The 72089-nt window shown below is 42.1% G+C and overlaps 1 protein-coding gene across 1 annotated transcript; it reads right to left on the reverse strand.

Moving 5' to 3' along the window:
- Window positions 1-14131: 14131 nt before the first annotated feature.
- Window positions 14132-40300, reverse strand: LOC136872417 (ejaculatory bulb-specific protein 3). Its single transcript, XM_067146236.2, has 2 exons — window positions 40063-40300; window positions 14132-14663 (listed from the first exon to the last, which is right to left on the reverse strand). The coding sequence occupies exons 1-2, from the start codon at window positions 40253-40255 to the stop codon at window positions 14470-14472; spliced, it is 387 nt and encodes a 128-aa protein (XP_067002337.1). The 5' UTR covers window positions 40256-40300; the 3' UTR covers window positions 14132-14469.
- Window positions 40301-72089: the final 31789 nt, after the last annotated feature.

Consider the following 72089-nt stretch of genomic DNA (forward strand, 5'->3'; position numbering starts at 1 on the left):
AGGTTGTAAGGTCCCGTTCTCGTGTTGAGAATCAGTATATATCCGGGCTCACCCCCACTCTTGGTAACAGTTCAATCTCAAAACTCATATACAACGAAGTATCTGATTCCATAGATCGAAGCATCAACTCCCCTTCTCTTGTTCCTCGACAAGTCCAGAAGGCGTGGCGATGATATAGCTGACCAGCTTGCAAGCCTCGCGCACGGGTCGCTGTTTACTAGCCTTGGTCATAAAATAAACCCATGACTCACGCAAAATCCCAAGCTTCAAGAATAACCCTCCGTATACACAAACATGAGATGAAATGAAAACAACTATGTCTCAACATATTGACCGTATTTACAATATAATGAATTCTTATCCTACATAATATAATAATTTAAATAATAAAACGATGTTATCATATATACAATATGATTCCAAAAAGCCTTGATTACAAATGATTGACGTTGAATAAATATTTTATTACAAATAATTGCCGATGGCGGATAATCTTGATATCAAATGATATCGCGTAAAATGATATTATATTAAATTAGTAGGGCTGGAGAAGCCTGGACGGTTACACTATGAGTCATGCTCATGACCACTCAAAAGTACCTGTTTTATATTGGGAAGAACGGCTCGGTATTCTCTAAGTTCATCTCGTTGCACAAGACTTCAATCATATGTGGACAGACGCAGTAACTTAACCAACAGTATGTTGAATCAGAAAACCAGCGGACTGCTGTACATTTCGGGTAGCCTATACAAAATATGACGATTTAAAACAATTCTCAGCTGATAGAAAAATACATATTTTCAAAAATGACTGAACGAGTTATCGTTCGGTTAGCATCGCGTAGCTATGCGCTTGCATTCGGGGGATGGTAAGTTCGAATCCCACCGTCGGCAGCCGTTAAGATGGTTTTCCGTAGTATCCCAATTTTCACACCAGGAATTGCTGGGACTGTACCTTAATTCAAGCCATGGCTGCTACCTTCCTAATCCTAACCTTTCCCACCCTGCTTCGCCGGAAACCTTCGATTTATTAGAGTGACTAGCATTTTTTTCTAAGAAGGGGGTCCATAGTATGAAGACTAGATGGCAGCTGCGAGCACTGAATGCTGTTGCTGCTGTCTTACCAGCACATACTACACAGATGCAGTAGAAGCGGTGACTAATGTGCCGTGAATCGGATCACTGTATCGATTCAGTAACGTGAACGGAATGAAATGAATCGATTCAGTAAAATGAATCGAATATCCCATCACTAGTTCGAGGCGCACTCAGCCTACGTGATTACAAAGGAGTAGCTATCTGACGGTGAGATGGTGGCCCCGGTCTAGAAAACCAAGAATAACGGCCGAGAAGATTCGTCGTGCTGACCACACGACACCTCATAATCTGCAGGCCTTCGGGCTGAGCAGCGGTCGCTTGGTAGGCCAAGGCCCTTCGGGGCTGATGCGCCATGGGGTTTGGTGTGGTTTGGTTTTTTATAGAATCAAAGCTATGAAGCCCAAAGACGCTCCAAATTCTACGCAAGGCACAGTAGTCCACATGAACGAAACAAACATTGTATTCTACGTCAATAAGAAGTAAAATACTGTCGATACAATAGATTGACTGTCGGAAAGGTCGACTCTTTCGAATGTAGACCACTGTGTGGTTGAGTGGATATCCTGGAAATGGTTTTTTTTATTATACGTATCTACACTTGACTGTGCCTCGCCGGAAACACTGGATTCGTCCACTAAACTTTTCTGCTACTTGATACACACAGTATTAGCTAATGTTCTCCTCATTATATATCAACGGCCGTAGCCGTGTTGAAACACCGGATCCCGTGAGATCTCCGAAGTTAAGCAGCATCGGGCGTGGTCAGGAGTTGGATGGGTTGCCACGCGCTGTTGGTGGGGGTAAGGGAATGGAGGAGCGGAAACTCCGGCTCAGGAACACCTCTGCGGAGATTCGGACCTGCCTTCGGGCAGATTAACCCTTACCTTACCTACCTTCCGAAAGTGCATTTCATGAACTTATTCGGCCAACGGCCGTAGCCGTGTTGAAACACCGGATCCCGTGAGATCTCCGAAGATGAGCAACATTGTGCGTGGTCAGGAGTTGGATGGGTTGCGACGCGCTGTTGGTGGGGGGTAAGGGAATGGAGGAGCGGAAAGGAACTGGCCACCCTACCACACGTAATCTCCGGCTCAGGACCACCTCTGCGGAGGTTCGGACCTGCCTTCGGGCAGAATTGTTGGATGCGCTTGAGAACGGTTGGCTGTTGAGAGAGCTCTTGCATTATTGTAGTGATAAAGTAGTGAAAACCTATTGGAATAGCTAAATTTTGTGTATATCTGATTCATTTAGTGCTGTTTATATAGTGGTGTTTAGTGCTTGTTGGTAGAAATTGGGAGTAGTGATATTTATTTAAATTTTGTAACGAGTAATTCAGTTGGTCTTCAGTAATTTGTAAATTACGTTTTCTAGGTTAAGTAGGCTAGTTAGGTGTACCTTGTTTCGATTTTAGGTTTAGGAAATACTTTAGGTAATAATATTAACTTTAAAAATATTTGTAAATATCTGTAGGTTCGTTGGTTATACTTACAAAGGCAGATTATCATAAGGAATAGTACCGTAACTTCTGCAGCAACGTCTCCGGTATTTCGTATAGATATCCGTTCAAACTATCGCGAAGGTAAAAAAATATATATATATACTACATAAAAAAACACGATACGCCTGTAAACTTCCATTTAAAAAGAACTTAAAGAGATTACACGGTAATAGTTAACAGTCGTTGTATTGTTATTGATTATTGTCGCTCCTCATATTCAAATATTGCACTGTTGGCTACAGTCGTGAACAAAGGGTGTAGTGTAGTCAAGTAAATATAAATAAAAATCAGCTGACCTTGTATTCCATTAATTTGTACTTCTGAGTAGGTAGTTAAAGCATCCGTAATTTATATTTCACTCCCTCGATCTTTCAGTATTTATGAGCGGTTAGCTAATAATAATAAAGTTCATAGCCTATATCCCAGTAATCGCAGTTCAAGTCCCTGGAGTAGTAGTAGTTTTGATAGAAATATTTGAGAAATTACTGTAGACAACTTCGTATTTTTCAGTAGGCCTAATTAAGGACACTTTTATTCTCCGTCCCGTGGAGTAGGGAAAATAATAGTAATCCACCAGCTGTAATAATCACATAACCACATTTCAGTAGAATTGTAGAATTGTAGTGAAGATAAGGTATAATATATTAGATAGTATCTTGCCAGTTATATCCGTGTTTTTCTTCGTGTACGGCAATCCTTTCGATACTTAAGCATTTAACCAAACACAGTGTAGTGTAGATGTTGTGCTTAGTTTAGTGACATACGGTACGGTACCGGTATCGTAATTAGGATACGTCTGAAAGTAGTTTAAAATTACTGTAGTGTACTGTACAGTAGTATAGGAGTAATATCCTATTAGAATTTAGTGTGATTATTTTATTATTGTAAAATATTTGTGTGGTACTGGTGTAGTAGAGGTATCCGTAGAAACTCTTACCAAAATACTGTTGTTGTAATTAGAATAGGCTTAATTGCAGTTTGGAATTGTGTAGTTCTTGTGTAGGCTATTACTTTCGATATTCAGTAATTAACAGCAGTTTTTATCCTGTCAGGGGTTGTAGGATTTAAAAAAATAGAGCACGACTAAGTAGTATTGTAGTGTAGTCGTATATTAATTACCTTATTGTTGTGTACTATCCCAGACAATATATCCCTCCGTTCATTTATTTTTTGCAAATAAGTTATTTTATTTTTAATTTAATTTCCCCCCCCCCCCGTAAAGAATGGCTAAGGAGCGCGAGTGTAGTTATTGTGGGTGTGGCGAGGCATTGAGGGGTATGAGGGAGGAGTTGGAAAGTTTGAGGGAGATAATTAGGATTCTCACAGAAGACAGGAAGGATGATAGGACTCCCTCAAACAACGTACAGGTTACAGTAGGTGTACAAGAGGGAGGGGAAGGAAAGGGAGGAGTTGTAGAAGACAGGTGGTCTAATGTTCTAAGGGGAAGGAGATTGCAGGCTAAGAATTCAGAATTCAGGACAGGTGTCTGTGCAAAATCGGTACGAGTCACTCCAGGTAGAACAACAGCGGGAAGATGAGGGACAGGGAACTGTTGCTGAGATGTGTGGAAGTAGGAGGAAGGGAAAAGGTAAGAAAGGAAAATGTAGAGTAGAGGATAGGAAAAGACAGGTGGAACAGGGTCATGGGAAGGAGAAAAGGGAGGAGGAAGTAGCTTCTGCAGCTATCAGGAAAGATAGGGCTGACCAGGAGGGGAGGGGATCAGATGAGGTGGGGAGGGTTGAGGCTCTGGTCATGGGGGATTCCATCGTTAGACAGGTGGGGAAAGTGTGTGGAGGAAAGGGTACCAGGGTAGAGTGTTATCCAGGAATTAGGTTGAGGCAGATGTTGAGGAAAGTAGAAGAGAGGGAGGAGGGGAAGGAGAAGGTGGCAGTGTTTCACGTTGGTACCAACAACGTAAGGCAAGCTGATATAAGTACCAACATAGTTGGAGATGTGTGGGATCTGGTAAATGCAGCACGGGTGAAGTCTAAGAAAGCGGAGATTGTTATTAGTGGAATACTGTGTAGAAGGGATACTGACTGGAGGGTGATTGGGGATTTAAATGAGACTATGGAGTGGGTATGTGGGAAACTGGGAGTGAAATTTCTAGATCCTAATGGGTGGGTAGGAGATATGGATCCGCGCTCAGATGGCCTTCATTTAAACCGCAGTGGTACGTATAAGTTAGGAAATTTGTTTGGAAGGGTAATAGGGAGGTACATTCAGGGAAACGGGATGGCCTAGGGAGCGGTGATAAGGGAACAGGGAACTGGAAATCAAGTAGGGATGACATAAAATTGTTAGTGTTGAACTGTAGAAGTATTGTAAGGAAAGGAATAGAATTAAGTAATTTAATAGATATATATTTACCAGATATTGTAATAGGAGTTGAATCATGGCTGAGAAATGATATAATGGATGCAGAAATTTTCTCACGGCACTGGAGTGTGTATCGTAGAGATAGGATAGGAAGGGTGGGAGGAGGAGTGTTCATTCTGGTGAAAGAAGAATTTGTAAGCTACGAAAAAGTTAAAGATGAGACACATGACATTCTAGGTGTAAGGCTCATTTCTAAAGATAATAGGCAACTTGATATATTTGGAGTGTACAGATCGGGAAAGGGTAGCACTGACGCGGATTCGGAATTATTTGATAGGATAGTCAGCTATGTGGGAAACGACATGGAAAGAAATGTGATTGTAGCGGGAGATCTGAATTTGCCAGATGTCAATTGGGAAGGAAATGAGAACGACAGGAAGCATGACCAACAAATGGCAAATAAGTTAATATGGGAAGGACAGCTGATTCAGAAAGTGATGGAACCAACCAGAGGGAAAAATATCCTGGATGTCGTGCTGATAAAACCAGATGAGCTCTATAGGGAAACTGAAGTAATAGATGGTATTAGTGATCATGAAGCTGTTTTTGTGGTAGTTAAAAATAAATGTGATAGAAAGGAAGGTCTTAAATGTAGGATTGTTAGGCAGTACCATATGGCTGATAAAGCAGGCATGAGGCAGTTTCTAAAAAGTAACTATGATCGGTGGAAAATGGTAAATAAAAATGTAAACAGACGCTGGGATGGGTTTAAGGAAATTGTTGAGGAATGCGAAAACAGGTTTGATCCATTAAGGGTGGTAAGGAATCGTAAATACCCACCTTATTATAATAGAGAAATAAAGAGACTAAGAAGGAGGTGAAGACTGGAAAGAAATAGAGTTAGAAATGGCTGTGGAAGTAAGGAGAAATTGAAGGAACTTACTGGAAAATTGAATCTAGCAAAGAAGGCAGCTAAGGATAACATGATGGCAAGCATAATTGGCAGTCATACGAATTTTAGTGAGAAATGGAAGGGTATGTATAGGTATTTTAAGGCAGAAACAGGTTCCAAGAAGGACATTCCAGGAATAATTAATGAACAAGGAGAGTGTGTATGTGAGGATCTTCAAAAGGCAGAAGTATTCAGTCAGCAGTATGTAATGATTGTTGGTTACAAGGATAATGTCAAGATAGAGGAGGAGACTAAGGCCAAAGAAGTAATAAAATTTACATATGATAACAATGACATTTACAATAAGATACAAAAGTTGAAAACTAGAAAAGCGACTGGAATTGATCAGATTTCTGGGGATATACTAAAGACAATGGGTTGGGATATAGTACCATATCCGAAGTACTTATTTGATTATTGTTTGGTCGGTGGAGCTATACCAGATGAATGGAGAGTTGCTATAGTTGCCCCTGTGTATAAAGGAAAGGGTGATAGAAACAAAGCTGAAAATTACAGGCCAGTAAGTTTGACATGCATTGTATGTAAGCTTTGGGAAGGCATTCTTTCTGATTATATTAGACATGTTTGTGAAATTAATAACTGGTTCGATAGAAGGCAATTCGGTTTCAGGAAAGGTTATTCCACTGAAGCTCAACTTGTAGGATTCCAGCAAGATATAGCAGATATCTTGGATTGTGGAGGTCAAATGGACTGTATCGCGATTGACCTGTCTAAAGCATTTGATAGGGTGGATCACGGGAGACTACTGGCAAAAATGAGTGCAATTGGACTAGACAAAAGAGTGACTGAATGGGTTGCTATATTTCTAGAAAATAGATCTCAGAGAATTAGAGTAGGTGAAGCTTTATCTGACCCTGTAATAATTAAGAGGGGAATTCCTCAAGGCAGTATTATCGGACCTTTATGTTTTCTTATATATATAAATGATATGAGTAAAGGAGTGGAATCGGAGGTAAGGCTTTTTGCGGATGATGTTATTCTCTATAGAGTGATAAATAAGTTACAAGATTGTGAGCAACTGCAACGTGACCTTGAAAATGTTGTGAGATGGACAGCAGGCAATGGTATGTTGATAAACGGGGTTAAAAGTCAGGTTGTGAGTTTCACAAATAGGAAAAGTTCTCTCAGTTTTAATTACTGCGTTGATGGGGTGAAAGTTCCTTTTGGGGATCATTGTAAGTATCTAGGTGTTAATATAAGGAAAGATCTTCATTGGGGTAATCACATAAATGGGATTGTAAATAAAGGGTACAGATCTCTGCACATGGTTATGAGGGTGTTTAGGGGTTGTAGTAAGGATGTAAAGGAGAGGGCATATAAGTCTCTGGTAAGACCCCAACTAGAGTATGGTTCCAGTGTATGGGACCCTCACCAGGATTACCTGATTCAAGAACTGGAAAAAATCCAAAGAAAAGCAGCTCGATTTGTTCTGGGTGATTTCCGACAAAAGAGTAGCGTTACAAAAATGTTGCAAAGTTTGGGTTGGGAAGAATTGAGAGAAAAAAGAAGAGCTGCTCGACTAAGTGGTATGTTCCGAGCTGTCAGCGGAGAGATGGCGTGGAATGACATTAGTAGACGAATAAGTTTGAATGGCGTTTATAAAAGTAGGAATGATCACAATATGAAGATAAAGTTGGAATTCAAGAGAACAAACTGGGGCAAATATTCATTTATAGGAAGGGGAGTTAGGGACTGGAATAACTTACCAAGGGAGATGTTCAATAAATTTCCAATTTCTTTGAAATCATTTAGGAAAAGGCTAGGAAAACAACAGATAGGGAATCTGCCACCTGGGCGACTGCCCTAAATGCAGATCAGTATTGATTGATTGATTGATTGATTGATTGATTGATTGATTGATTGATTGATTGATTGATTGATTGATTGATTGATTGATTGATTGATTGATTGATTGATTGATACCTTACCTCCTCATTACTGTATATAAGCAATTTACCGTACTGTAAAGTTATTCGGAAAGTAATTTTAAATTTATGGTGCATTTGAAATGAAGCGCGTTTCAGTTTAACGATATGTGACCTATTTTTAAAAGTTTTTTTACAAGTTGCTTTACATCGCACCGACGTAGATATGTCTTACGGCGACGATGGGATATGAAAGGGCCGTAGCCTTAATTAAGGTACAGCTCCTACATTTGCCTGGTATGGAAATGTGAAACCACAGAAAACCATCTTTAGAGCTTCCAAATGCAAACTCACAGCTGCGCGCTCCTAACCGTACGGCTCATTCGCTCGGTATTTTTTAAGAGCCTGTTAAAGTTTTATGAGGACTTGCGTTTTCCCGACAGAGATTGTTTAACAGAGCTGGTACTAAAACCGTTCTCAAATAATTAGTTTGAAGAACAGGGTTTATTTTGTGTCTCTGTAGATTAAAAAAACCTTTTTCTATCTGTGGAAAAACATTTAGGTCTTAGATTAGTGTTGTGTGAGACGAACAAGGACGTATTTCTACATATATGTTGGTTTTACTTTTCTTTTCATGATTGAATACCATTAATTAGTGTTAGACCGTTATAGATGAGCTATCCTTGAATAGTGAGAGGCTGTAAAACAGACTCTAGCTCTATTTTATTGGCTCAGCCTTACACTCATCAGACCTGCCGACCTTGCTCTATTTTATTGGCTCAGCCTTACACTCATCAGACCTGCCGACCTAGCTCTATTTTATTGGCTCAGCCTTACACTCATCAGACCTGCCGACCTAGCTCTATTTTATTGGCTCAGCCTTACACTCATCAGACCTGCCGACCTAGCTCTATTTTATTGGCTCAGCCTTACACTCATCAGACCTGCCGACCTAGCTCTATTTTATTGGCTCAGCCTTACACTCATCAGACCTGCCGACCTTGCTCTGATACAGTTGTTAGTGATGATGCAGTTCTACAAGCAATGGACAAGTTAATAAGTGCGTGGAATCGACGTGGGCAGGGGGTTGTAATTTATAGTTATCACTTCTTAGAATTCCAATGTAAATAACTGTTCTACAAATATGATATTTTAAAAGTAGGCTACTGTTATTATTCATCGTTGATTGATTAAACCTACCTGAGTTAGCGCGTCGATTAAAATACCTCGACTGATTTTGTTCATCTGATCACACAGTTGCCATGCTAAAATTTTCAAGTGCAGGGCATTCTTTTATAGAATAGATGCATATTGACAATGCTTTTTGTTTAAAGGGGCCTAACATCTAGGTCATTGTCCCCCTTTTCATATAAATCCGCACTTTTCATTTTAAAAGGCAGGACTAAATACTTAAGGTAATATTTAAATTTTAACATTATTCACTATTGTAGGATTCATGACGACATATTGTATGAAATGTTAATATAGTCTCGGTCATTGAACTGCCATGTCTCGTGAAGAGTATTTAGGACAAAAACGAGTAAGTGTATTTTGTGATACAGCCCTGGACCTAAGCGCTTATTTTTTACTTTTCACTATTGATTCTTGACTTAAATTCCGGTCGCTCCTGGGTGCAGCATAGGGCTCATATAAGAACTCTCCATCTGACTTGATTTGCTGCTACGGTCGTCATTTTCTTCAGGTCTTATTAACCGTCACTACCTCTGGTTCCACTGTTCGACACCACGTCCAAACGTTGTCGAGATGCCCGTCCGGTTTACTTCTACAGGGTGTCATTGAGAAAGGTTCCAATATTTATAGGAGGCAGCACGCAACAAGCGAAGGAACATAGGTCCTATAAACATTGGTCGCAAGTCCAATGTTCTCGGAGTTATGGTTCGCTAACATTACCATCAATGATCACCATGTCTTTGAGGTACTCGTCACAACATGTGCTGAGTGTGACCGCCATCCATTGCAATGCAGCCTTCCACCCTACGTCGCATTTAATCACGCATTCGTTTGAACACCACTGTCTGTTGCCGGATTTCATCACAGGCATTGGACACGCCTTCTCGTAGTGTATCCATATAATTTGTGGGGTCCGCATACAACATGTTCCTTACATGTCCCCAAAGCCAGCAATCTAAATGGATTAAGATCAGGCGAACGGACAGGCCATCGCTCATGGAAGACCCGAGTACGGTGTTGCCTAACACTACGAAGAAAATGGACCGGTGCCCAATAATTCGTGTACCACATTTGCAGTCGTTTAGGATGCCTTCACACTTACCACTTTGCAAGCACACCACAACCACACAACAGTGGTTGGCTGTGGGTGGTCTCAAGCTCTTATGGAAATGTAATCTTGCTTTCACATGTACCACACTCTGCAGTCAAGTTTAACCACTGTCACAATCTGTGGACGACATCACTCCACAAAAACGTCGCTGGCAGTGGTCGAACGCAATTTAGACGAGCGACACGCCAACCACAGGTTAGTGATAGTGCTGCAAACCTCGCGGACATCTGATCACTTCAGAAGTTCCCTCTCTTTCAAGTAGGTGATAGGTATTTTCTCTCCAGTGCTGTTGCAAAATCGCGAACGATAGTGGTCTATTTGATAAGGAATTGTTTATTGAAGAGGTACGCAACTTACCAAACATTTAGGACTATACAACTGCTGCTCCTAGCAACCGAATATAAAAGGAAAAAGGCCCTGGTTTCTATAATAGAATGAATCCAATAAACTCTATTTAAATGACGCCGTCTTCGTAGATGCAAAAAAAGAAAACTACAATACTCCCTTTTCGAAATCCGTTTTAGTACTGTATACTTACGGGTTAGAAATTTTATGGTCGATATGAACTTCCAGTAACCACAAAGGACCACTTAATTGTGGTTAAGAGTGGTCTATTGTAGCCACAGCTGAACCACTCAAGAACCACCGTTTTGTAGTTGCAAAGTGGTAAGTGCGTAGGCAGCATAAAGGGTACAGATCTCTGCACATGGTTATGAGTGTATTTAGGGGTTGTAGAAAAGATGTAAAAGAGAGGGCATATAAGTCTCAGGTAAGAACCCAACTAGAGTATGCTCCCAGTGTATGAGACCCTCATCAGGATTATTTGATTCAAGAAGTGGAAAAAATCCCAAAAAAAAGCAGCTCGATTTGTTCTGGGTGATTTCCGACAAAAGAGTAGCGTTAAAAATGTTGCAAAGTTTGGGCTGGGAAGACTTGGGAGAAAGGAGACGAGGTGCTCGACTAAGTAGTATGTTCCGAGCTGTCAGTGGAGAGATGGCGTGGGAGGACATCAGCAGACGAATATGTTTGATTGATGTATTTAAAAGTAGGAAAGATCACAATTTGAAGGTAAAGCTGTAATTCAAGAGGACAAATTGGGTCAAATATTCGTTTATAGGAAAGGGAGTTAGGGACTGGAATAACTTACCAAGGGAGATGTTCAATAAATTTCCAATTTCTTTGCGATCATTTAAGAAAGGGTTAGGAAAACAACAGATAGGGAATCTGCCACCTGGGCAACTGCCCCAAATGCAGATCATTGATTGATTGATTGATTGATTGATTGATTTATCGATTGATTGATTTATCGATAGATTGATTGATTGATCGATCGATCGATCGATCCCTGGCCTGTGGACTGAGTGTTTCTGTCGTCCTTAACGTTCCTTTCCTCACATTCAACACTCTACATTTCCTCCATTCCAATTACACGCAGGTTCATATCACATGGTGCAAGTAGGGGTAAAAGATCTCTATAGGTCGACGCCCCGAACAAAGAGCATGTTTAATTATTTAAAAAATATTATAAAGTATCTAGTTAGAGTATGGTTCCAGTGTATGGGTCGTTTATCAGAATTGCTTGATTAGAGACCTGGAATGATGCAAAGGAAAGAAGCCTATTTGCTGTAACTGATTTTCGACCAGAGAGTAGTCTTACGAAAATTTGGGCTGGGAAGACTTGAGAGTAAGGAGACGAGCTACTTGACCGAGTTTTCAATGAAATGATGGCATGGAATGACAATAGTAAACTAATAAGCTTGAATGGAATCTTAAAAAAAGGGCGAGTAGGCCGTGCTGTTAGGGTCACGCAGCTATGACCTTGCATCCGGGAGATAATGGGTTCGAACCCCACAGTCGGCAGCCCTGAATATGGTTTTCCGTGGTTTCCCATATTCAAATCAGGTAAATGTTGGGGCTACACCTTAATTAAGGCCCACAGCCGCTTCCTTCCCACTCCTAGGCAATTTCTGTCCCATCGTCGCTATAAGACCTATCTGTGTCGGTGCGAAGTAAAGCAAATATTAAAAAAAAAAAACCTTTAAAAATAGGAAAGATCTCTTCCAAAACATTTGATAAAGTGAATCATGAATTGGGGGATGGGATTAGCTGAGAGGTTTAGCTGCTGACTTCCCACCCAATTGTGAAAAAAAAAAAAAATGTGCGTAGGGTGACAAAGGGCATACATATTGAACTTTTGTAATGCATGTATAAAAAACAATAGTTACAGTAGAGAATAAAATAGTAGAACTGATGTAACAATATACATATTATGTACCATGAATTTTGAAACCCCGTCAATTATTTTGAATAACCCTATAAATACTTAGACACATTACAGACAGACTTCTTTTTTTTTTACAATTTGCTTTACGTCGCACCGACACAGACAGGTCTTATGGCAACGATGGGATTGGAAAGGCCTAGGAGTGGAAAGAAAGCGGCTGTGGCCTTAATTAAGGTATAGCCTGGTGTGGAAGTGGGAAACCATGGAAAATCATCTTCAGGAATACCAACAGTGGGGTTTGAACCCACTATCTCCCGAATTCAAGCTCACAGCCGCGCGCCCCTAACCGTACGGCCAACTCACCCGATCAGACACACCATGGTCTCACGGAAAGGTGCTTTTGGTCAAAGAAAGTTATAATTTTTACGATGTGCAGAGAAAACCGTAAGATTTATAGACTTTTTACAGCAGAGCCCCGCTAATCCGAACTCGGATAATCCAAAAACTCTGTTAATATTAACTAATTTTTTAAAGTACCAATGTTGTAATGAAATTAAAAAATTCAAAATGAACGAAAATTGTTTGTATGCTTATAAATCATATACGAAATAAACATAAAATAAAATTTCACACTGTATTGCGATAGTATTTTGTGTCAGAAATCGAAGTAAAGTAATGTAATGAAGTTAGTCAGTTTTCATAGTGTTTGGTTAGACAGAAGTTAATAAAAACACAACGCTTCTCAAATATCAGTCACTAGTTATTTCCCTGTACAAAGTCAGTTATTCGTCTTTGGCAATTGAATGTCAATTTCTGGTAGTTGCCGCGCAATGCTGAATTTCGGAAGAACATTCTGATAAACTGAAAATCTTCCAAAGCAAACAAGCCCAGGTCCTGATTAGTTCAGATTAGTGGGACACTACCATACAGATAGCTCCTTGCTAGCTTTGTATAGTCGCTTAAAAAGTAATTATCGCATGATATTACTTTGTTCCTCGCACTTAATATTTTATCATACTTAATCTTCTTCTCCGCTTTTCCCACATCTGTGGGATTGCGGGTGTGAACTGCGTCGCACATATGGAATTTACCCTATTTTATGGCCGGATACTCTTCCTGACGACAACCCTATATGGAGTGATATGATTACTATTGCGTGTTTTTTCTGCTGTTTGGTAGCGTAGTGTGTTGTATGAATATGAAGAGGAAAGTATTGGGACCAACAAACACCCAGTCCTTGGGCCAGAAGAATTATTCAAATACGATTAACACCCCCGACTCGGCCGGTAATCGAATCTAGGACCCTCTGAACCGAAGGCCTGAACGCTGACCATTCATCCAATGGCACCAGACTTAATTTTAGTAATAACAATAATAATATTTTCTTTACGTTCCACTAACTACTTTTACGGTTTTCGGAGACGCTGAGGTGTCGGAATTTAGTCCCGAAAGATCTATTTTACGTGCCGGTAAATCTACCGACACGGGGCTGACGTATTTGAGCACCTTCAAATACCACCGGACTGAGCCAGGATCGAATCTTCCAAGTTGGGGTCAGAAGGACTTAATTTTAATGATTATCAAAATATAATTCACCTCCCATGTAGATAGAAACCCTGTTGATACCATGAACCGTTCTTCTTTTGAGTGACAGTACATAAGAGAACTCTATTTATTGTCCGAATTCCTTAATAGGATTAATTTTATTGGTGCGCCATTGGTTGCTCTTCTTGTCAGGGAGAAGCATCTCTACAGGTTTCAGCAGGATGTTTATGGGGAAAATGTTCAACAGTTTAATTAACAATTTCATTTATTTATTAATTACTTTGTAAAATATATTTCATAATCAGTCTTTTTACACAAAGCAATAATGTGAACTCATATTTGCTTGTAAAGAATATTAGATGGTATTTGTAAACAACTGAAGACATCCTAGGTGTTGAGGGTCAAGACTGGCTGTGGACATGTTCTTGAGTAATGCGGGTCACCTTGAGTAGGAAAACCTCTCTCTCTGGCGACATTCACATTCTGTGTGGCCTTAACTCTTAGGAGGTGTTTTAGATTATGTAGAGGCTCATGCCAACCTTGTTTTAGAGTTATCAACTGACCCTCTCCTTGACATTGCAAGAACTTATCTTAAACCTATATCGGTGTGATACCCGTCAGTAATATTAAATAATACGAAGAAAGTTAGGCCTTGGCTGCCTTGGACAGGAGAGACTCGTAATTCTTCTTGTACTCGCCCTGTGGGTCGTATTTCTTGCTCAAATTATCCCAATCACTCTTGCGGTTCGTCATCAAGTGTCTGATGACTTTTTCAGTCGCCTGCTTCTGCTTCTCATTACACTTGGAGCAGCCTGTCTTCAGAGCGTCGGGCAGCGTCTCTGTAACAAGAATACAATCTAATAAGTACCTTTGCATGGTAAGTTCAACGGACAGCTAGCTGCTATCTAATGTTTGTTTAAATGCTGGTTCAAATTTTCCCGTTTTTCACTTCGGAAATTAATATTTATTATAATAAATGATTATTATAACACATGGAGAATTAAAATGTTCAAAATTCATTTGAAAGAAAATAAATTATTTTAACTAATCTATATTAAAAGCATAAATATATTCGTTGCTCTGAAAAAAAAATACAAATTTTCTGTGAAATGCTTTCAGCTCCTTAGTGGTATCCCCGACCTAAAGTCTTACGCTCCAGGACACTGCCCTTGAGGCGGTAGAGGTGAGAACTCTCGCTGAGTTCGAGGGAAAAACCAACCCTGGAGGGTAAACGGATTAAGAAAGAGAGAGAGAAAATACATTTTAAAATTAAAAGAATAGAATGAAAATAATAATTCACATTACAAAGAAAACCACGATATACGGTATAGAATTAAAGATCATTGAAAATAGACGTATTTTCTGTCACAATTCAGCATAAATCACTTCGGAATGCTTTTTTCCTTTTTTCTTTTTTTAATCCAGTTACCCTCCAGGGTTGGTTTTTCCCTCGGACTCAGGGAGTGATACAACCTTTATAGCCTCAAGGACAGTGTCCTGGAACGTGATACTTTGGGTCTGGGGTTACAAGTGGGGAGGAGGACCAGGACCTCACCCAGGCGGCCTCGTTCAGGGGCTTTGTCGGGGGATGGAAATATTGGAAGGGACAGGCAAGGAAGAGGGAATGAAACAGCTGTGGCCTTAAATTAGGGGCAATCCTGGCATATGCCTGGGAGAGAAGTGGGAAACCATGGAAAACCACTTGGAGGACGGCTGAGGTGGGAATCAAAGCCCCCTCTACTCATTTGACCTCCTCAGGCTGAGTGGACCCATTCCAGCCCTCGTAAGACTTTTCAAATTTCGTGGCAGAGCCGGGAATCGAACCCGGGCCTCCGGGGATGGCAGCTAATCACAGTAACCACTACAACACAGAGGCAGACAGGCTACCCCTACACCACGGGGCCGGCATGTGTAATATAATCAGAGAAAAATTAGAACGGAAATATAGGGAAGGTAGGAACGTACAGGATGCATATACCTAGTGGTAAGTATATTCATGAGGTGGTAGGGTATCAAAGACTCTATGAACTTCCAAGAAATTTCTCATAAGATAGGGATATACATAAATCATAACTGAAATACTTTAGTATTTTAATTTGACTCTATCTCAGCCACCTACGCATCAATTTCGACATCCCGAGCTCATGCCATACGATTATTATTATTATTATTATTATTATTATTATTATTATTATTATTATTATTATTATTATTATTATTATTATTATTATTACGGAGTTATCCCTGAAAGGCAGAGGTGAAAGAAGGTGCGGGCTGGAATGGGTCTAACTACAAGCCTTAAAGAATTAAAATTTAAATAAATGTTATATTTTCAACAGATAACAACATTTAACAATTTTCACTAGGTGAAATAACAAAGAAAATCAGGTACAATGCAACTTTACAACAGAAAGCACCAGATAAGGGGTCTTTACAAATTCTGGGCTACGAGCCCAAATTCATCCATTCTTGAGCTCTCAGCTCACAACCACAAAATACCAAAGGGCAGAACGCCCCTAATTACATGGAGCACTAGCTCCCAGTAATCAAAATGTCACACCTCCCCGAGGCACCTTTCAAAATACCAAAAAGAGCTGACCCGCTCTCGATCTTTCAAGCCTATTAAGAGGCCATAAACGGACTTTACACTAAACTGCCCTTAAGGCATACTTATAAATAAACAAGGGTAACCTGTACCCATTCTACCTGGGCCTTAGTGGACAAATACTAGGTTAATAAAAACGGCCCAAAACGCAAAAGGAATGGAGGTGTGAATTAGCACTCCTAAATACACATTTTAAAACCTAAGTGGCTCTCGGCCGATTACACAGGGGCTAATCCCAAGCTAGGGAGGTGACTCGTATGAGAAAACTTTAACAGATTAAGAAAGAGTAGAAACGGTCACGAGAACGTAGGCAACTCAATTTCAAAATAAAGGGGAGCTCGAGAGGGAAAAGCACTCTCTATCCCCGAATTACAGTTCAAGTTATGTGAAGTTTTTACAAGGATTGAAAAAGGCTTACATATTTAAAGATATAGGTTACATATTAAAGGTTTCGAACCTTCCTCGCGAGTTAAACTGCTGAGCTTGCACGAAATTAAGATGTTAAAAGGCCATTACCTTTTGAAGAGCTGCTGCCTGAAGAACGAGGCGCTTCCCGCCCCCTGCTACATATTCACACACTGAGAAGATGTTATACGAATGGCCCGGAGACAAGAAAATCAGAAGTTTTTATACCCTCGTGGAAAGTTCGAGACCTTTCATGAATGATAACAACCCGCCCTCAAACTTTTATTGGCTACAGTACACAGTTACATACAAAATTGGAGAAGAAAGCCCCGATTGGCCGAAAATTAATTACAGAAATTCCTGATTGGCTACATTCAAAACAGGCGGAAAGAAAGGATTAATATTGCCAACCCACAAATGACAGAACAAAATTTAGTAAAGAGAAAACTTATGAATACAAAATTTCTCCAAGAAAATTCATTCCTTCACACCAGAGCGCATTATCATAGTTTTTGGTAGAGACATCTGTTGGAGAATGTCCACACTTTTTGATCAATGAAAAACAAAAGCAAATCAAAAACACACAGTGACATCTTCTGATAAACAGTAGAGTTAGTTCAGTTGTTAAAGTTCAGGGTTTCTCCAGTAGAGAGGTAAGTTAAGGCGGAACATTCAAATATGCGGCGTATAGGTGTACCAACCGGTACAATTATTATTATTATTATTATTATTATTATTATTATTATTATTATTATTATTATTATTATTATTATGCATTACAAAAACCATCTGCATGTATTTGTAATGTATCCAGTTACTGGTCATCCCTACGCTGCACCGCAAGGTTATAACCTGCACTTGACGAGATTATAACAAAACTGGCTGATGTACCCGTGATTCGCTATGGAATTCTACATTGTATACAGAATTCTAGGTAAAGTAGTGTACAGTACACGTTGTGAGTTAAGATTTTATTAAATTGCATAGCTCTTAGCGCCATACGTCGTTTCTCATGTGAAGATAGGGTTAGGGAATTTTAATTGTAACGGTGAATTGAATGGCGATAGGAATAATTTACCAAGGGAGATGGTTGATGAATTTCCAACTTCTCTGAAATCATTTAAGAAAATACTAGGTAAACAACAGATATGGAATCTGCCACCTGGACGAAAGCCCTAAATACAGGGTCAGTGGTCATTGTCTCGAGCTCTCTTGGATACAGAATAGCCGTAGCGCAGTAAATTTCCTGGTCAGAGCTCCATTACTTGTTTCAGGAACACAGTTCTTGCCAGAGCAAAGTCCCGAAGCTTCCGCACATGAACATTGACGTGCAAGTTGTTATGAGCTCTGTCGCTGCCGGCTCCAACCAGATATGATACTTACACAGTGAAAGTGAGTTTAGTGAAAGTGGACTGGTAGCAAACGAGGAAGTGTCCTGAGCTGCAAATATTGCTCCATTTCAGACTCACTCTTTTTAACGAAACTCAGGGACACTGTCAGTTATCCGTTGGCCTTTGTTCGATCATTTGTCGTTAGCTTTTGGCACGTTAAGGAACTTGCGTGCGATAGAATTCCTACCCCACCTCCAAGGTTATCTTAATATCTAGATTAATTAACGGGACGTGAAAACTGTATCATTACTAACTGTTGTGTTTTTTTAGTGTAGCAATGATGCCATCTAGTGGAGACAAGTGGGAGCAGAAAACAAAAAAGCCAGTCAGAGTGATGCTATTGTTGACTAAGCTCTCCGGACATTGTTGGTCTTTTTTTCTTCCACCTCGGTGATATTAATGAAATTAGAAATAAAAGATAAATTCGCTAATACTGTATCTCTATTAGCATAGACCGTAAGGCCTGTGTGAAAATGAATATCCACAGCATGTTTCCAGTCATTCGACCGGGTCAGGAATGAAATGATGAATGAATGAATGAATGAATGAAGCCCCCATCTAGCAGCGAGGGTAGGAATTGTGCCTGTCGCACTCCACTGGAGCAATGGATAATGACTGACAGATGAAACGAAATCATATTGGAGAGTGTCGCTCGAAAGAAAGATGACAGGGTAAACGGGGGTACTCGGAGAAAAACCTGTCCTGCCTCCGCTTTGTCCAGCACAAATCATACATGAAAAAACCGGAATTTGAACCACGGAACCCAGCTGTGAGACATCGTTGTGCTGCCGCCTGAGCCATGGAGGTTCTCGTAAGGTCTATGTTTGAGGCATAAAATATCGAAAATATGATTTTCTATTATTGATGCTTTGAACACTTTCCAGAAATGTTTGGGAGTTTGTAAAAGTGTAATAATAGTGACTATTTCTGTTTGTATTTGTACAGTATTTTACACAACAGTTATTGGTTTTCAGTGCATTAAGGGGGAAATTTTGCAATTTCTATTTTGGTCCCTTAATTTTGCTACGCCGACCCCGCGGTGTAGGGGTAGCGTGTCTGCCTCTTACGCGGAGGACCCAGGTTCGATTTCCGGCCAGGTCAGGTATTTTTACCTGGATCTGAGGGCTGGTTCGAGGTTCACTCAGCCTGCGTGATTAGAATTGAGGAGCTAACTGATGGTGATATGGTGGCCCCGGTCTAGGAAGCCAAGAATACCGGCCGAGGGGATTTGTCCTGATGGCCACGTGGCACCTCATAATCTGCAGGTCTTCGGGCTGAGCAGCGGTCGCTTGGTAGGCCATGGCTCTTAGGGGCTGTTGCGCCATTGGCGGGGGGGGGGGTATTTTTCTACACCACTTTTTAGTAATCAAAGTACATAATAGCCTAATATACTTGTATACCGAGTTCTGAGAGGTGGAGTTATTTTCCCGTGATGTGGAAACAAACGAACAAACAAACAAACAAACAAACAAACAAACAAACAAACAAACAAACAAACAAACAAACAAACAAACAAACAAACATTGCTGAATCGACTTTCCAATTTTTTGTTCTAATCTGATATAAAAAGTGAAGTATGATGCAAGTTTATTATATAGATTCGGATATTTATTCTAAAGTGCATCTTCATTCCCTAAAGGCGGGTAAGTGATGGCCGAGTGGCGTAGTGATTGCCTTACCCCCCCTCCCCATATGGCCGCGGCTCGAATTCTCTCAATAAATGTGGGATTTTTGAAATGAAGAGAATGCTGTGAGATTGGACGTAAAAGGACACATTTCTGGAAAATTCTATTCATAACTTTTCAAGCATAATCTAACGTCGTTATCATTAATTCTGAACTTTATGCTAAGGAACTTATGATGAGTTATTTTCGTGTATAAATTGATATGTTGAAACAAATATTAATAAGAATATACCTTTCAGAATTAAAATTAATTCCTTGAAAATGTGCAAATATATGCTATAATATAAAATATCAAATTAATCCAAACAACAAAATGTTATAAAAAATAAAGTACAATTTACTTAAATATGCATCCCGTAAACATTCTTGGACAAAATTTAAACTTTTCGAGGTATTTTCTAGACTTAAATAATCTATGACGTTACAGGCTCACCATCCGGCAGGCATTTTGTAATCGTGAGTGGCAATGCAACCAGAGTAGTGGAACCTGTTTCTCCTCACCGCACGAACAAATTGAGTTCATTTGCCTCATTCTCCAACAGCTGTGATGCATCAGCATACTGAGGTTTGCATATCTATTCCACGTGGAGTGAGCATTGTCATATTTCAGTGTCGTTAAAGGAGTTTGTAGCCGTGTTCAGAACAACTACTGTTTTGGAGTTCATCGTATTTCAGAACTGTTCAATTCCATAGGACAAATAAGAGTGAGATACGAATTGTCTTTCATTTAGATCTTCGTTATCAACCACTTGATTGCAAGAACATATACCCGGGTGGTATACCTGCTCGAAGTAACCCCACAGGAAGAAGTCAGTGGCGTTAGATCGGGTGATCTGGCGGGCCAGTGAACGGGTCCTCCCCTTCCTATCCATTTATGTGGATAATAATAATAATAATAATAATAATAATAATAATAATAATAATAATAATAATTTCGTGTGGCTATTTCTAGCAGAGTGCAGCCCTTGTAAGGCAGACCCTCCGGTGAGGGTGGGCGGCATCTGCCATGTGTAGGTAACTGCGTGTTATTGTGGTGGAGGATAGTGTTATGTGTGGAGTGTGAGTTGCAGGGATGTTGGGGACAGCACAAACACCCAGCCCCCGGGCCACTGGAATTAACCAATGAAGGTTAAAATCTCCGTCCCGGCCGGGAATCGAACCCGGGACCCTCTGAACCGAAGGCCAGTACGCTGACCATTCAGCCAACGAGTCGGACTATTTGCATATAAAGCATGGAGATGGTTTCGGACGATTACTGATCCGTGAGGTGTGGCCCCGTCCTGTTGAAACCACATTCGTAATCGCTCGCGCAGCGCTACGTTCTAACGGTGCGAGTTCATTTTGAAGAAAATGAAGGTAGCGTGCTACCATTAGATGTCCTTGAAGAAATATGGTCCGGTGAGATAGTCACCCAAGACCCCACACCAGACATTTGCTCCCAACTGAACTTGAAATGGGCCCTATCTTACCCAATGGGATTCTCCGCGCTCCAATAATGCATATGGAATATTTACGACGCCATCATTGTGAAATCGTGATTCGCCTGAAAACAGGACTCTTGACAAAAAGGCTGCAGTATTGGTCACACTGCGTGATGCCCATTGAAAAAAGAACCTCTAGTGCCGGGCTGAGTGGCTCAGACGGTTGAGGCGCTGGTCTTCTGACCCCAACTTGGCAGGTTCGATCCTGGCTCAGTCTGGTGGCATTTGAAGGTGCTCAAATACGTCAGCCTCGTGTCGGTAGATTTACTGGCACGTAAAAGAACTCCTGCGGGACTAAATTCCGGCACCTCGGCGTCTCCGAAAACCGTAAAACAAGTTAGTGGGACGTAAAGCAAATAACATCATGAAATATATTGTTAACAGTATACGCATAAATGATGACCGGCTGATGTTTATCTGTTGAGCAAATGTCCGTCTACTAATATAAGATTTGTTCTGGACATATACAAAACAGCCTCTTCATTTGGATCAGACGTTACAGGAGCATCTCTAACTGAAGGTACCTTTCCAAGTGTCCCAGTTGACCGCAATCTTCGTTCAACGTTTCGGTACGTATTGGTAGTCAGTAGTTTCCTGTCAGGAAGACGCTCGTGATAGAGACGTTGTGACTGGACTGCGGTCTGCCTTGTTTCCCCATAAATGAGCAACATATCAACGTACTCGTCACTGGAATACATCGTGTGTGAGTGAATACGTGCTGTAATGTGACCTGGTAAGTGTGTATAAACATCGTGTGTCCGTTAAAACGGGGCAAGATCATTCGGTCAAAAACAGAAAAGAAAAACATGCAGTAGGTTGGAATCGACAACTTGTGTCAACGGCCCTCGACCGAATTAGGCACAATGACTATGAATGACTGTAAGGATGCTAAAGGATTACTACTAAAGTATGGCGGTTCCGCATCGAAAGTTAATATCTGTGTCAAAGTCTTCAATAATGGTTTACAGTGTTCATTTAACTTTTTACCATTACGGGATAAGTGGCATAGGCCTACATATTAATTCGACCCTACTTTCTCCATAAATTATTAACAATTCAACGTTCTATTCACAAAAGTACATCTTGAGGAAATGAATAAGTGCCGTGACATGAACTGATCATTGTGGATTATTACTTTTGTGCGTTAAACTCGAGAGGTTATGGATTCGAATCCCATGAAAATGGTTTTCCTTGGTTTCCCATTTTCACCGTACAGGGTGTCAATAGACGAAATTAACTATATATATTGGAAAGAAGGAGCCTCCTTGGCTCACACGGCAGCGCGTCGGCCTCTCACCACTGGATACCGTGGTTCAAATCCCAGTCACTTGATGTGAGATTTGTGCTTGACAAAGCGGAGGCGGGTACTCCGGTTTTCCCTGTCATCTTTCATTCCAGAAACACTCTCCATTTTCATTTCATAGCATCCATCAGGTGGTGCAGTGGTTAGTGTGATTAGCTGCTACCCCCGGAGGCCCGGGTTCGATTCCCGGCTCTGCCACGAAAGTTGAAATGTGGTACGAGGGCTGAAACGGGGCCCACGGTACATTAATAAAAGACCAAGGTCGATTTCGTTCCCAATCCTTCCCCCACGCATCCTTACGGGAAAGACGCCAAATAAGAGCGCACTCCCTAAAACCAATAGAAAAAATGATTATTATTGTATCTCCGCTCAAACGGAGTTCCTCTGTCGTTCCGGGGCCGATGACCTTCGATGTTAGGCCCCTTAAAACAACAAGCATCATCATCAGCACCTCTGTCGTTCAAGAAAATTTGCTTATCCTGGACTCGACCACTACGCTGACGATATTCACACACACCTTCTACTCCAGCCCTTAACCGTTTCACCCACGAAGTCAACATACGGTTGCTCGTTGGGGGTTTAGTACTTAAGTGTGGCCGTTCCACCTCGAACGTTAATATCCGTGTTAAAGTCTTCAGTGATGGTTTGCAGAGTTCATTTAACTTCTTTACATTACAGAGCACGTGGCATAACCTATTAATTCGATCGTATTACAGGGATCTGTATTATTTTAAGGCACAATAAATCACGTGTTTGCAGAATGGTCCTTGGTATTTCGCGTGGAATTGTGCATGGTAGTTTTTTCTTTGCTAGGTTCATGGATCAATTTACATTGATGACATACAGGTAGTGGAGAGCCTTATCGACCGTAAGGAGGAACTTCAAGTTATTTGGTGTTCATAAAAATAATCATAAGAATCATTAGGTTATACACGTTATTTGGGTTGCCTATCTCCGATCAAATAAGGGGCGAGAACCCGGTATAAGCCACGAAGTCAACATACGGTTGCTCGTTGGGGGTTTAGTACTTAAGTGTGGCCGTTCCACCTCGGACGTTAATATCCGTGTCAAAGTCTTCAGTGATGGTTTGCAGAGTTCATTTAACTTCTTTACATTACAGAGCACGTGGCATAACCTATTAATTCGATCGTATTACGGGGATCTGTGTTATTTCAAGGCACAATAAATCACGTGTTTGCAGAATGGTCCTTGGTATTTCGCGTGGAATTGTGCATGGTGGTTTTTCCTTTGCTAGGTTCATAGATCAATTTACATTGATGACATACAGGTAGGGGAGAGCCTTATCGACCGTAAGGAGGTACTTCAAGTTATTTGGTGTTCATAAAAATCATCATAAGAATCATTAGGTTATACACGTTATTTGGGTTGCCTATCTCCGATCAAATAAGGGGCGAGAACCCGGTATAAAGAAAAGTGGCAACAACGCATCTGTAAGTGATGGGGACCCGGCTGCCCGAAGTGCTGCTCGTTAGCGAGGATAGTGTACTAGTAATAACAGAACATGAAAGTGGAAAACTACATTACGGAAATAACTGGACCCAGAATATAGCCGCAAGTATCAGAACGGTTAAAGAAGGGAATGTTTCGCTGCGTAGTTCAAACTAGACAATGATAATTGGGATGGATACAAGACGACGTAGTTACAGTAATACAAACACATTATTTCACAACACTTCTTGAAATACCGAGTGAGTGTCCGCCTGGTTTGAGGCACGTAGCTGTCAGCTTGCATTTAGGAGATAGTGGGTTCGAATCCCACTGTCGGCAATCTTGAAGATGGTTATCCGTGGTTTCCCATTTTCACACCGGACAAATGGTGGGGTTCTATCTGAATTAAGGCCACGGCCACTTTCTTCCCGCTCCTAACCCTTTCCTATCATATCGTCGCCAGGCCTGTGTGTGTAGGAGTGACATCGTCGCCGACTTCTCGCCAATGTGGCAGTGGAACCCAAGTAAATGCATTTGTGATTTTTGGATCAAAATTCACGTCTCTGTGGTTCGGATTTCACGTAAAACTACAGGTCCCGCGGCTATGATCGTGCTAACAGTCGAACCTAGGTCATGACAACTCTTTTTTTTATTTCCGTACAGGGTGTCAATAGACGAAATTAACTACAAATATTGGAAAGAAGGAGCCTCCTTGGCTCACACGGCAGCGCGTCGGCTTCTCACCACTGGATACCGTGGTTCAAATCCCAGTCACTTGATGTGAGATTTGTGCTTGACAAAGCGGAGGCGGGTACTCGGGTTTTCCCTGTCATCTTTCATTCCAGAAACACTCTCCATTTTCATTTCATAGCATCGATCAGGTGGTGTAGTGGTTAGTGTGATTAGCTGCCACCCCCGGAGGCCCGGGTTCGATTCCCGGCCCTGCCACGAAAGTTGAAATGTGGTACGAGGGCTGAAACGGGGCCCACTCAGCCTCGGGATGTCAACTGAGTAGAGGTGGGTTCGATTCCCACCTCAGCCATCCTGGAAATTGTTTTCCGAGGTTTCCCACTTCTCCTCCAGGCAAATGTCAGGATGGTACCTAACTTACGGCCACGCCTGTTTCCTTCCCTCTTCCTTGTCTATCCCTTTCAATCTTCCCATCCCCCCGCAAGGCCCCTGTTCAGCATAGCAGGTGAGGCCGCCTGGGCGAGGTACTGGTCATTCTCCCCAGTTGTATCCACCTACCCGATGTCTGAAGCTGCAGGACACTGCCCTTGAGGCGGTAGAGGTGAGATCCCTCGCTGAATTGAAGGGAAAACCAACCCTGGAGGGTAAACAGATTAAGAAGAAGAAGAAGCATCTATCAGTCATTAATAAATCACTTTGGGAGTGGCGACCCCATCGTACTAATAGCCTATATATATATGCTTCACTCATTACATCCCTGATGCGGTCAATGGCTGGAGAACAGGTTGTAGGTTTTCATTTTCACTGGAAAGTATATTACATGACCTTCGTGATGTTGCCACCTCATGGGGTATGGATGCAGGAATATGGTGAACGGGACAAGGTGAAATATAACATTTGTGAAATCATTGTTTTATTCTCGTACGACCTGTTTGACAGCATTTGTAGACGTGTCATCTCTTAACGATGGTCGATTCATGTTGATGGTTAACATCTTTCAGAGTAGTCGCGTAAGTTGTTCATGGTTCGTTACCATCCATGGGGAAGACGGCTGCATACCTTACCCTGTGGCGCTAAAGTCTATGAAGGATCTTGGCCAGCTCCACGGCAGTCTTCCCGTCTTTCCTGCGCCCGCCTTCTCCAAGATCCGACTCCAAGCATCCTGAGATCCTCCTCCACGTCGTCCAGCCAGCGCTCTTTCGGTCGCCCTTGGCTTCTCTTTCCACCAGGTGGCCCATGGAACACCTGACGCACTATTCTTGACCCAGGCATTCGCTCGACATGTCCAAGCCACCGGATCCGGGAGCTCTTCACCTCTGCGACTCCATACAGATCTTAAATCTCCTTGTTAGTACGGAGGCGCCACTCTCCACGTTCACAAACGGGCCCACAGGTCTTACGGAGTACCTTTCTCTCCCACCTTTTTAACAACTCCTCACTCATCCTAGTCATCACCCACGTTTCACACCCGTGTGTGACAACAGATCGAATAATCGTCTCATAGATGGTTTTCTTACAGTTGCGTGACAGCGTTCTTCCATCGGCTGCATGCGGTTTGTTAATACGCGCTACTTCACAAAGACATGCGGTTAAAATACCCTGCATGTTGTCAGAGCAATTCCTACGCAATGGCTTCTTTAGTTTAGGAATACGATCAACGTCACAAGGACTCAGATTGGGGAGTACGGAGGGTATGGCAAGACCTCCCATCCCCACCGCTGTGAACAGTCGGTAACTGCGTATGTTGTGTGCGTTCTAGCGTTGCATTATAGAATTATAGAACAGTTCTGGACGTCTCCCGCGCGCAACACGACGCAGAAATGACAGGGTAATATTGTGCATTTACAGTTCGTCGTGAGGAACTGGATGATACACTAAAACACCTTGATTGTTGTATGCCTAGATTATCATTAGCTTTGTGGTAGATGGACTTCGTCGTGCCTTACGTCTCTGTTGTAATAATAATAATAATAATAAAAATAATAATAATAATAATCGTATGGCCTCAGCTACCGTGTGCAGACATTTCAATTTGACGCCATCTGGCTGTCTGCTCGTCAATTTCGACGTTCCGTTTTACTCTACGCCCCCACTAGATGGCAGGCCGAGTAAACCGAAACTCTCTTGGGCGTCTATGGCTGAGATTTAATTAATTTTGTCGGGTAAACACCAAATGTGTCACCAGAGATCTTTTACATGCCGACATCGTACGGCATGGAGTGTCGAATGGACTTTTTTCCGCCCTTCAAAAATCCGACTACCTCTGCCGGGTTTGAACCCGCTATCTTGGGATCCGGAGGCCGACACTCTACCGCTGATGTACGATGACACAATTCCCTTAAATGTCGCTGTAATTCCTGTTGGGCATGCTCTTGTCCATGTTTCATCAATGGCAATGATGCGGATCACCGAACCGTTTCTTACACGGTGGAATCCTTCCCGATTGATGGGACACGTCTCACATAGCGCCTACTTCTGTACTTCCGTTAATTGATGTGGCACCCACTTTGAAACAATCTTCTGTAAATTTAAGTCCTGCCGTAGAATTCGGCGCACTGAGGAATACTAGTATGCTGGCCAGTTCGATCACAGCCACCGATACATTATTGTTAGCTGACACAGGACATCCACTGCGAGGCAGGTCGGCAATTTACTCTCTTCCCTGTTTTAAGGTCCTTATCCACCTTGCCACTGTACGATAGGGTATATAGCACGATTACCCAATGGTTGTCGTAACTCTACAACAGGGCCTCTCAAACTCCCAAAATCTCACACGTGCAAATCGAGGCGCAAGAGCTCCGTGCACTGTGCATCGGTTCCACTCGGCTCGGCTTGGACCAACGCTTCGTCTCTGGGCTACTCGGCTAAGCTCGGCTCAACTCGGCTCGGATTTGGAGTGCTACGGAGCAAGTGAGGAAGAGGGAGACAGGGGGAGCGAGCGAGACAGGCGTGGGGAAAGAGGGAGACAGCGTTATTGCTCCAAATCGAGGAGTGGGGGTCTGCACTCTGGGCAACCAAGCGAAGTCATCTTTTGCACCGTGCACAGTGCATGCACCAGGCGCATGCACCCTGAAAGGTCCTGCTCTACATGAAATTCTCGTGCACTGTAGCCGCGGAGAGAGGCTGAACGCTGTTTACCTTTGGTTACCTCCATTACGCACAGGTGTCAACAGACGACTGATATCGGGAAAGTGATATTGTCCAGACCGGTGCACTGGTGGTAACATTGCGTAGGTCATGTAACGTCATTTTCAAGGCATATAATTATTTTAGTGCGTTGGCACACTGTCGAGAAAATTTAAGAAAATGTTGCTACGACTTATGAATCGACCTACGAACACGCCTGCTTTCTTAGTAATTCATTGTCCGACTCGCTGGCTGAATGGTCAGCTTACTAGCCTTCGGTTCAGAGGGTCCTGGGTTCTATTCCCGGCCGGGTCGGGGATTTTAACCTTCATTGGTTAATCCCAGTGGCCCGGGGGCTGGGTGTTTGTGCTGTCCCCAACATCCCTGCAACTCACACACCACACATAACACTATCCTCCACCACAATAACACGCAATTACCTACACATGGCAGATGCCGCCCACCCTCATCGGAGGGTCTGTCTTACAAGGGCTGCGCTCGTCTAGAAATAGCCACACGACATTATATTATTATTAGTGATTCACTTTCGCAAGTCACGTGCTTTATTACTGAAAATATCTTACAAGTAACTAGTTAAACGCTAAGTGTAACGATGGCGTAGGATTCAAACCTAACACCTCCAGAATTTTAGCTCATGGCAACATTACTCGTATCTCGTAGCCAAACTGTTCCATCGTATGTTTTAGAGAGAGAGAGAACTTGGACACGGGCGGAGAAAATTATCGTGGGTGTGGAACCTTTGACGGTTGTTAGATATCCATGATACGGCAACTCAATAATAATAATAATAATAATAATAATAATAATAATAATAATAATAATAATAATAATAATAATAATAATAATAATTCTCAGAGCGAACAATGACAGGTTCACCAAAAGGATTCTCAACCTTGCTCTCTCAATGAAAGTCAAGAACTACTGGCTTAATGAAATAGAAAAAGACCTTCAGGAAATTGGCATTCCACGGGAAATTATTCAAGATCGACTATAATTCAAAAAAGCAGTCAACAACCATCATTTTGCTGAGAAAATGAATGCCAGGATCAATAAATCATGGGCTGCAGAACGGAGGAAAATGTTTAGTGCCCTAATGAAGAAATTTTGGGAGAAGGAAAAAGTCAACGTCAGCTAAATAAGTTCTATCGCGTTCTACAGATGGGCATAATGCTGTAAAATAATAATAATAATAATAATAATAATAATAATAATAATAATAATAATAATAATAATAATAATAATAATAATAATAATAATAATAATATCCAATGGTTGTAGCCGTGTTGAAACACAGAATCCCGTGAGATCTCCAAAGTTAAGCAACATTGGGCGTGGTCAAGATTTGGATGGGTTGCCACGCGCTGTTGGTGGGGGGTAAGGGAATGGAGGAGCGGAAATGAATTAGCCACTCTACCGTACGTAAACTCCGGCTCAAGCACACCTCTGCGGAGGTTCGGACCTGCCTTCAGGCATAATACACCCTTACCTTTTCATAATAATCTATAGGGTCAGCTATCTTGTGCACTCATTTTAGTCTGAAGAGATTTAGGCTGACTTCGAGTCAATTTCTACGTATCGCCTTACTCTACTAAATGATTGAACTGGAACTCTTTTGGGCGATCTATGACTGAGTTTTAATTAATTATATCGGGAAAACACCAAATGCACCATCAACGATATTTTACATCCCGGCATCGTATGCCACATGGTGATGATAAGCACGATATGATAACTATCATTGTGGTAGGGATAGCGGGGAGGATAGGAATTGTGCCAGCTGCCGAAACCTGTCGCACTCCTCTGGGGCAATGATTAGAAACTGACAGATGAAATGAAGTAACATAGAATTGGAGAGTGTTGTTAGAATGAAATATGACAAGGAAAACCGGAGTACCCGGAGAAAAACCTGTTCCGCCTCCGCTTTGTCCAGCACAAATCTCACATGGAATTACCGGGATTTTAACCACGGAACCCAGCAATGAAAGGCCAGCTGAGCCACGGAGGCTCAGTGTAATACTGTGATTGTGAGTAATCAACAGCAGTCATTTTTAGTTTACCAAAGGCAGTCCCACGCTCGGTAAGATAATAAAGATGTGTACTGTAGATGGAACAATCTTGAATGAAATGATCAGATTAAAACAAACCTAGAGAATGGTTGGATACACAATAAAATCTTTGTTTGTTATATGTTTGTAGATAACCTCCGAACTTCATAGGCAGCAAGGTGAGAAATGATGTAGTTTGCCATATCTTTCCTCGTTCAACCAAAGAGAATGATTACAACACCACAAATCCTACTAGTATTAACCCTTCATGGCATTCTCAAGCACTATTCACCACTAGAAAATGTGAACCTGACCTATTCAGCACACATAATCAAAGAAAGTAGACAGTCCTTTTGCGTAAATTATGAATATGTTGGTCTACGAGTATGTGTTGTTGAAGCCCGAACGTTATGGGGAAAGAGAGGAATTTACGAGACTTTCTATAAAAGGTGTTGTGGGAGGACGAGGAAATGTTGCATCTCTGTCTTACAGGTTCTTTGAGAGCAGAAGGAGTTGAAGGTGTACTAAGGATGATTCAGCGGCTGAAAAATAATGATAAAACTACACAGGATGTGACGGAAATATGGTAGAGCTATGAGCCGTGTCCGAAGACACGAGTAAGGCAGATTTCTCAATACAAGAAGGATCACCCCGAAGAATATCTCATATCGTGTCATAGTCACGCTGAAAAATCCAGTGTGTACTGGATGGGATTCGAACCTTTGTCATTGGATGAGAAGTGAGCAACGATGACGCAGACTATCACGTTTCCGCTGAAATGAAGCAAAACATACTGGCGTCCCACTTTGCTTGTAAAACAGTTACCTCGGGGAGAAGAAGAGAGTAGTGTTACAACACAGGCCAGGTGACTCCTGGAAGCAGAGAAAGTGCGCGCATAACCAGCGGCCATTCACCCGAGAAAGATCACTTTCACTGCCCTCTCTGCTCTGATAGACTGGACACACGCACCGTCCACAAGAAGAAATTATTCTCTAAAGATTCTACGATCAACAGGACTTCCAATTTGAGCGACATTCTCAAGTCATGAATCTAAACTATGTTGAATAATGCTGGGGGAAGAGAAACGCGATGTCAGAACACTATCATTGACCCACCCTTCCAACAACATGTTCTTAAGCCTTTAATCTAAATTTCCAGCATATTTTTGAAGTTAAGAAGCACTGAAATTAGTTTCCAATCAGCTAATCTTAAAAGTGGTATAACCTGCGTAGTAAGCTGTCACGTTCTTGTGCCTGTCATAAGAGGCAACTGAAAGGGGCCCCAGGGGCTCTTAACTTTAGAGTGTGGGTTGGCGACCACTGGGCCCTTAACGGAGTCCTGACATTGTTTCCACTTACTTGTGCCAGACTCCTCACTTTCATCTATCCTACCCGACCTCCCTTGGTCAACTCATATTCTTTTCCGAGCCCGATGGTATTAGAGAATTCGAGGCCTAGGTCGTTTTTAATTTTCACGCCCTTGTCTTCCTTTGGCCAACACCTTCATTTTTCGAAGTGTTGGACCCCTTCTATTTTTCTCTCTGATTAATTATGTAGAGGATGGTTGCCTAGTTGTACTACCTCTTAAAACAGTAATCACCACCACCACTGTCACATTCTTGGACCGGAATGTGACGGGCGAACTTTTATAAAACACAACTCAGTGGAAAATATTCTAAACGTTTTCAGTGCAAGGGGAATGAAATGACGTTGGAAACGCAGGACAGTGTCAAAAAGTAAACTGAAAACCTCACAATAGTTTGGAATACGATATTTAGAATAAGGTGTCCTCAATGAAGCCATCTATGACTTCTATTAAGCAACATTTAACTGAATATTAATGCTGAAGTAGAAATTTTGGTTCTTTAAAAAAAAAAAAAAATAAATAAAAATGAATTTATGCATTTTAGAATCACCAGAATGGTCCGCCTCTGTGGTGTAGTGGTTAGCGTGATTAGATGCCACCCCTGGAGGTCCGGGTTCGATTCCCGGCTCTGCCACGAAATTTGAAAAGTGGTATGAGGGCTGGAACGGGGTCCACTCAGCCTCGGGAGGTCAACTGAGTAGAGGTGGGTTCGATTCCCACCTCAGCCATCCTGGAAGTGGTTTTCCGTGGTTTCCCACTTCTCCTACAGGCAAATGCCGGGATGGTACTTAACATAAGGCCACGGCCGCTTCCTTCCCACTTCCTTGCCTATCCCATCCAATCTTCCTATCCCTCCACAAGGCCCCTGTTCAGCATAGCAGGTGAGGCCGCCTGGGCGAGGTACTGGTCATTCTCCCCAGTTGTACCCCAGACCCAAAGTCTGAAACTCCAGGACACTGCCCTTGAGGCGGTAGAGGTGGGATCCCTCGCTGAGTCCGAGGGAAAAACCGATCCTGGAGGGTAAACAGATTAAGAAGGAGAAGAATAATCACCAGAATACATTTACGGAACTGTTCCAGATAGATATAAATATATCTTATGGCTGGGGGTCACCTGAAATGGGCAATACAAAGTGTGTGACGCGATGTTACCTAGCAACCGTGCAGGCTGTGATGTGAAGTAGTTATAGCCTTCTCTATGTCTCTCAGTCAAGGCCAGCCATGATGTTGGTGGTCTACCAGCTCCTCGCTTGTCTTCCCTCTTTCCTTGTATTATGAGTTGTAGAAGCCCGTAGAGCTTCGTAGAACATGGCCTAAACAAGCTTTTTTCCTGGCTTTGATGATGTTTGGCAGCTCATACTCATCTCTATCTCTTCTTATAATACTTCATTATTGGTTACAAAATCTGCTCAGGCTATTCTGAGCATTCTCCTATGAAGCCACATTTCAAAGGCCTTTAATCTCTTCTTTTTTTTTTGAAAATAAAATGAACATAAATATGTATTTCAGTAAAACTCAAATTGATAATGATTAATGTAAACTCATATTGATAATGATTAATGTAAACTCATATTGATAATGATTAATGTAAACTCATATTGATAACGATTAATGTAAACTCATATTGATAACGATTAACGTAAACTCAAATTGATAACGATTAATGTAAACTCATATTGATAACGATTAATGTAAACTGAAATTGATAACGATTAATGTAAACTGAAATTGATAACGATTAATGTAAACTCAATTTGATAATGATTAATGTAAACTCATATTGATAACGATTAATGTAAACTCATATTGATAACGATTAACGTGTTTGCATCTCACGAATCGTTTTCGACAGAGATATATATGGAAATGTGGAGTGGACAAGCGGAGGATTCAGTGCATCAAAAGGGGAAAACTGACACAGGGCCTGCGAAACTACCACGAATGGAATGGTGTCTTTAGATTTTGATGATATAGAGTAGCTTAACGTACCACTAACACATTGAAGGTTTTCGGCGATGTATGGACAGGAAAGGAAACAGCCGTGGAAGGAAGCGGCCGTGGCCTTAATTAAGGTACAGCCCGAGCATTTGCCTGGTTTGAACATCTTTAATAAAGGGTGGGATACTCGTATAGATTTAGCCATTACAATTTTTGTCGTAAAGGTCCTTGGAAGATGTTTGTGATTTTTACAATTACGATTAAAGTGAGAAATAAGTAGTTTAATAATATTTAAATAATTAAGTGATTAGGTTTATTATAAAGTTTAATAAGGTGAGGTGTAGCTTCCGTATTTAAAATACTGGTTGTTAGATCAGTAGATATTAGGTCCATATTTTTTGTAAGCATATTTCAAAAAATACGCATTTGTAATTGATGAAATTACGACAAGATGCACATTTTTGAAATTTTCGGTGACGCCAAATTTTGGAAAAATGTAAAGATTTTCAAAATTTGATTGAATTAAATAGGGTTGATTGAAGTTAGTAATAGTTTTGAAATTACCTGAGATTTCCAAATTTTTGGATGGAGGCTAAATTTAAGATTTAATTTAATTTAGTTGATAAGTCTTAGTAACAATTTTTGGTCAGTTACAATCGTATTATATATATGTAATATTAATAACATATAGAAAAGGTACATTAATTCATAATAGCTTATTGAAATACAATCCCCCGATAATGTTAACAACATATATATTTGAGAGAGAAAAAGAGGATCTTCATTTCTTTTGTATTCATCATCATTTCGGATTCGACGCTGCCGCATGATATTGACACTTTTTTGACGTAGGTAGTGTTATTATTATATATTTCTATTTATTGATGAGGAAGACAATCTGTTTATTTAGTATATAAGTACATTTGACTTCCAATCAAAAAGATTGATAATTCAAACCACAGAAAACCATCTTCAGGGCTGCCAACGGTAGGATTAGAACCCACCATCTCCGGAATGCAAGCTCACAGCTACGTGATCCTAACAGCACGATCTACTCGCTCGGTGTGTTGACAAACTCCATCAGCGCCAAACAGAATCACCTTCCCTGCTGAGGACGGTCGCATGGAAATCGGTTGAAAGGGCTCTAACGTTATAATTGTTATCCTTATAAAACAATACTAGAATCAGTTTAATTTTGTAAAAAGTTTTACTTGTCTTGCATATAACCTTCGTTACTGACTATTAATTATTTTAAAGGCCTTCTGAGTCCAAATTGGCAGGTTCGATTCTGGTTTAGCCCGGTAGTATTTGAAGGTACTCAAATACATCACCCTCGTGTCGGTAGATTTACTGAAATGTTAAAGAACTCCTGCGGGACAAAATTCCGGCACTTCCGCGTCTCCGAAAACCGTGATAAGTAGTTAGTGTGACGTAAAACCAATAACATTATTATTATTATTTGCGTATGGTTCGTATCCCACTATCGGCAGCCCTGAAAATGGTTTTCCGTGGTTTCCCCATTTTCACACCAGGCAAATGCTGGGGCTGTACCTTAATTAAGGCCACGGCCGCTTCCTTCCAACTCCTAGGCCCTTCCTATCCCCATCGTCGCCATAAGACCTATCTGTGTCGGGGCGACGTAAAGCCCCTAGCAAAAAAAAAAATTGCGTATGGACCCTGTTGGATTACGCATTACATTTATGATTCGTCTTTCTGACAGACCATATTACTTTCATTATTTCGCTGTGTGCCTTTTTCTTTCTTCTGACCACTTATTATTATTATTATTATTATTATTATTATTATTATTATTATTATTATTATTATTATTATTATTATTAATTCTTTTAAAGCAAAAGCAAGCTTGTAGTTTTCCATGAATGTTGATATCATGTCTTCTCTCAATCAATACGAGTATATTGTAATTATTTATTGCTCTTCTAGAAGCTATAATAATCATGGCTGGCACAATCACTGGACTGACTTCACACGCATCGAGTATTTGAGGTTGTTGTTGCCTAAAATGAATCAGTAGCTGTAATAAATACGACAATACGGCGTATTCACTGCGTAAAATCTTTCCTAATATCAGTATTTTAGCATAACTGTGAAGCAAGAACTACAGACCATTAAACGAGCTCCATGCACGTGCAATACCCATTGTCTCAGTCGAGTTGCTAAAATACACATTATTGGAATGTCTATAAAACCAAGAGAAACAATGGCTTATTGGATATGTTTACAATTTGAGGTATGTTAGATCAATTCTATGGGTGGAAGGTAGTTCACTAACAGTTTTTCAAAGCAATATTAACTTTAATATTGAGATTAAATTAAATAAATAAAACGGATAAACGTGTGGCAATATTATAGTTTGATCGAGAATTTGAACTCTTACTCCCGAGGTGATCGATCTGACTCAAGGATCGCCCACTGAACTTCCAGCTTGAGAGACATATTTGGTAACCACGGGCGCTCAGCTCAGTCTGAAATTGCTCTCAGTTACTTGTGTAAGACTCCTTTCGGTATTAGAGACAATCCTGAGCTGTGACCTTACAACGCAAGGTTACTACATGCGTCAACGACCTCCCTCCTCAGCTCCCAAAAGTATGATAGTTCTTGGAGCACCCGAGACCTGTTTCTGCTCCACTGCTCTAAGAGCACGCACTACAGTCCGAAAACTCAGACATTAAGTAGTTACGGATCCACTTCGAAAACACCTTCTTGTGTCCCACAAAAATTAGAATATATTTGTGGAATTTTGCCCTGTGTTTTTGTTGAACCCCGTGTCTCTGTCAGATTATAGAGTGGATGTTCCTCAGTAAAATTTAAGACGTAGTTAAGCAGTGGTTTCTGAGCTGCAGAGATATGAAGTGTTCGCTTGTGAACGAGCAGAATATCAACAACTGTCACCACTTGAAAGTTGTTGAAAGTTGGTAGTTGGTCTGCGTGAGAGTGGTTTATCTGCTAGCTACAGATGCAAGTATTGGCCGGAATGCGCCTGCGGTACAACGTGTATGACAGCAGTGGTCGAATGAAGGGATAAAAGGTAGGAAACCTGAGAGAGGACCAACTGAACGGAAATCATTCGCATGTCCCAGACAGACCCCTGAGGAACAGCAGCGGATGTTCGAGCTGCTGTCGCACCACACGTTGCGCGACAAACAACTGGTAATTGTTTGCGTGCAGCTAGCTTACGGCGTCGTGTTACTGCAGCAAGTGTTCCACTGCTCACCCCCCCCTCCCCCACAGACACACGCATACACGCACAATATCTGTGTGTTGGCGCCGGAAACGGTCACCCTGCACCGTCGAGAAGGTGTACTTTTCAGTGATGAATCGCGCTTTGGACTTGGCAGAATTGGTCATCATAATTGCAGACAGCGTACCGGCGAGAGGCGCTACGCCGAACTTATTGTCGAGATGCACACGGGACCAACCCCAGGCTTTACAGTCTGGAGATCTATTGGCTATAACGTGAAATTGCCATGAGGGCACAATGACTACTCGACAGTATGTGGACAGGGTTGTCAATTCAATGGTTGTCCCTCTGATGGTGGCCGTTGCAAGGTGGATCTTTCAACAGGTTAGTGACCGCCCTAACACTGTAGACATCTCCAGGAACGTTCTCCAAGGCATTACGCTTTTAAAGTGGCCCACTTAAGCCCTACTGGACATGTGTGAGGTATGATGGTAGACGACTGTACAACTTCACTTTGCTAGCCGGAACAGTGGACGACTGACCGTCGCGGTGCAGAAAGCATTGGCCGCAGTTCCGCAGGGCCTTACCGACTTCATGCAGCGTAGTATTAAGTATTGTTTGGGATGGGCACACCCTGTACTGACGGATGTCCACATCTATCATCGCATCACTGCCTCATATCCATCTGCCATCCTCACTTGGGGCTTTGCACTCACACCCCTTCAATGGTGCAGTAATTTCCATTTTAATCAGCTTACATCCCACCACATAGGGATGGCGTAGGGAAAGAGATCTGTCCTAATCTGTTCTAATGTTGAAGACGGTACACACATATCCTGACCCCGAGCCAGAGGAATTAATCAATGAAGGTTGAAATCCCTGACTGAGCTTGGAATCGAACCGAGGGCCCCTTGAACCTAAGATCAGAATATTAACTAATTAGCCCTGGAGCCGGACTGCTGGCGTCTGCTCAAATCCTTAAATAACTTAATATTACAAGTGCAGTCGAGTATAATTCTTCTTCTACCGCATTTCCCACACCTGTGGGGTGGCGGGTGCGAACTGTGTAGCACATGTGGATTTGACTCTGTTTAACAGCCTGATTCCCTTCCCGACGCCAACCCTATGTGGAGGGATGTAATCCCCATTGCGTCTTTCTGTGGTGGTTGGTAGTGTAGTGTGTTGTATTAACATGAAGAGGAGAGTAATGGGACAAACAGAAACACCCAGTCCCCGAGCCAGAAGAATTAATCAGACGCGATTAAAATCCCCGAACCGCCCGGGAATTGAATCCGGGACCATCGGAAACGAAGGCCTCAACGCTTACCATTCGACGAAGGAATTGTCACAGTCAGGTATAACAGCTCAAAAAATAGAGTGAATGAATAATACTGTACGTTTCTCGCGATTAATATTCTGTCAGACTTAATTTTAATTATTAACAAAGAGTAGGCTACTTCATCTTCCATGTCGATACAAATCCTTTAGATACCCACAACAACCATTATTTCTGTAAACTGAATTGTTTCTGAGAAAAGAAAAAAGTACGTGCAAGAAACTTGAGCAATACTGTGGGCTCATTATCTTTTAAGTGACGGTATATTTGTGTCCTCATATTCTTCGAGGTGGTGCAGCTTTTTCCAGTCACATTCCCACCGGAAACGAGCTTGCATGTACCGTATTAACCACATACCTGCTATCCTGCCAGTATTATCTGTGGCAGTAAAGGGAATCAAACTCAGGCGTGCGACGAGGGCAGCTCGTTATTATGTTAATCACCACAGTGACAATAATAACGTTTGTCAGACATGTTTCATCACATCCAGGTGCATTGGGCACATTAAGGCCCAAAAAACTAATCAACAATAACATTTTGCCTGGTTTGAAAATGAAAAACCACGGAAAACCATCTTTAGGGCTGCCGACAATGGGTTTCGAACCCACTACCTTTCGAATACTGGATACTGGCCGCACTTAAGCGACTGCAGCTCAATCACAATAACACTTCGCAGACTGGCTGTTATTAAATATTTCTGCGTCTTCTCCTACCACTCCTCTCCACTAGATAGCATTACTTATGCAACTGTAAAAGAACAAACCTCTCTTTGATGAGCACAACGGCTCATACTGCTGTAAGATTGTACCTCTCACTTAAAATTCAATGTATTCCCACGAAAAACAATATCTAAATAATAGGTTACATTGTCTAATTATTAAGCCAGTTTAATTAATTGGAAAGCCGGGCAGAGCGCTGACCTTCTGAGCCTTATTTGGCAGACTCAGTCCAGTGGTATTTGAAGGTGCTCAAATACATCAGCCTCATGTCGGTAGATTTTCTGGCACGTTAAAGAACTCCTACGGGACAAAATTCCGGCAATGCGATATCTCCGAAAACCGTGAAAGTAGTTAATGGAACTTAAAATCCGTAACAACAGCATAATAATAATAATAATAATAATAATAATAATATTAATTGATTGATTGATTGATTGATTGATTGATTGATTGATTGATTGATTGATTGATTGATTGATTGATTGATTGATTGATTGATTGATTGATTGATTGATTGATTGATTGATTGATTGATTGATTGATTGATTGATTGATTGATTGATTGATAACCGTTCTTTTGAATATACATCATGAGTAAGATAACTTCGTGAAATGAAATATATTTCGCGTGACGTGTTATAAAATTGTAAGTGTTTGTCTGCATCAAGTATTATGTAATAATAATAATAATAATAATAATAATAATAATAATAATAATAATAATGACGTTGTATGTATATACAGTATGTATGTTGGGTATTCAGATCGAAGGTTGGTTTCATCCTCCACAGCTCGACCAACAGCTGTCATAGACAACCTAGGTGTCACTGAAGAGGCATACTAGAGAAATGAGAAGTGAGGTAGTTTTCAATAATAATAATAATAATAATAATAATAATAATAATAATAATAATAATAATAATAATAATAATAATAATAATAATAAACACGACATTCCCTGTTTGTATGAACGTTGCATAAAACACTAGATGTTAACCTCAATATCACAATAAGAACATAGAATGAGTAAATTTAAATCTTGATTCTGGAATTCAGAGATTAAGAATTATCAAAATTTCAATGGGATGGGTGTATCTGCATGATGTGACACAGTTTTCTGATGTGTGAAACTTCAGGTGAAATTTTCAAGCGAGATACTTTTTAGGTTCACCATGGATAAAACAACCACTAGTACGTTAATGGAAAACATATCATAAACCTGATGACGATCAGTGACACGAAGGTCTTTCAAATTAAATATATTTAACTTTATTCCATATTTAATTTTTAATTTTTCTTCAAAGTTTCCCTTCAAGCTGCTCGCGTAGCCTTCTTAAAGTCTCAGGCTTACCCCTACACTTTGATAACTACTGGTCTAATATATTGCGCTGTCATAAGGCACTCGCCGGCTACCAGAAGGTCGATAAAATACTGGCCGGTTGGTGATCATAGCTCTTTAAGAATTTGCTGTTACTTACTCTTGAGTTCACGGCCTTCCTGAGTGCAAGGACCCTCCTCCATGAGGCAGCGGATGTAGTTGGTAAGAATGCGGCCATTGGCTAGGATGCGATCGATGTCCACATTGTCGAATTTGTTGGTGTACTTCTCTTCGGCCGCCCAGGTTGCAGCCACGGCTACCAGAACGAGCAGGAAGAAACTTGCGGACCTCATGACGGCGAGTCTGTATGAACATGGCGAGCCTGCTGCGAGTGGCCACCTTTATATCCACCGGCGACCTACTTGCGGGTATCGCGGGGGAGCGGTGAAACTCCCTGACAAAAGGAAATCCCGGTAGAAAGTACTGTACCTCCACCAGCTGACAGGGGTCAATGTTAACATTTCTTTACCCAAAACTGTAAAATCCATGACTCATTAGGAAATATACATATTATTTGGTAAAAACTTTCACGGCCTGTTAGGGAAATAACACAATATGCTAACAAAATCAGGAAATTCTCAATGCAATGACCACTAGTGTGAGAAACTATACCCTAAGTGCTGAACTTACTTTCACTGATCTTCTATTCCCAAGACAGCGGGTTTTATTCCAGCTGAGGTCGGTGGCATTTGAGGATGATTAAGTGTTATATGACTATGTCATTGACTTTCATCAAGGTATAGAACACCTGTGTGACGACATTCTGACTAATCGGCGTGCCTTAAAGTATATAGCAATTATTGGAAGGACATACAAAAATTATTTATCTATTTATTTATTTATTTATTTATTTATTTATTTATTTATTTATTTATTTATTTATTTATTAGCTGATCTGCCAACTAGGGAACACGATATACTTCATTATAAATGCATGCGCTTACTAAGTTTTAGATTGATCTACTAGGTTTTCATTAGCTCACAGGGTCGATCACTTTATTATTATTATTATTATTATTATTATTATTATTATTATTATTATTATTATTATTATTATTATTATTATTATTTTCACATAGTTATGCTCAAGTTAGGAGCACGCCTGAACTTATTCAGCTGATAATTTTGCCTTATTCTCTTCCCAAAATCTCTTAATCCTCTCACCGAAACTCTTACGTTCTTCTGTCCAGGTTTTATTAGTTCTAGCTTTTGGCTCCGCGATACAATGGTCATTAATCAGTGTTCTGAAAGCAAATCGGTTCTTCACAGTTTACTGGTTCATGTTGATTTCCTGAAGATCTGATTCTATTTTATTTAGCCAATTGTTCTTGACTTTCAGTGTGAGGGCAAGATATAGAATTCTTTTGGTCAGTCTATCATTGTTCATTCTGAGAACGTGACCATAGAATTTCAACCTCCTTTTCCTCATAGTGTCTGAGATTTTTTCGGTATGGCATTAAATTTCATGAGATTTCCTTTTCATCCATACTCCCTCTGTGCGGACTGGGCCGACAATTTTCCGTAAAATATTTCTTTCTTGCTTTTCTATATCTTTCATGAGTGATCTACCGCCAATGCATAAGGTTTCCGATGCGTATGATTCTTCAGTTTTATTACTGGATTATAATGTCTTAGTTTTGTTTTGCGTGACAATGATGTTTTGTTATATGTGTTCCATGTGATTCGATATGCTTTCTGTAATTTAGTGATTCTCTCCTTATTTGCTTCACGATTTAATCCAGAAAGTTGAATGATTTCTCCAAGGTATTTGCATTTATTTACTTGCCCATCTAGAAACCGAGAGGCTCCTTCCATGTACTGGTATTTTTCATATGATATTTGAAGACCTGTTTTGGTTGCAGTTTCATGTAGGTTTTCGAGGGAGTGGATTGCTTCTTGCCTATTATTAGAAAGAATTGCCAGGTCGTCTGCAAAAGGTAGACACCGCACGTGAATTCTGTTTTTCAGTTGTCTACCAAGGTGACAGTCCATTTTCTTGTCGAACCCCTGTGTTGACATCAAAAGGCTCAGATATTTCCCCTAAGAATTTAACTTTGGAACTTATTATTATTATTATTATTATTATTATTATTATTATTATTATTATTATTATTATTATTATTATTATTATTATTATTGCAGTTCCTGGCAATGGTTCAATCAGTCCTACAGCCGGAAGTTAAGCGGGTAAGTATTTTACACTCAAAAATTACTGATGCGGTTCTGAAAGATAAATAATTGTTCGTCGCTTTTCCCTCACCCTATTGTAGACGTACGTGTGATCTATGTCACACAAACAGACGTGGGCCAATTTGACGAACAGATACCTTTCCTGACGCCAACCTCATGTGGAGGAACGCATTCATCTTTTAGAGTTCGTTCTTTTTGGTGGTTGGTAGTGTGGTATGCAGTTTGTAAATTGAGAAATGTGCGTGAATACAAATGCGTATCCAATTTCCAGGACAGATAATTGACTAGACAAGTCTAAAATCCATGGAGCGACCGGGTTCAAACCTGGAACCCTCTAAACCGAAAACCGCTATGTCTACCATTCAACCTATGAGTCAGATTATATCCCGAAAGATGATATTACTAAATAATACTACTTAAAAACTAATTGATTTTATATTTACGGCCGTATTATTATTATTATTATTATTATTATTATTATTATTATTATTATTATTATTATTATTATTATTATTATTATTATTATTTGCTCTTGGCTCTACACATACCGCTCAAAGCCCGAGGCCCCGGAGGAGGGAACCCCCTATGGGTGGGGTCGGAAGAATAACGTCCACGGTATCCCCAGCCTGTCATAAGAGGTGACTAAAAGTGGGACCATGGGCTCTCAACTTGGGAGCGTGGATTGGTAACCACTCCCACTAAACACGTACTAGAATTCACCTGTTCACTCACTGTCTTTGATCTGACTGCAAATCGAGTCGACAATGGCACAAATGAAAAAATGGAAACCTACAACCTGTTTTCCAGTCAATGACCGGGTCAGGGATGGAATGAATGAAGCCCCCATCCTGCGGCCAGGATAGGAATTGTGCCGGCTGCCGAGGCCTGTCGCGCCCCTCTGGGGCAATGATTAATGACTGACAGATGAAATGAAATTATAATGGAGAGTGTTGCTTGAATTAAAGATGACAGGGAAAACCGGAGTACCCGGAGAAAAACCTGTCCCGCCTCCGCTTTGTCCAGCAAAATTCTCACATGGAGTGACTGGGATTTGACCCACGGAAACCAGCGCTGCCGCCTGAGCCACGGAGGCTATACAATGGCAGAAATAGAAGAATCTAATCTTGTAAGAAAATGGCGGTCACATTGTGAGGCGGCTCGGTTAGTGTCATTAGTGGTGGTTAAGTGTTTGGTAAGGTCACCTCTGCGGATGGGGGGTGAATGGGTGCTGTGTGGGAAATGTTATTCGCACCTTTTCTCAGAATAGTGATGAGTTAATCAAATACAAAATAATCGCTTATACGATTTTTTCATGTTAATCGATTAGTCTATTATTTTTCCCATTCGATTATTTATTCGAATGAATGAGTCAATTGAACAGTGAATGCTTTCAAAATTATCGAAAACTGAGCTCGATAGCTGCAGTCGCTGAAGTGCGGCCAGTATCCAGTATTCGGGAGATAGTAGATTCGAACCCCAATGTCGGCAGCCCTGAAAATGGTTTTCCGTGGTTTCCCATTTTCACACCAGGCAAATGCTGGGGCTGTACCTTAATTAAGGCCACGGCCGCTTCCTTCCCACTCCTAGCCCTTTCCTGTCCAATCGTCGCCGTAAGACCTATCTGTGTCGGTGCGACGTAAAACAACTAGCAAAAAAAAATAATTAATATCGAGTGAAAAGTGATGTTATTAGGACAGTTAGTCCATTCATTTAGTTTCAACATTTGGAAATATATTTGAAAAAAAATAGCATATTTCTATTTTTCATAAGAGTTCATCTATTCGCTTATTTGAATTGATTATCCATCCGACACACTTAAACCCGAAAATTGATTAATGATGCATTCGAATATTCTATGCGATACAACTGAATGAAATTTGAAACTTACTTTATTTGATTATCTAAATAATAGGATGGAGGTTATTCGAATATTAAATGTATTTGATTATCTCATCACTATCTCACAACACGTGCTGGCAAGATTTCTGGTCATTTCATATGAAATAAGACAGCAAAAGTACGAGTCAAGTATGGTGGTGGAAGAGCATTCTGCCTAGGTTCATGGATGCGAGAATCCGAGGATAGCAATATTTGTTACAGAATATGAAATAGAAATATTTCAATTAGAGCCGGCGCCCCCTTTATGACTCTCTGCACCCCCCCCCTTACTTTGAGGACAACTGTCCTGGGGAGTCTCATTCATTTTCAAGCCCTTCCTGGCCCTACCGTTTCTTTGGTCAATATCTTTATTTTTCGAAGTGTCGGGCCCCTTATCCCTCGGATTAATGTTAACAGAGGATGGTTGCCCAGTCGTACTTTTCTCTTAAAACATATAATCACCACCATGACCACCACCCCACGGGGAGAGGTTGTATGACCGCTTTCCATTGTGACATTTAGTTGACGCCATTCGGGTTTACAAGGGATCTCGTAGGCTACTCGCAAAAATTAATATAACCTAATCTAGCCTAATGTCACGCTGTACGGAAATGGTCTGGGTGGTTTTGTAGAATCAATCCAAGTACTTTTCTTTTTACAATTTGTACGTAGAGGAATTGTCATTTGCTTGCATCTAGCAACAGTTTATTATGTTGAGTGTAACACAGCAGAGCTGTAAATAATGCTTGCCCTTGCGGTCTCTCGTAACACCGCGATACGTCCTTCAGAAAATAAAAAATGAAAAGCCACAGCCTGTTTCCAGTCATTCGACCGTGTCAGGAATGGAATGAATGAAGACCCATCTAGCGGTGAGGATAGGAAATATGCCGGCTGCCGAAGCCTGTCGCACTCCTCTGGGGCAGAAGGCAGTTTGGGTTTAGGAAAGGTTATTCCACTGAAGCTCAAATTGTAGGATTCCAACAAGATATAGCAGATATCCTAGATTCAGGAGGTCAAATGGACTCTATTGCAATTGACCTATCTAAGAAATTTGATAGGGTAGATCATGGGAGACTACTGGCAAAAATGAGTGCTATTGGACTAGAAAAAAGAGTGACTGAATGGGTGGCTGTATTTCTAGAAAATAGAACTTAGAGAATTAGAGTAGACGGAGCTTATCTGACGCTGTAATAGTTAAGAGGGGAATTCCTCAATGCAGTGTTGTTGGACCTTTATGTTTTCTTATGTATTAGTGATATGTGTAAAGAAGTGGAATCAGAGATAAGGCTTTTTGCAGACGATGTTATTCTGCACAGAGTAATAAATAAGTTACAAGAAAGTGAACAACTGCAAAATGACCTCGATAATGTTGTGAGATGGACAGTAGGGAATGGTATGATAATAACCGGGGTTAAAAGTCAGGTTGTGAGTTTCACAAATAGGAAAAGTCCTCTCAGTTTTAATTACTGCGTTGATGGGGTGAAAGTTCCTTATGGGGATCACTGTAAGTACCTAGGTGTTAATATAAGGAAAGATCTCCATTGGGGTAAACACATAAATGGGATTGCAAATAAAGGGTACAGATCTCTGCACATGGTTATGAGGGTATTTAGGGGTTGTAGTAAGGATGGAAAGGAGAGGGCATATAAGTCCCTGGTAAGACACCAACCAGTGTATGGTTCTAGTGTATAGGACCTCACCAGGATTACTTGATTCAAGAACTGGAACAAATCCTAAGAAAAACAGCTCGATTTGTTCTGGGTGATTTCCGACAAAAGAGTGGCATTACGAAAATGTTGCAAATTTTGGGCTGGGAAGAATTGGGTGAAAGGAGACGAGCTGCTTGTCGAAGTGGCATGTTCCGAGCTGTCAGTGAAGACGAATACGTTTGAGTGGTGTTTATAAAAGTAGGAAAGGACACAACGTGAAAATAAAGTTGGAATTCAAGACGATAAATTAGGACAAATATTCGTTTATAGGAAGAGGAGGTAGGGATTGGAATAATTTACCAAGGGAAATACATAAATAAAATTGTAGGGGGTCCGCTGTCTGTAATTTCGTTGTTGTTTTTTTTTTGCCAATTTTCACCACCCCTCATCCTTTGAGGAATGGTAACAATGTTTTGACCCCCTCAACACCCCTCATTCTTTGAGGAGTGGTAATATATGTTTTTAATTTTTGACCCCCTCACCGCCCTCATTCTTCGAGGAATGGTAAAATAATTTTTCGACCCCCTCACCACTCCTCACTCTTCGAGGAATGGTAAGATATGTTCTTTTACTTATCCCTAACCACCCTCGTTCTTCGAGGAGTTGTAATATTTTTTTTAATATTTGACCCCTCTCACCACCCTCATTTTTCGAGGAATGGTAAAATAACTCTTTGACCCCATCGCCACCCTCATTCTTCGAGGAGTGATAATATATGTTTTTAATTTTCGACCCCCTCACCACCCCTCATTCTTTGAGGAGTGGTAACAATTTTTTGATCCCCTCACCGACCCCCATTCTTCGAAACAACCAAACCCCATGGCTCAAGAGGTCCGAAGGGCCATAGCCAACCAAGTGACAGCTGCTCAGCCCGAGGGCCTGCAGATTACGAGGTGTCGTGTGGTCAGCACGACGGATCCTCTCGGCCGTTATTCTTGGCTTTCCAGACCAGGGCTGCCATCTCACCGTCAGCTAGCTCCTCAATTGTAATCACGTAGGCTGAGTGGACCTTGAACCAGATAAAAGTCCCTGACCTGGTCAGGAATCGAACCCGGGGCCTCTGGGTGAGAGGCAGGCACGCTACCCTTACACCGCGGGGCCTGACCCTCATTCTTCGAGGAATGGTAAAACAATTTTTAGACCGCCTCACCACCCCTCATTCTTCGAGGAATGGTAATATATGTTTTTCATTTTCGACCCCCTCAGTACCCCTCATTCTTTGAGGAATGGTAAGATATTTTCTCCACCGGGCGAGTCCGGTAGGGGCGCGCGGCTGTGAGCTTGCATCCGGGAGATAGTGGATTCGAATCCCACTGTCGGTAGCCCTGAAGATGTTTTTCCGTGGGTTCCCATTTTCACACTAGGCGAATGCTGGGGCTCCACCTTAATTAAGGCCACGGCCGCTTCCTTCCAACTCCTAGATCCTTCCTATGTCATTGTCGCCATAAGACCTATATGTGGCGGTGCGGCGTAAAACCGCTAGCAAATAAATATATATATTCTTTTACTGACCCCTCGCCACCCTCATTCATCGAGTAGTAGTCAGATATGTTTTTAATTTTTAACCCCTTCCTCATCCTCTTTTTTCGAGGAATAGTAATACACCTGATTCTTTTTGTAATTTTAACTCCCACACCAACGTTCTCCGGTCCCAAATACGGAATGAGATAGGATGGTCGGCTGAGTCCATATACTTTATCAATGAAATGGAACACTTCTATGTTTTCCTCTAAACGACAATATTCACTATAAATATTGTTATACACGCTGCTTTACTAACATACGGTAATAGAACACCATAAGTTTACCGGTAAATTGTGTATTGGGCAAGTGCCTCTTAAAGAGCAAGACAGGAAATATTACGAAAGATCTTATTTCAAGACAAAGCTCTAACACTTCGGCTTCTCCTAAGACTACTATCAAAGGGTCATTAGTGGTGGTGGTGGTGGTGATTATTGTTTTAAGAGGAAGTAGAACTAGGCATCCATCCTCTATATAATACTAATCAGAGGGGAAAAAATGAAGGGATCCGACATTTCGAAAAATGAAGATATCGGCCAAAGGAAGACAAGGGCCACGAAGGGCGTGAAAATGAAAGACTCCCTAGCCCTCGAAAACCTAATAGCGTCGGGGTCGGAAAAGAACAAGAGTTGACCAAGAGAGGTCGGATAGGATAGATGAAAGTGAGGAGCCTGGCACAAGTGGAAGCAATGCCAGGACTCAGCTGAGGGCCCCGTGGCCGCCAACCCACGCTCCAAAGTTCAGAGCCCCTGAGGCCTCTTTTAGTCGCCTCTTACCACAGGCAGGGGCTACCGTGGGTGTTATTCTACCGCCCCCACCCACAGGGGGACAAAGGGTCATTAAATGCTTATCAATATTATTGTAGCAGCATTCTTAGTTTCTTACTACGTCGATAAGTGCCCCAAACCGTGCCAGTCCGTCTGTACTCTCAACGCATACACTGCATTCGTAACGGAAGTCTTTTTTCTTTTTACAAGTTGTTTTACGTAGCACTGACACACATAGGTCTTATGGCGAAGATGGAATAGAAAAAGGAGTAGGAGTGGGAAAGAAGCAATAATAATAATGTCCCACTAACTACTTTTACAGTTATCGTAGACGCCAAGGTCCCGGAATTTAGTCCCGCAGGAGTCTTTTACGTGACAGTAAATCTACCGACACGAGGCTGACGTATTTGAGCACCTTCAAATACCACCGGACTGAGACAGGGTCGAACTTGCCAAGTTGGGGTCAGAAGGCAGGCGTCACATTCTATTTGACGCCCATGGGTGACTCATGGATGAGCCACTCAGCCAGGTAGGGAAGGAAGCGACCATCACCTTTACTAAGGTACAGCTCCAGCATTTACCTGGTGTGAAAATGGGGAACCACGGAAAACCATCTTCAGGGCTGCCGACAGGGGGTTCGAACCCACTATCTCCCGAATGCAAGCTCACAGCAGCGCGTCCCTAACCGGACGGTCAACTCGCCCGGTAAACGAAAGTGATTTGTCCTATTTTAAAGCGATGCAAGTGGTTATAATCCAGAGTAGTCCCTCCTCTACATTTGTTTGGTTTATTTAATCATTTCCATACGAATCTACCTTTTTTATTTATGTATTTATTTATTTATTTATTTATTTATTTATTTATTTATTTATTTATTTATTTATTTATTATTTATTTAATCCGCTTACCGTCCAGGGTTGGTTTTTCCCTCGGGTTCAGTGAGGGATGCCACCATTACCGCCTCATCAAGGGTAATGTCCTGGAGCATGAGACATTTTGGTCGGGTATACAACTGAGGAGGAGGACCAATACCTCGCCCAGGTGACCTCACCTGCTATGCTGAACAGAGGCCTTGTGGGGGATGGGAAGATTGGAAGGGATAGACAAAGAAGAGGGGAGGAATCGGCCGTGGCCTTAAGTTAGGTACCATCCCGGCATTTGCCTGGAGAAGAAGTGGGAAACCACGGAAAACCACTGTGAGGATGGCTGAGGACGGAACTGAATCCTCTTCTACTCAGTTAACCTCCCGAGGCTGAGTGGAGCCTCTTTCAGACCTCGCACCACCTTTGAAATTTTGTAGCACAGCCGGATATCGAACTCCGGCCTCTGGGGGTGACAGTTAATCACACTAACCACTACACCACAGAGGCGGATTGAATCTACCTTCATGGAGTATAAACTGAGATATCGAAACTTGAGAAAAACCGCTCTAGTTTGACGATGCATTTTGTATTTTTGATACTTGTTAACGCCTTAATCGAACCCAGAGCCATCACAACCGAAGGCCGCTATTCTGCCCATTCAGTCAAGGAGCTGAACCATTCTGAAGTAAGTTATAATGTGGGATTTTGGTCGGTCTCCTTCACATCAACACCAGAAAAATTCCGGCAAGCAAGTGTGAAAGCTTGTACGTGGTGATCATGACTACGGGACTACGAGTTTTCTTTTAAAAAATACCACATGCACTGGTCAGGGTTCGAACCACGGCTGTCATGATGAGAAACCTGTGGCTATGTTACTCTGCTATCATGTTCCCTCATCAGATTCGATAGCGTGGCACTCAGGAGGAGAATGACTAGACTACCACCTGAATGCGCACCCTTCGTATACCGTAAGTACACATCAGACAGAACTTAGATACAAATTAGGTTAATTGCACTTGAATGATGACTACACTGTCCTTAACCCAATTTCCGTACAGTCACGAGTATAACTGTAATTATGAATTTAAATCGGAAATACAGTACTGCATTTAATTCAATGAGATTTTGGAAATTAATTTCTTGTTTTCACTCGTAGCGCTATTGAATTTATTCGCAACAGAACGAGTAGCAGTATTATCACCCGAAGGTCATATCTCGAATTATAGGGTCTTGGCTGCTTTTATTTTATTTTATTAATTAATTTATTTACTTAATACCGTCTACAACAGAGCAATGCTCCAATTACAGAAGACTAATTGGAGAAATACATTGAGTGAAAATTACAAAATGACAAAATAAGAACATAAAAACACAAAGGAAAAGCTAATAGTAAAAACTGATTGTACAGGCTGTTATACAGAATTATTCACCTAAGATGTTACACAAAAATAACGTCTAAGCCATTACAAATATCGGTGTTCTGTTTTCATATTCGTAAATGGTACCCAGGGGCTTGTAAAATAATGTGCTACTTATTCTCATGGGGTGATTGATAACCGAGATATTGACACTAACTCCATATTTTTAAATGGAACGGCACAAAGTCATACAGCTGCCTTAAAAGTTGAACTATATACAAGTTCAAATATGTATTTTCAAAGTCGGATAGTTACTTTTTGAGAAATCAATAAAAAACAGTATGCGCAGTTTTGCATGCCGCATCAGACGGCGTGCAGTCGGGCAAGTACTGTACATATTGACGCGCAAGCAGTTTCCTGGCTGTGATTTCAGCCACAGAATAGATACCAGGCATGTAAGCATATTCTACACATGTGATGGGTTTGCAAAGTGTGTATGACAGGCAAACTCATGACAGGACAGGGTGGGTTGATGTTTTAATAAGGAATGAAGTAAATACTTTGGTACCTTTGAGCTAGGCCACGGTCGACGTCCTTTTTAAATCCTTCCCATACCCATCCGAGGGGAAAAACGCCAAATTGAGCGCAACTTGTTACACATGAATTTCAAAAAAAACCATCTTTAATCTCCCTTCGCCGTTGTGTGTTCACCAGTCATACAATAACGTTGCACACGCAGGGTATGTGACGGTACATCACATCATATGTACGATAGTTTACAATACAGAGCCTCCGAGGCTCAGACGGCAGCGCATCGGTCTCTCACCGCTGGATACCGTGGTTCAAATCCCGATCACTCTATCTGAGATTTGTGCTGGACAAAGCGGAGGCGGGGCAGGTTTTTCTCCGGGTACTCCGGTTTCCCCTGTCATCTTTCATTCCAGCAACACTATCCATTATCATTTCATAGCATTTTTCAGTCATTAATAAATCACTTTGAGAGTGGCAACCCAATTGTAATAATAGCATATGGTGCATTCATTACATCTCTGATCCGGTCAAAGGCTGGAAAGCAGGTTGTAAGTTTTCAGTTTACAACACATTCCTGGTATCCGTTCTGTGGCTGAAATCAATGCCAGGAAACAGCTTGCGTGCCAATACGTCCTTGGCCGATGGCACGCTGTCTGATGCGACACGCAAAAGCCCAAATGCTGTTTTTATTGATATCTCAAAAAGTAACTGTCCGATTTTGAAAATACATACTTGAACTTGTACACAGTTGGATTTTTAGGCCAGCTGAATGTATTCGTGCCATTTCATTTAAAAATATGGAGTTAGTATCAATATCTCGGTTATTAATCACCCCTTGCGAATAAGCAGCACATTATTTTACAAGCCCCACCGAGCTCGATAGCTGCAGGTCGGTAGATGCAGAGTGGGTTGTTGTCCCAACCGAGCAGAGGAGAGATGGTCACGGCTCTACCGTGGCTCTACGCCTCTGCATTCGGGAGACGGGCCTGGGGCACAGTGCTGCATTTCTCGCCTGGCCTCGCCCGTCGGCTGTCCTGAGAATGGTTTACCGTGGTTTTCCATACTCCTGCACTAAGGCGAATGCCGGGACAGTTCGTAGTATAGGCCACGGCTGCCTATCCCCCCACCTTCACCGCACATATCCTTCACCATAACAAATCTCCCGGCCTGAGAGACGGCGTAACCGTCTAAGAGGCCCGCCTCCCCCTTCAGGGGAGGAATGAAAACGTTTCGTAGTAGTAGTAGTAGATAGCTGCAGTCGCTTAAGTGCGGCCAGTATCCGGTATTCGGGAGATAGTGGGTTCGAACCCCACTGTCGGCAGCCCTGAAGATGTTTTTCCGTGGTTTCCCATTTACACGCCAGGCAAATGCTGGGGCTTTGCCTTAGTTAAGGCCACGGCCGCTTCCTTCCCACTTCTAGCCCTTTCATGTCCCATCGTCGCCATATGACCTATCTGTGTCGGTGCGACGTAAAGCAAATAGCAAAAAAATAAACACATACATGTTCAAGCCCCTGGGTATCGTTTACAAATATTTCCGTGTAACATCTTAGGTGAATAACCCTGTATACACCAAATATATCATACAGTCATATAATGTTACAGTAACATGCACAAACATTTAGAGAAGATTATTGAATTCAGATTCAGTAAGCTACATATATTAATCTTTACGGCAATGGTCATGCTGGTAACAAAGAAAAAAAAAGTAGAAACATATCTGTTAAGAACACTGTTATATAAATAAAATGAAATGAATCTACAAATTGTAACATTCGAATTTTATAATGTGAACAGTTCTTTGATCAAAACAAGAAATTTTGAAAATGTAAAATCAAAATCAATACCTATGCTCTTTAATATGAAATTATTAAATGTTCCCCACATTCTCTGCTGTGGGGAATTATTATGGTAGGGAGTTTTACTTCGCTTACAATAGAAAAATTATCTTAGACGTAAGCTATATGTTTTTACATTAAAATTATACTGTTCAAGCAAAACACTATTGTACAATATATATGTATGTCATTCACACATTTACATAGAAAAGCCAACTGCATTATTCTTTAAGGAAACAACATTAAATTCACGTAGAAGGTTACTATATGATATTCTATTCAAATAAGTATAGATCACGAAATAGAGCATCTTTTTCATAGCCGGTTTTAGATCTTCGATCCTGGAATTATACGATAATTTTACTGATATTGACAAGTGTCGGTTCAGAATTACCCAGGTTCGAATTGCGGCTGGGTTGATGATTTTGACTGTTAATATTCTTACAGTCAATCAATACTATTAATACTCTATATTTATTTTTAAGCATGTATATTTCGCCTTGTTTAAATGCTCCTTCACTGCGAATAGTATAATTGGATGGTTCTGGCGCCACCACCCCCACCGGCTCCCAGAGGCCACCTCCACCACCACCACAGCCAGAGGCCTCCCAGATGCCTCCTCCTCCACCACCACAGCCAGAGGCCTCCCAGAGGTCTCCTCCATCACCCGCGGGAAATTTGAATTTGTAAACAAAGCCACGTGCTTTTTGACAGCTGTCATCGACAACAACGCATCGCTAACCTCAGTACTGCCATCTTGACGGGCCTAAACCTCAGTAGTGCCAACGTAACCTAACTAGCGCGAGATAAACAAAGCCACGTGTTTTTTGACAGCCACGTGCTTTTTGACGGACAACAACGCATCGCTAACCTCAGTACTGCCATCTTGACGGGCCTAAACCTCAGTAGTACCAACTTAACCTAACTAGCGTGAGATAAACAAAGCCACGTGTTTTTTGACAGCCACGTGCTTTTTTGACAGCTGGCATCCGCCATCTTTAAACTACAGAGCACCGTGCTGCCCTCTTTATCGCAGTAGCTGCAAATTCGTCACCTGTCATCGGCAGTGCTGCCATCTTGGCGGGCCTAAACCTTAGTGCTACCAACTTAACCTCACTAGCTCGAGATAAACAAATCCACATGCAGCTGTCATCCGCCATCTTTAATCTATAGAGCACAGTGCTGCCCTCTTTAGCTACTTACCTTTGAAATGTGGTGGCGGATAATTTGAAAAATGCTTTTTGACAGCAGCCATCTTGCATCGCAAACCTCAGTGCTGCCCTCTTTAGCTAGATACCTGTGGTGGCAGACAATTCCACGTGACAGCAGCCACCTTTGAGCACAGTGCTGCCCTCTTTGTGGCAGCGGGACATTCCACGTGCTCTTGTTTGGAAACAAATTCACGTGCTATTTTCTGACAGCTGTCATCCGCCATCTTGCATCACAAACCTCAGTGCTACACTCTTTAGCTAGATACCTTTGAAATGTGGTGGCGGCAAATTCTACATGCTCTTGTTTGGAAACAAACCTATGCGCTTTTTTGACAGCTATCATCCACCATCTTTAATCCAGAGAGCACCGTGCTGCCCTCTTTAGCTACTTACCTTTGAAATGTGGCGGCGGCATATTCTACGTGCTCTTGTTTGGAAACAAACCCATGTGCTTTTCTGTCAGCTGTCACCCACCATCTTTAATCCACAGAGAACAGTGCTGCACTCTTTAGTTGAAATGTGGTGGCGGCAAATTCCACGTGCTCTTGTTTGGAAACAAACCCATGTGCTTTTCTGACAGTTGTCATCCACCATCTTTAATCCAGAGAGAACAGTGCTGCACTCTTTAGTTGAAATGTGGTGGTGGTAAATTCCACGTGCTCTTGTTTGGAAACAAACCCATGTGCTTTTCTGACAGCTGTCATCCACCATCTTTAATCCAGAGAGAACAGTGCCGCACTCTTTAGTTGAAATGTGGTGGCGGCAAATGCCACGTGCTCTTGTTTGGAAACAAATTCTACGCGCTCTTCAGCTGTCATCCACCATCTTTAATCAAGAGAGCACCGTGCTGCCCTCTTTGTGGTGGCGGATAATTTGAAAAATTCTTTTCGACAAGCAGCCATCTTTAATCCAGAGAGAACAGTGCTGCCCTCTTTAGCTACTTACCTTTGAGGTGGTTAATTTGAAAAATTCTTTTCGACAAGCAGCCACCTTTAATCCAGAGAGAACAGTGCTGCCCTCTTTAGCTACTTACCTTTGAGGCGGTTAATTTGAAAAATTCTATTTAACAAGCTGCCATCTTTAATGAAAAGAGCATCGTGGTGCTATCTTGCGGGTAAATTTTACGTCACAGCTGTCATCAACCATCTTGCATTGCTAACCTTAGTGCTGCCCTCTTTAGCTACTTACCTTTGAAAAAAAATCTATTCGACAAGCTGTCACCCGCCATCTTGCATCGCAAACTTCAGTGCTGCATTCTTTAGTTGAAATGTGGTGGCGGATAATTTGAAAAAATCTTTTTGACAAGCAGCCATCTTTAATCAACAGAGCACCGTGCTGCCATCTTTAGCTACCGCCATCTTACATCGCTTACCTCGCTGCTGCACTCTTTAGTTGAAATGTGGTGGCGGTAAATTCGAACAAGTTTAATCACGCATCGGGAAAGGTAGAGTAAGCGCGTGCTGCAGTGATGACGTCATCCGCCACCACATTTCAAAGGTAAGTAGCTAAAGAGGGCAGCACTGTGCTCTATAAATTAAAGATGGCGGATGTCAGCTGCACGTGGATTTGTTTATCTCGAGCTAGTGAGGTTAAGTTGGTAGCACTAAGGTTTAGGCCCGCCAAGATGGCAGCACTGCCGATGACAGGTGACGAATTTGCAGCTACTGCGATAAAGAGGGCAGCACGGTGCTCTGTAGTTTTTTTTTTTTTTTGCTAGGGGCTTTACGTCGCACCGACACAGATAGGTCTTATGGCGACGATGGGATGGGAAAGACCTAGGAGTTGGAAGGAAGCGGCCGTGGCCTTAATTAAGGTACAGCCCCAGCATTTGCCTGGTGTGAAAATGGGAAACCACGGAAAACCATTTTCAGGGCTGCCGATAGTGGGATTCGAACCTACTATCTTCCGGATGCAAGCTCACAGCCGCGCGCCTCTACGCGCACGGCCAACTCGCCCGGTGCTCTGTAGTTTAAAGATGGCGGATGACAGCTGTCAAAAAAGCACGTGGCTGTCAAAAAACACGTGGCTTTGTTTATCTCGCGCTAGTTAGGGTAAGTTGGTACTACTGAGGTTTAGGCCCGTCAAGATGGCAGTACTGAGGTTAGCGATGCGTTGTTATCTGTCAAAAAGCACGTGGCTGTCAAAAAACACGTGGCTTTGTTTATCTCGCGCTAGTTAGGTTAAGTTGGCACTACTGAGGTTTAGGCCCGTCAAGATGGCAGTACTGAGGTTAGCGATGCGTTGTTGTCGATGACAGCTGTCAAAAAGCACGTGGCTTTGTTTACAAATTCAAATTTCCCGCGGGTGGTGGAGGAGACCTCTGGGAGGCCTCTGGCTGTGGTGGTGGAGGAGGAGGCATCTGGGAGGCCTCTGGCTGTGGTGGTGGTGGAGGTGGCCTCTGGGAGCCGGTGGGGGTGGTGGCGCCAGAACCATCCAATTATACTACTACTGCGGAATTCTTTTGATCAATATTGTAAATAATTAAATATTAATGCGGTGGTCTGATATTGTTTTAAGAGGAAGTACCACTAGACAACCATCATCTATATAACATTAATCAGAGAGAAAAGTAGAAGGGATCCGACACTTCGAAAAATGAAGATATCGGCCAAAGGAAGAAAGGGGCACGAAGGGCATGAAAATGAATGACTCCCTAGGCCTCGATACCTAATACCGTCGGGGTCGAAAAAGAACAAGAGTTGACCAAGGGACGTCGAATATGATTGATGAAAGTGGTGAGCCTGGCATAGTGAAGTGGAAGCAATACCAGGGCCCCGTGGATGCCAACCCACGCTCCCGAGTTCAGAGCCCCTAAGATCCCTCTTAGTCACCTCTTACGACAGGCAGGGGATACAGTGAGTGTCATTCACCCCCCCCCCCAGACCATTTGTCTGGTATAATAATAATGGTTACCACGAACCTACTACGCTGGCGTAGCAGGGGGAGAGGTGATACTCCCACGTGGCGCGTCCCAGGTGGCGGATAGGGGGGTCCTAACCGGCTTGCCGGCGGACTTGAGGGAAATAAAATACCTCTCGCGGACCAAACACACACCCCCTGTGGGTGGGGGAGGCTGACGAATAATACACCCACGGTATCCCCTGCCTGTCGTGCGAGGCGACTAAAAGGGGCGACCAAGGGATGAATGAATTAGAACCATGCAACTACTTTTGATTCGTACCATCATGCGGGGAACACCATGGGTTGCATGTACTTGCGAGTAGTATCACTAATATGGTACGAAATATGTTTGTGATTCGTTGCAGTAAAAAGCCTGGCCTGGTGGATTCCAGTACCCGTGCGTTGTACCCATGTGGGCAACACCGCGGGTCTGGGCGTAGCCTGTGAGTTGTACCACTATATGAGCGACACCGTGGGTCTGCGTTGCCTGTGATTAGTACTCACTATGTGCGGAACACCACGGGGCCCTTGGGACCGGCACCCGTGACTAGTACCCTAGGTGAGGAAACTCATCGGTTTGCGTAGGCTGTAAGTGACGCCATTGTGTGCGAAACACCATATGTCTGCGTTACCTGTACGAAGTACAATACTTGTGAGTAGTACCATCTTTTGTGGAACACCGTGAGTCTTCGCTACTTCTGATTAATACCCCAACATGACACGTACCATGGTTCTATTTTACTCGCGACATGTACCATTCTGTGGGGCCTTAGACGTGGATTTTGCACCCCCTTTAGACACCAAGCATCATTGTGCTTTATAAGTGGTACCTTGGTCGGTAATACTGTTATTTTCGTTCTCTATTGAATCCGATCCACTGGTTTTTGTTTTTGTTTGTTTTGTGTTTTGTTGGGTTCCTGTCCATCCATTCATTCTTCATGACATTTTTTATTTTTATTTTGGTCAGTGGATGCCTTTGTAATTTTTGTTCTTTCATTTCGTACCATTAGGTGCCGATGACCTTCGCTGTTAGGCCCCTTAAAACAACAAGCATCATCATCATCATCAATAATAATGGTTAAACCACGGAAATTCATCTTCTGAGCCGTCAAGGGTGAAATTGTTATTATTATTATTATTATTATTATTATTATTATTATTATTATTATTATTATTACGCCCCACTAACTACTATTTGACGGTTTTCGAAGGGGCCGAGGTGCCGGAATTTTGTCCAGCAGGAGTTCTTTTACGTGCCAGTAAATCTACCGACACAAGGACTTACAAATACCGCCTGGCTGAACCAGGATCGAACCTACCAATTTCGGGTCAGAAGGCCTGACTGAGGCACTCAGCGTGGCATTATTATTATTATTATTATTATTATTATTATTATTATTATTATTATTATTATTATTATTATTATTATTATTATTATTGCCAGTTCCGTGGTCTAGGGATAGTGAACTTGCCTCTTACCAGTGGCCCAGAGATCGATTCACGGCCAGATCACGGGTTTTTACCTGGATTTGAGGGTTGGTTCGGTATCCACTCAGCCTACACGAGAACAATTCAGGAGCTATTTGACGGTGGGATCGCGGCCTTGGTCCAGAAAGTTGAGAGGGGAGGCCGGGAGGATTCTTTGCACTGACCATGCGTATCTCGTAATCTGCAGGCCATCAGGTTGAGCAGCAGTCGGTTGGTAGGCAAAGACTCTTTAGGGATGTAGTGCCATGGAGGTTGTTCACTGTATCATATTATAGTTATTAGTTTCCTAACGTAGTTCGTTAAGGTTTTCGCCATCCTTCGTCATGGTTCTTGGAACGAATCCGGAAGGGACTCGGCTCAGCAGAGTTACTGCCAAGTTAAAGAATCTCGATTCGGGCTCTCTAGCGTCTGTTAAAATCTGTGTCAATTGAAATGGCGTAAATTATTTATTTATTTATTTATTTATTTATTTATTTATTTATTTATTTATTTATTTATTTATTTATTTATTTATTCTTTCTTTCTTAATCTGCTTACCCTCCAGGGTTGATTTTCCCCTCGGACTCAGCGAGAGATCCCACCTCTACGCCTCAAGGGCAGTGTCCTGGAGCTTCAGACTCTGGGTTGGGGGTTACAACTGGGGAGGATGGCCAGTACCTCGCCCAGGCGGCCTCACCTGCTATGCTGAACAGTGGCCTTGCGGGGGGATGGGGAAGATTGGAAGAGATAGACAAGGAAGAGGGAAAGAAGCGGCCGTGGTCTTAAGTTAGGTACCATCCCGGCTTTTGCCTGGAGGAGAAGTGGGAAACCACAGAAAACCACTTCCAGGATGGCTGAGGTGGGAATCGAACCCACCGCTACTCAATTGACCTCCCGAGGCTGAGTGGACCCCGTTCCAGCCCTCGTACCACTTTTCAAATTTCGTGGTAGAGCCGGGAATCGAACCCGGGCCTCCGTGGGTGGCAGCTAATCACGCTAACCACTACACCACAGAGGCGGACTATTTATTTATTATCACTGTAATTATTTATTAAGGTGGAGCTAGCGAGTTCGCTTCCTGCTAGTCCTGTGATATTTCAAGGTGTTCAGATACGCCAGTCTCGTCTCGGCCGATTTACTAGTACGTAAAAGAATCCTTGCGCGACGAAATTTCGGCACCTCGGCATCTCAGTAAAACTTAAATATTAGTTAGTGGGACGTAAAACCAATATCATTACTATTAATTATACCGGTAGCAAAATCTGATATACAGGCACGAACCATGTTCTTTTCCATACAATCCGCTGGTCCTTACGACCTTGAAGTATTCTCCCTTCGTAAACGCAGAACACCGTTAAAGGAAGTGAAGATTCAAAAAACATGATGTTCAGCAACAGTACCCAGGAAACTGTTCTGAAAAATAATGAATATCGTTGATCAAAATTACATAATGTGGTATCTTCAGGGGAAATGTCCGCTATTCCTAAGAGTTTAAATAACCAATTCCTCCACAAACTAGGCTTCACAGTTTCTATATAGATTTATACGAGAATTTCCATATACGTCAGTTTTGCAATCAAATAATAAATATTATTATTATTATTATTATTATTATTATTATTATTATTATTATCAGCATTATTATTGGAATGAGCCTCCGTGTGTCAGGCGGCAGTGCGGCGAACTCTCACTGCTGAGTTCAGTGGTTCAACCTTGGTCACTCCATGTGAGATTTGTGCTGGACAAAGCGGAGGTGGAACAGGTTTTTCTCCGGGTACTCCGGTTTTCCCTGTCATCTTTCATTCCAACAACATTCTCCAGTATCATTTCATCTGTCAGTGATCAATCACTGCCGCAGAGGAGTGCGACAGGCTTCGGTAGATGGCACAATTCCTTTCCTCGCCGCTAGATGGGGCTTCATTCATTTCATTCATGACCCGGTCAAATGACTGGAAACAGGCTGTGGATTTTTTCATTATTGGAATCCTTGCGATGAATAAAGATTTCGCTGAAAACGTAACGCCCCTTCCCGTGTTGCGTGACATTTATGTAATTCTTGTGTTAGACCTACTTATGCCGAACTCCCATACCATTTTTTCCGTCCGATCTCCTTTTATCGACTGTTTTGTTTTCCGACCGTATTAGCTTCGACAGACAGAGACTCGTTACGTTTCCGCCTTTTACAAGCAATTTCTCTCATTATCCTGTATCCTCATTATTCAGGGATCAGATATATTTATTTATATTATATAACCCCCCCCAAACCCAAACCCCATGGCACTACAGCCCTTGAAGGGCCTTGGGCTACCAAGCGACCGCTGCTCAGCCCGAAGGCCTGCAGATTACGAGGTGTCGTGTGGTCAGCACGACGAATCCTGTCGGCCGTTATTCTTGGCTTTCTAGACCGGGGCCGCTACCTCACCGTCAGATAGCTCCTCACTTCTAATCACGTAGGCTGAGCGGACCTCGAACCAGCCCTCAGGTCCAGGTAAAAATCCCTGACCTGGCCGGGAATCGAACCCGGGGCCTCCGGGTAAGAGGCAGGCACGCTACCCCTACACCACGGGGCTGGCATTTATATTATATACTGTAGATATAGGCCTATACATATATATTTTACAACGTTACGCCCATCTGTGGAGCGCGATAGAACTAATTTAGCTGGTGTTGATTTTTCTTCTCCATGAATCTCTTCACCTGGGTACTGAACATTTTCCTCCGTTATTTAGTCCATGTTTTATTGATCCTGATATTCATTTTCTCATCAAGATTAATTTTGTTGACTGCTTTAAAAAAAACTGGAATCGATCTTGAATAATTACCTGTGGGGTTCCAATTTTCTGAAGGTCTTTTTCGATCTCATTAAGTCAGTGGTTCTTGACTTTCATTGAGAGAGCAAGGCTGTGACTCTTTTTTGCGAGCCTGCCATTGTGCATTCTGAGAATGTGGCCATAAAACTTTAATTGCCTTTTCCTGATGGTGTCGGTGAACATGTCAGAATGCTGATCAAGCTCCTGAGACTTCAGTTTCATCCAGATTCCCTCTGAGTAGACTGGACCAAAGATTTTCCTCAGTATTTTTCTCTCCTGGCTCTCTATGTTTTTAACAAGTGATCTGCCTCCAATGCTCAATGTGTCCGAGACGTATAGCGCTTCAGGTTTGGTTCCTGGATATTGATTTTGTTATATATGGTCCAGGTGAGTCTACAGGCCTTCTGTAATTTTGAGATTATTATTATTATTATTATTATTATTATTATTATTATTATTATTATTATTATTATTATTATTATTATTATTATTAATCATATTAGGCTGATTGTATCGGTGTTTTGCCTCTTGAAACATCACCACCTACCAGAAGTAGGCTAATACTGATGACACTAATTTAGAGTAAAAATTTCACTATTCATCAAAACTACAAGACTTGCATTTCGTCTACTTCTCCTGATAATTATTAACGAACTAGTTGATCCAAAAGTTGTTACCAGTGGCAGCTTGTGAGTTTTGAGACTGGGGATTCAATGAGAACCTTCATGTATCATAATATTTTGGGCAAATGAAACCGGCTATTCCGGGTTTGGTCCAGCCGCTCTCTCTCCCCTTAACAAAAATCAAATATGGAAAGCAGTAGGCCTACAGTATATTTCCTATGCTACAACCCACAGTCGTTGCCTTTCTCTCATATAATAATCTAAAACCTCGTGTCTCCAGGAATCCGAAGTATCGAGAAAGGTCAAAATACCACGAACCTGCTACGCAGGCGTAGCAGGGGGAGAGGTGATACTCCCACGTGGCGCGTCCCAAGTGGCGGATAGGGGGGTCCTAACCGGCTTGCCGGCGGACTTGAGGGAAATAAAATACCTCTCGCGGACCAAACACACTACCCCCTGCGGGTGGGGGACGCACATGTAGAATACACCCGCGGTATCCCCCGCCTGTCGTAAGAGATAACTACAAGGGGCGACCAAGGGATGATTGAATTAGAACCATGAAACTACTCTTGATTCGTACCATCATGCGGGGAACACCATGGGTTGCCTGTACTTGCGAGTAGTACCACTAAATTGGTACGAAATAGGTTTGTGATTACTTGCAGTAAAGAGGCTGGCCTGGTGGATTCCAGTGCCCGTGCGTTGTACCCATGTGGTCAACACCGCGGGTCTGGGCGTAGCTTGTGAGTTGTACCGCTATATGAGCGGCACCCTGGGTCAACGTTGCCTGTGATTGGTACCCACTATGTGAGGAACACCACGGGAATACCGGCGCCCATGACTAGTACACCTAGGTGAGGAACCTTACCGTTTGCGTTGGCTATGAGTGGCGCCATTGTGTGAGAAACACCATAGGTCTGCGTTCCCTGTACGAATTGCAATACTTGTGAGTAGTACCATCTTGTCTGGACCACCGTGAGTCTTCGCTACTTTCGATCAGTACCCCAAAATGACATATATCATGGTTCTACTTTACTCGCGACATGTACCATTCTGTGGGACCTTAGACGTGAATTTAGCACCCCTTCAGACATCAAGCATCATTGTGCTTTATAAATGGTCCCTTGGTCAGTAATACTCTAATTAACTACGTTCTTTTTGAGTCTGATCGACTGTTTTGTTTTGTTTGTTTGAATTTTTTGTTATTTCATTTCGTACCATTAGGGGCCGATGACCTCGATGTTAGGCCCCTTTAAACACTAAAAAAAACCGTCAAAATACTGATTGAATGTAATTTATCGGTAATAAGAAGAAACACAATAAATGTCATTATTAATGCAGATCGAAAACTCTTATTCGCGTGAAAATAATTAAAAACTGAAAATTATTTAACTTAATAGAAAATGTACATACGATGTAGTGGCATTGATTTATTGTTAGACCGAGCGAGTTGGCCGTGCGGTTAGGGTCGTATAGCTGTGAACTTACATTCGGGAAATGATGATTCGAATCCCACCGTCGTCAACCCTGAAGATGGTTTCAGGTGGTTTCCCATTTTCACACCAGGAAAATGCCGAGACTGTACCTTAATTAAGGCCGCTTCCTTTCCATTGGCCCTTGCCAATCCTTACGTCCCCGAAAACCTTCGATGTGTTAGTGCGACGTTAAACCACCAGCAAAAAACAGAAAGAATAAAAATAATTGTCAGGTCATTTGGAGATACAAGATTTTGTAACTTCATGTCGAAGTTGTTGTGTGTCCTTCGCGATCTCAGCTCTGCGCCTGATAGCTCCGCAACACGCCGCAGTCCGGATCTTTCCAGACTCTACGAGGTGACTGCAGTGCGCTTGCTTGTGACGTCAGCCATCGCTATAAAAGGAGCAGCATACCGCTACTTCCCAGGACTCCCTAGTGTCCAACGCCAGATTACACTGCAAGTCGAACACGGAGGCTATCCCTCTTAAACATGTGTATTGAACAGGTGGACTGAATTCTGGTTGTGAGGTTTCACCTCTAGACACTGCCTCACCCCCCGCTTCCTGTAACCACGTCGAGCCCCGATGTCAGTATTCTACTCATCCCACAGTCCTCACTTATGCTCCGACATCAACATTAATATTCTACCAATTGTGAATATGTATGTCAGCTCCTGACAAGCCTACGGCAATTACTAACATTCTGTTAGTACGAACTTTCATTGCAAGTTACACTAGTAATTCTACAGTACAAGGCAGATAGTTTTCGACTATCTTGAACTCTATCTTATTTGACAGACTATCTCCGCAAGATAGATTCGTATGTATTTAGAACTCTCATGTGTATAAAGTGTATATTTCAACAGACCCTCAGTCTACTGCTAATATCATCATCAATTGCGTTCAAGTTCATCCAGCTTCAAGAAAAGTTTAGGTATATTTATGTACATATTGTGTAAAAACTTATTGAAGCAATAAATTTATGTTGTGTTTTTGTATACCGATTCCTTGTATACAACAGAAGTCATAAATTTAAGAGATGTTTTGCTGTTATTTGAATCATCAGCTAACAGACTCGTTTGCTGCAGTTCTCCATGCCACCCTATTTTGTGCTGACCTTTTCATTTCTACGAAACTCCTGCATCCTACATCTGCTCTAATGTGCTTGTCATATTCATAACTTGGTCTACCCCTACCGTTCTTACCCCCTACACTTCCCTCAAAAAGCAACTGAACTTAACAAGTCCTGGGTGTATTAAGATGTGTCATATCATTCCTTCTTCTCATCAAATTTAGCTCAATCTATCTTCTGTCACCAATTCGATTCAGTATCTCTTCATTCGTGATTCGACCTACCCATCTCGCCTTCAGAATTCTTCTGTAACTCCACATTTCTAAAGCTTCTATTCTCTTCTTCTCTGTTCTAGTTATCGTCCATGTTTCACTTCCATGCAATGCCATTCTCCAGGCGAAAGTCTTCAAAAACACCTTTCTGACTCCTATATCAGGGTTCGAAGTGAGCAAATTTCTTTTCTTAAGAAAGACCTTCCTTCCTTGTGTGGAAATTAGTTATTTTACTACCCTAGTAACAATATTCATCTTCTTCCTTTAAGACTTAATTTCCTAATTTAATATTACCTGTATCACATGACTTCGTTTGTATTAATACATTACAACTTCAAAACCTGATAAATCCAATTACCGAGCTCGATAGCTGCAGTCGCTTAATTGCGGCCAGTATCCAGTATTCGGGAGATAGTAGGTTCGAACCCCACTATCGGCAGCCCTGAAAATGGTTTTCCGTGGTTTCTCATTTTCACACAAGGCAAATGCTGGGGCTGAACCTTAATTAAGGCCACGGCCGCTTCCTTCCCACTCCTAGCCATTTCCTGTCCAATCGTCGCCATGAGACCTATCTGTGTCGGTGCGACGTAAAGCAACTGGCAAAAAAAAAAAAAAAAAAAAAAATCCAATTTACGAGGTTTGTAAATAGAAATATGTGCATTAAGGTTCTATAGACATGTGTGTTTTATTCAGTACACGAAAAACCTCGATTTCTATGGTCGCTGGAGTTTCGAGGTTTTGGAGTAACAGCAACGATATACTACTTTTGAATGCACGCGTTTAGGCCTACTCTTTCCCGAAAACAGACTACATTTGCGTTAGAAAAAATGGCGTTTTATCTGATCCATCTGTTTTAATTTGCATCGATCCTCCAGTGAAAGTTTAGTAAAAAGTTAGTCTCCATAAGAAACTTCTACAGTTATTATTATTATTATTATTATTATTATTATTATTATTATTATTATTATTATTATTATTATTATACATCCCGAGTTATATATTTAAAAATAATTGTATTACAATAAATGACTACTCTCTCCCCAGTTTCGGCTCAACCGGAACTAGGGGATGGAACTAGTCTATTCCATAGCCCGAGCCTGTGCACTGTACCACTCCGTATCATTCCATACCAAAGGGCGCGTGCACTTAAGTAAGTCGTATGATTACATGCATACATACATACATTATCATTATAGACTGTTATGCCTTTCAGCGTTCAGTCTGCAAGCCTCTGTGAATTTACTAAACGTCGCCACAATCCTCGATTTGCAACTAGTGTCGTGGCCTCATTTAGTTCTATACCTCTTATCTTTAAATCGTTAGAAACCGAGTCTAACCATCGTCGTCTTGGTCTCCCTCTACTTCTCTTACCCTCCATAGTAGAGTCACCAGGCGAGTTGGCCGTGCGCGTAGAGGCGCGTGGCTGTGAGCTTGCATCCGGGAGATAGTAGGTTCGAATCCCACTATCGGCAGCCCTGAAAATGGTTTTCCGTGGTTTCCCATTTTCACTCCAGGCAAATGCTGGGGCTGTACCTTAATTAAGGCCACGGCCGCTTCCATCCAACTCCTAGGCCTTTCCTATCCCATCGTCGCCATAAGACCTATGTGTGTCGGTGCGAAGTAAAGCCCCTAGCATAGCAGAGTCCATTATTCTCCTAGGTAACCTATCCTCCTCCATTCGCCTCACATGATCCCACCACCGAAGCCGGTTTATGCGTACAGCTTCATCCATCGAGTTCATTCCTAAATTAGCCTTTATCTCCTCATTCCGAGTATCTCCTGCCATTGTTCCCACCTGTTTGTACCAGCAATCATTCTTGCTACTTTCATGTCTGTTACTTCTAACTTATGAATAAGATATCCTGAGTCCACCCAGCTTTCACTCCCGTAAAGCAAAGTAGGTCTGAAAACAGACCGATGTAAAGGTAGTTTCGTCTGGGAGCTGACTTCCTTCTTACAGAATACTGCTGATCGCAACTGCGAGCTCACTGCATTAGCTTTACTACACCTTGATTCAATCTCACTTACTATATTACCATCCTGGGAGAACACACAATCTAAATACTTGAAATTATCGACCTGTTCTAGCTTTGTATCACCAATTTGACATTCAATTCTGTTGAATTTCTTACCTACTGACATCAATTTAGTCTTCGAGAGGCTAATTTTCATACCATACTCATTGCACCTATTTTCAAGTTCCAAGATATTAGACTGCAGGCTTTCGGCACAGTCTGCCATTAAGACCAAGTCGTCAGCATAGGCCAGACTGCTTACTACATTTCCACCTAACTGAATCCCTCCCTGCCATTTTATACCTTTCAGCAGATGATCCATGTAAACTACGAACAGCAAAGGTGAAAGTTTACAGCCTTGTCTAACTCCTGTAAGTACCCTGAAGTACGTATGATTACGTGCGACTATAATTTTTGAACTTTAATTCTGGGAAAAGTTATGATGGCACGTTCAGTCTATTCGTATTCCTCTTTCCTATGATACTAACCACTGTGGTGTTTCAACTTTTCGAAATTTCATACGCCATTCAATTTCTGCCGTAATTGACCTAAGTATACCGCAATGGATTGATTATGCGGGGCGTAGCATTTTCTATTCAGTGATATGAGCCATAGGTCAGAATTTCCATTCAAAAGTCGATATACAGTAAAATAAGAAATTCTCAAATTTTCGGCCCCTGCAGAACTCTTTTTCCTAAGGATCAAAGGTCTCTCTTAGAGAGAGCTCGCCGATTATAACTTTATGAGGCGTCGGAGTTGATATTTATGCGGTCCAATAGCCATTTTTTCAAAGAAATAATTATTTCATGTTATTTGTTTTAACGTTCCACTAACTACTTGTACTGTTTTAGGAGACGCGGAGGTGCCAGAATTTTGCCCCGCGGGAGCTCTTTTATGATGTTGGGCTGACGCATTTCAGCATCTTCGTATACCACCGGACTGAACCAGGATCGAACCTGCAAACTTGGGCTCAAAAAGTCAGTACCTCAACTGACTGAGCCACTCAGTCCAGCTTTTCAAACAAAATATTAACTTCAAAATTCGGGCCCTTCCCTTGCCGTGTTATCCTTTCGAGATTCGGAACATCTTATAACGTAAATATGAGGTGACAAACGCTGTATCTTACCTTCGAAAGTTTTTTGGTTTCGGAGTTAGGATATTCATTGCAAACTAAATCATATACGTAAAAATCGTCACCCTTTCTAAAGCCACCCCTGGCCCCACGTATTTAACTAAAAGCCCACAAGGGTGTCATATTTTCTCTTATGTCTCACATTGTCAATCAAACGGTCAATCATTCGGATCGGATCTTTAGTTCCGGATCTAAAAACCCGAATGTGAACACGTGACTTTGTTACGCTAAGGTTCGAATGCACTAGATATAGCCTGATTAGGCCTATGTAGATGAGACGAAAAACTCTTTTTATATTTATTCGAAGGGTTCAAGAGCACATGTTACTCACGCCTCTTCTCGAATAATCAGTATCGATGATGATGTTTGTTGTTTAAAGGGGCCTAATGGCACGGGGTACAACGAAATGGAACGATAATTAAAATTTATCCACTGACTAAAATATAAAATGAATCGTGACAAAATGACCATGAATCCGTAGATCCAGTTCACAATGCCTTTCTTTCTGAGATGATACTTTTTATAAAAAGGCGTCCAAAATCCAGGTCACCGGCCCATTATTCACTGATAAAGCAAAGCAATGGTATTTCTCCTATAGTGGTAGTAATCACAGGTAATGTAGACCCATGGCATGTCACACATAATGGTACCGCTCACAGGCAACGCAGACCCATGGTGTTCCTCACATAGTGGTACTAATCACAGGCTACGCAGATCCACGGTTTTTCCTCACATAGTGGTACTAATCACAAGCTACGCAGATCCACGGTTTTTCCTCACATAGTGGTACTAATCACAGGCTACGTAGTGCCACGGTGTTCCTCACATAGTGGTACTAATCACAGGCTACGCAGACCCACGGTGTTCCTCACATAGTGGTACTAATCACAGGCTACGCAGACCCACGGTGTTCCTCACATAGTGGTACTAATCACAGGCTACGCAGACCAACGATGTTCCTCACATAGTGGTACTAATCACAGGCTACGCAGACCCACGGTGTTCCTCACATAGTGGTACTAATCACAGGTAATGTAGACCCATGGCATGTCACACACAATGGTACCGCTCACAGGCAACGCAGACCCATGGTGTTCCTCACATAGTGGTACTAATCACAGGCTACGCAGACCCACGGTGTTCCTCACATAGTGGTACTAATCACAGGTAATGTAGACCCATGGTATGTCACACATAATGGTACCGCTCACAGGCAACGCAGACCCATGGTGTTCCTCACATAGTGGTACTAATCACGGGCTACGCAGACCCACGGTGTTCCTCACATAGTGGTACTAATCACGGGCTACGCAGACCCACGGTGTTCCTCACATAGTGGTACTAATCACAGGCAACGCAGACCCATGGTGTTCCTCACATAGTGGTACTAATCACGGGCTACGCAGACCCACGGTGTTCCTCACATACTGGTACTAATCACAGGCTACGCAGACCCACGGCATTCCCCACATAGTGGTACTAATCACAGGTAATGTAGACCCATGGTGTTCGTCATATAGTGGTACTACTCACAGATAACATAGACCCATTCTGAACACAATGGAACTAACATATTCGAGCGCAGCGCTCGACACCTTCTCACCCTAAACACTTGTTTGTGCAGCTGAGCGCCTGCTCCCCTGCCTCGGTGGGATACATAGGATGGTACTAATCACAGGCGACGCCCAGAGCCGTCGCGTTCCTCACATAATGGTAGTGCTCCTAGGTAACGTAGACTCATGGTGTTCCTCACATAGTGGTACGAATCACAAGTAGTCACATGGTTCTAAATCCATCGCCCCTTGGTTGCCCCTTTTAGTGGCCTCTTACAATAGATAGGGGATACAGTGGGGATATTCTTCATTTGCGTCTTACACTCACATGGGGTAGTTCCGAAATTACAAGCCCGAATGTGAACACGTGGCTTTGTTACGCTAAGGTTCGAATGCACTAGATGTAGCCTGTTTTTATATACATTCTCACACAGAAACGAAAAACTGTAGTTATTCTTCTTCGAAGCGTTCAAGCACACATGTTACACATGCCTATTGTTGAATAATCAGTGCCATTTTAACAACGCTCAAACCCGTGGTGTTCCTCGTATGGTGGTACTAATCACAGGCTCGAACTGCAACCTCGGTAGGTCATTCAGCACAACTCGTTGCAGCCAGAAACCCTCGGACATGTGCTAGGATTTTGCCGGAAAACTGAATTAATGCGCAACCGTCGCCGCCACCATGTGAGAATGTCGATTGCTCAAGCCTTGAGACAGCGAGATTGGGAGGTACACGAGGAGGTTCACTGCATCTCTACCTATGACTCTATAGTTGAGACCTCGAGAGTTGGAGTCTGATATTTGAACGGCGAAAGGAGTAACTACAAAGTACGCTGCGTTGTCATAGTTACCTCCATCTATGGCATAGCATCCCTAAATACAGGCTGAGTGTAGGCCTAATGCAGTTCAACAAACTTTGACCCTTTCATAAGCTCGTGCGATTAATTCCAGTATTTAAAACAGAACATGTCAATGCCGATAAATATAAGATGTTTAATCACTAACAAAATCATCAGTTTCTGACAATAACCTCAACAAATGCATATGTTAAATACAGAATAGGACACTACCCGCATTGATAGTTTTATTTTTTATATATTATATATTATAGGGCCTGCCTGGCTGAGGCGGTAAAGGCGTGCTCGGTTCGCCCGGAAGGACGCGGGTTCGTATCCCCGTCAGGAAGTCGCAAAATTTAAGAAACGAGATTTCCACCTCCGGAGGTGTATATGGCCCTGAGGTTCACTCAGCCTACACCAAAATGAGTACCAGGTTAATTCCTGGGGGCAAAGGCGGCCGGGCGTAGAGCTAACCACTCTACCCCATCACGTGACGCGGTTAAACAATGGTGGAAGCCTTTACCTTCCACTCCTCTAAGGACCTTCATGGCCTGTCCGCAGGTGTCTTTGTCTTTTTTATACAGGGTGTTAGGTGTATACGTGCAGATATTAAGCTAGTCGGCTAAGAAAAATACATCTCATAATATATGCTATGTACTTTTTACCTTGTCCTATTAGTTTGCCCATAACTGAGCCAAATATTTCAGGACCTAATGTGTTTTGAACGGCCGTAGCAGGATACGCCGGTGATGTCATTCTGTCCACGCGTAGCGGAAGTACAGTAGCCGAGTATAGAGCTTGTTGAACCTGTTTCTTATCGCAGGCCAACACATGTTGTTGTGCACTTCCCCTAAAGGCTTGGCAAGTAGAAGAGGATGACTCACGTGCCAGGTCACTTGCTGTACTCGAAAACCGGTGTAGGGTACTCTGTGTGAAAAGTACACAGAATCCTTACAGTGACGTCGAAGATCCGTACAAGCACATACGTGCGAATCAAGTGTTGTGTATTTGTGTGCGATTTTTAAACGTCAATGGCATTACTCAGTGATCCAAGCTGACAAAATGAAAGGAAATGGTTAATAAGTAAATGAAATATGGGCGCAACATTTCTGTGCTGTTATTGCGACAGTCTACGATGAATTTCTGACAATAGACAATGCGGGTTGTCGATGCTTATTCATAAACTTTTTAGGTCATTGAAAGGACGGTGGACACTGAAAGAAAAGGCTATAAGTATTCAGTGAAATTGTTATTAATGAGACAAATTTCAAAAACCGTAGTTGCATCCATCGTGAACATTGCTCGAAGGAAAAAGACCTACTGTGGAATTGCCGCCGGGCATTTCTAATAGAAGGCTTATTCTTCTTTTTCCTAATCTGTTTACCCTCCAGGGTTGGTTTTTCATGGGACTCAGCAAGGGATCCCACCTCTACCGCCTCAAGGGTAGTGTCCTGGAGCGTGAGACATTGGATCGGGGATACAACTGGGGAGAATGACCAGTACCTCACCCAGGCGGCCTCACCTGCTATGCTGAACAGGGGCCTTGCGGGGGTATGGGAAGATTGGAAAGGATAGACAAGGAAGAGGGAAGGAAGCGGCCGTGGCCTTAAGTTAGGTACCATCCCGGCATTTGCCTGGAGAAGGGGGGAACTACGGGAAACAACTTTCAGGATGGCTGAGGTGGGAATCGGACCACCTCTACTCATTTCACCTCCCGGGGCTAAGTGGACCCCGTTCCAGCCCTCGTACCACTTTTCAAATTTCTTGTCAGAGCTGGAAATCGAACCCGAGCTTCGGGGGTGGCAGCTAATCACACTAACCACTGCACCACAGAGGCGGACGGAAGGCTTATTACTGAACAGCAAGTACCGATAGGTAAAATGATGACTGTAATGGACCCGTTTAATTAGAACTTCCGTAAAAATAATATTACTACTACTACTACTACTACTACTACTACTACTAATAATAATAATAATAATAATAATAATAATAATAATAATAATAATAATAATAATAATATCTTTACGTTCCAGTAACTAATTTTCACGGTTTTCGGAGACGCTGAAATGCCAGAATTTTTTTATCGCAGTATCTTTTA

The sequence above is a fragment of the Anabrus simplex genome, chromosome 4 (genome assembly GCF_040414725.1).
Source record: "Anabrus simplex isolate iqAnaSimp1 chromosome 4, ASM4041472v1, whole genome shotgun sequence".
Taxonomy (NCBI): Eukaryota; Metazoa; Arthropoda; class Insecta; order Orthoptera; family Tettigoniidae; genus Anabrus; species Anabrus simplex.

Bases quoted from the DNA above. Each gene is read 5' to 3' on its own strand.
- LOC136872417 (XM_067146236.2), bottom strand. From the start codon at position 40,255: ATGAGGTCCGCAAGTTTCTTCCTGCTCGTTCTGGTAGCCGTGGCTGCA. The intron at 14,664-40,062 runs GTAAGTAACAGC...TTCTTGTTACAG, and splicing joins GGAAGGCCGTGAACTCAAGA to AGACGCTGCCCGACGCTCTG.